At 39.8% G+C, this 72,089-nt stretch overlaps 1 protein-coding gene and 1 long non-coding RNA gene across 2 annotated transcripts; one reads left to right on the top strand and one right to left on the bottom strand.

The window, feature by feature from the left end:
• The first annotated feature begins 17,603 nt into the window (after positions 1-17,603).
• On the top strand, positions 17,604-54,921 carry slc4a3 (solute carrier family 4 member 3). Its single transcript, XM_022741286.1, has 21 exons — positions 17,604-17,652; positions 21,243-21,493; positions 21,644-21,831; positions 24,091-24,317; positions 35,278-35,423; positions 36,832-37,012; positions 37,330-37,465; positions 43,182-43,365; positions 44,122-44,227; positions 44,681-44,865; positions 45,348-45,567; positions 46,545-46,760; positions 46,848-46,996; positions 47,125-47,319; positions 48,333-48,524; positions 48,824-48,913; positions 49,011-49,177; positions 49,295-49,548; positions 51,038-51,207; positions 52,953-53,126; positions 54,772-54,921. Exons 1-21 carry the CDS (start codon positions 17,619-17,621, stop codon positions 54,847-54,849), a joined length of 3,543 nt encoding a protein of 1,180 aa, XP_022597007.1. The 5' UTR covers positions 17,604-17,618; the 3' UTR covers positions 54,850-54,921.
• A 5,130-nt stretch (positions 54,922-60,051) lies between these two features.
• Positions 60,052-65,037, bottom strand: LOC111218904. Its single transcript, XR_002664994.1, has 4 exons — positions 64,817-65,037; positions 63,685-63,730; positions 62,924-63,059; positions 60,052-61,989 (listed from the first exon to the last, which is right to left on the bottom strand). It is a non-coding gene; the product is annotated as an uncharacterized LOC111218904 (long non-coding RNA).
• Positions 65,038-72,089: the final 7,052 nt, after the last annotated feature.

Genomic DNA, 72,089 nt, shown 5'->3' with positions numbered 1-72,089 from the left:
CTAAGCTGTTTTTTTCAGCACTAATTCTAGTGCATCATTGTACAATGTTATTTTTTCCTATCGTAACTTAGTGACTCTACCTTCATAACCGCTGCTGGCAGCGACATATTTAATGGAAAGGCGAAATAGGTTAAATCATTGCTGACATGGTCAAGAAAGCGCATAACAACGCAGACTGTGCTTACAAGAAAAACTCTGAAGGCAGGTATTTCTAAAGCTAGTTGCTTGGTTAAGAGGTGCACTGATTTAATCATGCATCTTTGTGTTGTTATTTACACTATTTTTGTTCTTTGATATTGCTCACAACAAAAATCTGTTGATGAAATTTGCTGTCATCATTCATTTTATATTCTTATGATTTGCTGATTTGTTTCCTGGTGGCCGAATTTGAGGATCAGGTTGTAAGTGTGTATGCCCTCTCATCCGCACATGACCAAGCACTATTTCATATCTTCAATAAAATATGTGTTTCATTATTTTAAGTGCGTCTGTCCTGAATCACCCTCATCATTTGTTTTGTTGCTCCATCAGTCACCAGAAGATTTGTTTTCCTTTCTTTCTTTTTTTTTCTTGTGCGTTGACATTCCTCAGCTGCTCCTGCCCCCCACCATAACACTATTACTGTCTGTCACTTCCCCTTCACACATTAAAAGGGCGAGCCATTCTGAGCTCTCTGATTACACAGTCGGTCTGTGTGTGTGTGTGTGGGGTGGGGTGGGGGGCAGGAACATTTGATATTACTGTAGCAGTGAGTGAAGTGGTTGACTCAAACATGACGTCAGCCTATGCGATTATATATAAATACTGCATGTGTGAACATGACAGCGTCTTCTCTGTTTGCGTGCAGTCTGCTCATCATCTACACCCATAATAATGAGATGACCAATCAGCCTCTGTTTAGGCAGTGAAGCATGTGCATGTGCAGTGTACGGTCACACGACCACCCGGTGTGCAGACCAGGTGGAAATGGATGGCAACGAGCAGGCTGATGCTGAACTGGACACATGAAAAAAATAAACATGACCCTGTGTTATGTGGTGATACTTTGGATTCAAGCACTCTAAAACAGTAGTAACCAATGGCTTGCAACACCCGATACCATGTTTTAGGCAATTTTGGAGGCTTTTGTGATACTCAATATTGTCCACTGTAATTGCAATATGACTTTTTAACCAAATTGTGGGTCCCTAGGGCTGAGCATGAGCTGGGCCGGCTTTGCTAAGGTGATTACACACTCCACAGGCGGGCTGTCAGGATGACACCCTGGCACAGTGTAGGAGCATGTGTGAGGGCCACATCTAAACAGCACAAATACAGTACTGGTAAGTGAAAAGGTGGAAGATGGTTGGAGATGGTTGGTTGCTATGCTGGCTTAGCTACATTTAAAGGTTGTTTATTGAGCTGTCAATACAGTGGCGTGCTGTGCGGGCAAGCAAGTCAAGCAGTTCTTGCCCAGTTGAAGCTAGAAATAGACATCAATAAAAATGATACTGAAATGGAAGTGATATCTCTACTTACATCTCAGAACAGCATTCTGTCCCATAAAGGATCTGGGGCCTGTTTCACAAAGATGTCTCAGACTGGTCTGTAGCGTTAGACCAGTCTTAATTAAGATCATAGATCAGTCTAATGCAAGTAAGACTTTCACAAAAATAAAGATATTAAGGCAAAAAAATTAGACACCTTACCCCCAGACTAACTCAAGTCTAAGACTAATGTTACCATGGTAACAATCAGTAAAACCTGTGCTGGCCAGTAGCACCCAAGAACAAAAAACAAGAAATCATGGCTCATAATTTGGTTTGCTAACATTATTATGGAGAGAGCAATGCAAAGAGGAAGCGTTTTTAGAGACCGCAGTAACTGCCTCTCCTCCTCTGCTGTCTCATCCAGACCTCCCAAAGACAGGCCTGCTAATAAAAATAAACACAGACAGCACTACCTTATTCTGAAGGCCAAGTTGTAGCGTTTGTTGACATGTTACTTACCAGTAGCTTGCACATAGGCTGTATCGTAAATCATAAGTAACTAGCTACTGGCTCTACCGTTAGCATACAAAAACCACCGTCACAAAGTAAAACTCTTACTTCTTTTGACTGCTGTCATTCAAACAATCACTAGAGACATTATTGGCCTAATGTTACCTGTGTTCTCTTGGCTGTCAATGGCCTGTCTGTCCCTCTCGGGAAGCTGAAACGTGATGAAATGCTACAAGTAGTCGAAAACTACCTATTAGACTATCAAGGTAAGTCCCCTGATGCTAGGCTAACGTTAGCTGGTTAACTGCCTGGGCTAAACGTAAGCAAGCTCACTCTTTAACGATTTCTGAATATGTTGAGTTTATTTTATTTTCATCATCATGTACTTACTCAGTCATAGCTAGTTTTACTATTTCAAAATGTTTTGTGTAACAGAATTCTAGTATTTTCCCCTTCGCCCGGACATACTGAGTGTCGGGGATAGTAGATGGAGAGGTGGCAATTCTGGCACAATGCCACAGATCAAAGAAGAAAAGAGAGCAGCCACATTACCTCCAGGTTGCCTATATGAACAATTAAGTGACACGTTCAAGTTAATTTATGCTACTGTGGTTGCAGTGTGTTGTGGCTATGTTCAAGTTCATTTAGTGCGGTTGCAGTCTGTCCTGTTGTTCCCAAGTTAAAATAATCTTAGGTTGCATTTCTGATGCTGCCTGTAAGTAGGCAAAGTTCAAATGAATTACGCCACAAATTTCTTATGTTCTTGGTCTCAGGTTGATCTGTTCCTGACCTTATACATATATGTTTGGTTCATACTCCTGCCATTACTCCTGACTAAACACTGGCTTTGAAAATGGAGTTTAACACCTGCCACCACACTGTGGCACATTGGGACAATAATGCTGGAACTTGTCAGGCATGGTGGCCTGCACCTGCTCCTGAGTCATCAAAGTAGGCTGTGCCCCAAGGACTTGGTACAAGTAGCTTGCCCATGTGAGGATGGTTTGACTGACTGTTGATACACTGATGTTGAATACTGTCGCCAGTACCTTTTCCTTCAACCCAGCTGCAATGCGGCAGAAGAACTTGAAGCACTCGTCAACGAGAGGCAACTTGTGGTGGGGGCTTGGTGTTCCAAATGCAGTGTGCCTCTGACCAGTGGAATAGCCTGGAAGCAGATGAATAAATTGATCCCCAGAAAACCATGAACACCACCTCTGATGGGAATCTGGTGCAGAAACTGAAGTCTTCATCTGAGGCACAAAAGTGGTTAATTTTGGGCTGCTGTTGTTTAAGTGTCAGCAAGTTTTCATTACTGTCTATTATAACAAGTTTTCATTCCGATTTTATTTAGTTACATACTGACTCACTGGGAGGCACATGAACTTACCAGGTGGAAGGTGGAGAGCATAATTATGGTCAGGGAGAGGAGGTGCACCTGCTGAGACAACTTCGTTTACATCCTCCTGACAACCAGCGGCCCTAACAGCCAGTCTCTCACCGGCCCTCTCAAACGCCGCCTGTTGTTTTTGTCTCCTTCTCCAGTCATTCGAGGCAAACCTCGACGGGACAGCCCCTCCTTTAATACGTCTTTCGGTGTACAATAGATGTCATCATTGTTAAAATGAAGACTACAAACACAGGTGCTCCCATGAAGAATTTTGAATGTTGCACCCTCCTCTCTTTTGAGGGCTGTAGCCCAGCCAGCTCGCAATTGATCCTCCTATGGAAAGTCGTGGAAACTTGAATAAGGATGACTTTGCTTGTTGTTGGAACACTGCAGTAGTATTTCCAACTTGATTGTGCCATTGTCAGTAAATGGTAAAAAAATTTTGATGAAAGTGATTGTGTTTAGGTATTTTCCTCTATTGTGCACATTTGATATGTTCAGCGGTGTTATTAATTCATTTATTGTACAGCTTCAAAAATGTCAAAACAGCAAAACTTTCAAAAATCAAGAAATTTTTAGAAAAAGCAGAGCAAGTATTTCATTGCTTTACAAAATGTCACTTGTGATGTAATCAAAATTATGTATTATTTGGACTGAATTTTATACAAGATAAAGAAAACTACAATGGTCGAAGCTGCTTTTTGTAAAACGTCTGATAAGATGAGATCTCAGTGAGGTGATGACTAAGAAGCCCCACTGCAGCTTCTTCTTGGAGTTGCAGCACAGCGTAATAATGCCATATTGTGCACAATAATTGCCCAAGTGCTCAAGAGATGTACCCTCCCACCCCCAAAACTGCTTTGCATACTCATCTCAACAGCGTCCTTTTATTTGTGCAGTGCCTTGTGCATAATGTGAGCTGTGAGACAGCTGTAAATGTCTCAGAGGGAGCGAATGAGTCAGCTGAATAAAACTGAGACAGATGTAGAGCCTCTTATTGTGACAGTGGGAAAACAGCAGCTCCAAACAGAGTGGGCCGTGTGGGATTTATCAGCTACAGTGTAGTCCATCAGTTCGCATGACTACTTTATATCCGGAATACTTCATATTCAAATACTGTTTGCTTGTTTAATTCAGTGTAATATTTTTTTTGTTTTGCCTCCTCATTGCACAAAAGACCTCATTAAAATCTTGCTTCCTCTTAAATATGCACCTAGTTGTTGGAATAAGTCTTAATATACCAGTCAGTTATCACTTAACCATAAGTGTCATAATGAATCGAAATCCTGGAGATAAATGGAAATTGTATCTGTTAGCTTGCCCTTTCCTACACTGCCCAGAATGATTACAAACTAACAGTCCGTGGCATGTTTACATGGATGAGAGGCACCTGTTTTTGTGCACATTAAAGTCAAAATAATCAGCGATGTCTATTTTGGCATCTTCAGGATAATTAAGCAGTCCTAAGGTGCCTTCTCTTGTGTGTTTGTGTGCATGCATATGCTTTAGTGGATTTCAAATTAGACTAAGAAATTAGAAGAGTTAGATAATGCCTGTAGCAGGATGTGTTACTGGAAAATGTGAAGAAAAGACATAGAATGTGATGAGAGAAAGATTAAATCATATTAATTAAAAAGTACTTGAGGCTGGCTACATGTTGTCTTTTAAATACTGTTTACAGCTAAGTCAATCCAGCAAGATGAGACCATTGATACCACTCTAGTGCCTATATTGTAAATGTGGAACCATAGCCAGCAGCCAGTTAGCTTATAAGACTGTAAACAGGGGGGAACAGCCAGTCAGGATCAGTCTAAAGGCAACAAAATCTGCATACCAGCACTTATAATATCTCTTAGGTCTTGTTTGTTTAATCCATACAAAAATCATGTTGCAAAAACACGTTTTGTTGTCACCACCATGTTACCAGGCAGCAGGGACTCCAGACTGTTACTGCAGGCATCAAGACATACAGTAATCTGCTTTCACACATGCAGTGGAAGCCGGAACTTTGCGAGGAGCTGCAAGTGTGAACGCAAATGTCCAAATCAGTTGAACTGGACATTAAACAGACTTTACCCCCTGCCAGCTCCTTAGTATAAAGTCTGTGCAGTGTCTGATTGTGCCAATGTGTGAATAGAGCCGGTCATTGTCCAGAGAATTCACAGTGTGAGCATGTTGATGACGTTTCTGTCCTGCCTCCTGCATGCTCTATCCCAGGTGCCACCTCTTACCTACACTGAACTGAGCGTTTCCAGTAGGTGTGAGCACGTCTCCTGTTGTGAGCTTCATGTGTGAAAGGGCAGCACTGGACTGACCTGATTCTGTGGACATATGTGAAAATGTCTATAGTCTGGCACACAACCCTCCATAAAAAAAGGAAACTCTTCACACTTTGTCTTTTGTAAAGATTAAACAAACAAGATTTAACATGTTTTACTGCTTAAGAAGTACTGGCCGGCAGATTTAGTCACCTTTCGAAAGAGCCAGGTTATTTCCCAGTGGCTTTTATTGGATTTTTACATAATTGTACACTGTGGATACCAGAAATCAAAAGCACCGAAAACGAAATAAAATAATAATAAAAAAAAAGAATAAACAGAGCAGAGGTGACATGGGTGCCACCACAGCATCTGCAGTTTGCGTCCAGACTGATAAAAACACCGCACAGACGTGGATCCTCAGAGAAGAATTTACTCATTAAAACAAAACAAAAAAAAGCATAAATACCATCTTGTGGGTGGAAGCAGCAATGAATACCCTGATTTTGATGAATTATATACCGTAATCCAGTCACATACTGTGGAACATACAGTATTTGCATAAATGTAATACACTAATTCACAGTTTATTTTGCCACAATTTCTCTTAATTTTGAGAAATAAATTGAAACATATTGAGTTTATTTCAACCTGTGTGTGTGTGGGTAGGTTTTTCAGCACACAGTGATCACATTGTGTGTTTGGTTGCAGCCCATGTATACCTTCTATCAGACTGGTAATGTTGCCTCTCCTGTCTGTTCTCCTGCAGGTTATGCCACCCCAAAGGCTTCCTGGATCCCCAGCCGTGAAAGAAAAGGGCTGAGCTCCATTTCACCCCCAGGTTCCTGCTGCTTTGCACCCCATCTTTCCCTCCTTCCCTCTTTTGATTATTCCCCTCTCCCAACCTCACCAGCCCCACCCGACTCCCACAGCTGACCCCTGCACCCCTGTCATCCTCCACCCCTGGGACTTTTTGTCCAGTCACATCACCTCCCCAACACCAACACCATACCTGGTCTCTCCTCCTGCTTTTATTCCAGTCACACTAGCCTCACACTAAGACTTACCCGCAGTCCCCTGCCCTCTTCAGAGATCTGCTTTTTACCTACTGGCTGCACGCCAGGCCCCATGGCTACAGGAGGTCATGCCCCTGAGACAGATGTGTTGATCAACCCACAACAGGTAAGAATTATTTTGAGGTGTTTCTTAAATTTTATTTATTTACCATGATATAAAACATGAAAACATCAGTAAACAATCAATATACACCTATCAAACTTTGGATAAACCCATAGTGCTTTGTGTTATAAGATGTTAAAATTGACATTTCTCACAGTTAAGGCTTCATCCCTGTTGCAACCAGCAACATGTGAAGAAGTCTTGTGCAGCTCTAATGTCAATCTTTACTTTTATAAACCATAAACATATATTATATCTGTGTATGGGTTTGCTTCATTCAGTCCTGTTTATTCCATTTATCTATGTTCTAAAGAAGCCCACTATGACAAAAGAGGAGGGTATTTAGTTGTGTATTCCCTTTAAATATACAAAATCTGAACAGTTTTACATGTTTTGAAAATACACTTATTCACTTTCTTTCCAGGAGTGAGATGAGATGATAAATACAGTGTCATGAAGGGGCATTAAGTATAGATCTAGAGGAGATGTTTAGCTTATAGAGTAAAGGCTGGAAAAAGGGGGGGATCAGCAAAGGTAAAAGGTTCAAAGAAGCACCACTGAAGCACACTGATATCTGCAGTGTATCTCGCTTGTTTAATCCGTGTGACAACCAAAGTGTAAAGACGTCGGTCTGATAAAGCAGAAAGAATAGAAAAGGTTATGCTTTCTTGGCAACAGCAGTACACAAGTCATACTTTAGTGAGATCTGGAGTGGATTCAAACAGCAAGTCTATGTAAAAAAAATAATACAATACAATACGCACTGGCAGTGGTGCTGGTTTGCATTGTGGGTTATGGAGATTTGAGAAATGAAGGAGGCGTAAGGATGGAAACATGGATATGCAAACGTGGACTGCTGAGGAGTTGAGGGGAATTTGACCTTGCAGGAAAAAAAAAAACGAGAAAACAAATCTTTGAAAATAGAGAGATATATGGACAAGTGTGTAGCAGACGCTACTATGTCAGCTTGTACAATGGAGTAATGCTCAGTGAGCTACAGTGAGTGGCCTTTTTTAAGTCGGGACATTAATGCTGGCAGCGTGGCTAGAAGCTCCAGATTGAAAAGTGAAGTGAGAAAACAAGTCTTCAAATGCTTGTTTGACAGATATCTATGAGATACGTCTTTGATCCAGCGTGGACTTGGTTCTTAGCTGCAAAATCTCTGACACTCATTTCACAATTTTCACACTAATCAGCTGCCAAGCCGCTTGTTTATTATGAGCCAGTGAACAATCCCTGTGGATCAGGTTATATGCCGTACTTTATGTTGAATTTTCCCAAACTGTCGATTTCACCAGCTGGATGTGGTTTCATTTCAAAAGGAAGCGTTTGGCTGTGCCATGTTTTTCAACCCTCAGGCGAATGCTGCCCTTTGAAACAGCTTGTGTACCATAAATGTCAGAAACAAAGGATGTGTTTCAGCTCCTTTTAATGGCTTTTTTTTTTATTGTTGCAATATGGTACAAAAAATGAATTCAAGTGAGCATTGCATTTGAGGATTATCTTCAAAGGGACATTTAATGACAATAAGCAATTCAGTTATATATTTAATACAGGTGTGCATTACATTTTTTTCAGTCTAAAGATTGTCACACAAGAAGGTGGCAAATGAAAATGAAAATCACGTTAAAGAAGCTTGTCGACATAGCTAACTGCTAACAGCTAACAGCTAACCTTCCTTTCCTCCAAGGTCAGCACTGTCAACATTGTTTACTAGTGGTGTATAAAACAAAGACCCAGTTCACACCTGGCATTAGAATGCATCTCCACGTGCGTCTTGATTGACCACTTGCGATCAGATCTCACATCCTCGCTCTATATGCAAATAAACACATATGCGTTGTGGTTTTTAGCCAATCCCGCTGTGACAGAGAGAGAGAGCGGTGCAAGGAGGGGTTGAACCAATCGTTGCACTGCCCACAGCTCTACAATGAGATAAGGTTTTAGCCATTCGTCAGGACTAATTAGACGTCAGTAGAGAAGTTGGTCCTTCAATGTGGTCCAGGACCTATTTGAGTTCACACTGCTAAAAGAATGTGGACACATGTGGTCCAGACCACCTCCGAATGTGGTCTGAGTGATCAGATCTCAAATGCAGCCTCAATGCTTCTAGGGTGCATTCACACCTGAACTTAGAGCTGACCACTTGTGATTGGATCACCTGAGACGGATGTAAATAGCAGGTCTGAATGGGGCCAAACAACTTTGTCAGAGTTCATCCAAGTTCAACTGAACACAGCCCCTTTAAGCGACTCCACTAATTCCAGAGATTCCATTAAAAATGATTTGATTTAACGTGAAATTGTTGCTGTTTAATACGCTGGTGTGACCAGGTCTTTATCTCTGCAAAGATTTAGAGGGTTAGAATTTCCTCACAGAAAGACATGATGATTATCTGGAATGAAAAGTGCATTGAAATGTGTTGAAGACTGAATTATTCCCTCCAGTGTCTCAACACAGGCATGAGTCACATGTGGGCCTGTGGAAAATGCCCATGTCCTGTGTAGCAGAGAGCTCTCTAGCTGTTATTCAAGTGAAACAGATTAGCCTGTGTTCTCAGGAAAAAAAAAGAGCTCTGCCAGCTAAGTAGGTGATGTGTCATTATGCGCAGTAAGGGACCGTGTCATCCACAGTGTGCATAGCATATTGTGACACTGGTTTGAAGGAAATAATAGGCTGAATGCTTGGCTACATAAGTGGACCCTTCAATTTCCTACCCTCAATTACTTGTGCCCTCTGTACTTAAAATACACACATGCGCGCGCACACATACACACACACACACACGCGCGCGCACAAGAAGAATTGGCTGCAACTTCTTTGCATCATTATAACTTAACGATACCACTCTGGACTGTGACAGACTTACTGTTTTGTTTAAGGCGGTTTGATGTGAGGATGTGATTGTATGGAGGATATTAAACGAAGGCCCGCTGGTCCAGCTGAGTCTGGTTTGCCACAAAAACATCTCCAGCTGCTGCCAGCTTATAGTAGCTGCAGTTTTTGAAGAGACCCCCTCATGGGTGCCGGTGGCTTTGGTCATCGCACACGAGTCTTACGATTAAGGCGTCTTTTAATTGAAACAATGCAAAGTCTTGGGTTTTGACTGCAAAACACAGTGGTCAATGCACCACAATGCACTGCAACTGAAAGGTATCCTGTGAGTTTTCTGACCACTAGTAGCACAATGGAGCTGATCTACAGGTAGTGATAATGCGTCAAGAAACAGTGTTTTTCTGTATCTGATTAAGTTTTATTCTTGTAGCAGGTTATTTTTATGCCACTTATATGTTGTGAAATAGCTTGTGTTTTCACTAGTTACAGTGCTTTGCGCTTCTTTCACAGTTCTTTGTTAGTAAACCCTGATAGAAAGCCAGCTAGCTCACCTGGTAGAGTGTGTGACATCGAGGCTGATTCCTTGCTGCAGCGGCCTAGGTTTGAATCCAGCCCAGGCTCTTTGCATGTCATCCCCTCTCTCTTTCTCACCTTGGCTTCCTGTCTCTCTCTCCACCTCCGTGTCATAACAAAGGCAGAAATGCCCCAAAAAAAATAACTTAAAAATAAAAAAAGCTTCACAAAAAACACACTATAGTGTGTTACTAGAACCTCCTGTTGTGCAGCTTAACACTGTTCAAATCGACCAAATTGTATTTTAAATTGTAATGGAGGCAAACTCAGTGAAATGAGACATGAAGGCCTTTGGTCAGTTTCAGACGCACTCATCATGTGTGATGCCAAATCAAAAACTAAAGCAGATAGAAATGAAATGCAGTGACACATATGAGAGAACAGATTAACTGCTTGTCTGAAGAGTTTCACTTGCTTTTGTTTACTACAGTAAAGGAATTGTCACAGTAAAAGTTTATAATGTCAGGTGTCTGTGTAGAATCCGACTGCTCTGTATTGCTGCTGCCATTGTTTGACATTGGCAGTGCAGAGGAGGCAACAAATAATTGTGCATGCAAGATTGCAAAGATTGGACCATACTTAAGGAAAAGTTGCTCACCATTAATTTAAAAGAATCACATTCAGCGATAAAGCAAACAATTTAAAAACAATTACTCATAAATATCAGTTTCTCAGTGAAGTGAAAAGCAAAACACTGATGCTGATATTTATGTTAGTTGTGGTTTGTTTATCTGGGAAATGTGCCAGCCCCTTCAATCAAAGAGACTAGGATGAAGGGAGTGGGAAGCAGTTTATAATAATAAAAAGAGCAGGAAGCAGCAGAAAGCAGTGTACTCTGCAGAGGCAAACAAACTGATTGCATTTTTTTTTAATCAGCCTAAATTTTAATAAGTAAGATGATCAGTAAATAATGTGTTTATATGTGGGTTGGGTTATGGATTATGTCGCTGGCCCTGCCCTAATATTGAGCCTGGTAGATGTCCTCAGCTGCCGGCAGCTGTGTCCCAATGATGTTTTGGGCCGTCTTGTTGATCGTCCGCAGAGCTTTCTGGTGCAGCTGGTAAACCACACTGTAATACAGTGTGTCAGGATACTCTCCACTGTACAAAAGTTTACTAGAAGGTTCTGTGGCAGGTTGGCTCTCCTCATTTACCTTAGAAAGTAGAGGTGTTGTTATACTTTCCTACTGACAGTGGCCCATGAGAAGTCCTCAGTGTTGTGTACCCACAGGAATTTAAAATGTGTCACCGTCAATGAGCACTGGGTTCGGATCTGTTCTGCTTGTCTCTCTTTTAGTTTTCTTGTTAAGATTGAGATTGTTGGCATAATACCAGGTTGTCAGGTTCCGTACCTCGTCTCTGTATGTGAACCTGATGATGGTGTTTGTTGCTGGACAGGTCGACAGCCATGGGTGAAGAGAGGGTTGAGCACAAATCCCTGTGGAACACCAGTGTTCAGGTTGAGGGTGGAGGATGTATGTTTTCTAAAACTGACAGAAACTGGGAGTTGGTCAGATAATCCAGGGCTCAGTAGCAAATGGTTGTGTTCAGGCCTAGGCTGTGGAGTTTGGACACAAGTCTGTTGGGAATGAAAGGGGTGAAGGCGTAGTACGTGTCTGGTCTTTCCGGGTGATCCAGGGCGGTACCATTGTTGATCTGTTTGCTAGGTAGGCAAGCTGATGCTGTGGCAGGGATGGTGAGTTTATGGAGGGCCAAAATCAACCTCTCGAAGCATTTAGGTATCATTGCAGTGAGTGCGATTCAGGCAACTCTTCTTTTTTTTTTCTTGGGGATGGGCACGATGGTTGTTATGATGGTATGTTGGGATGACAGCGTAGATCAATGAGAGGATGAAAACCTTGGTGAAGACCTGCGCTAACTGCCAAATTCTTCCTTGCATTGATGTTGCACAGTGCTCTTCTCACCTCATTAGTTTCCAATGTCAATCCATGGTGACCTAGTGGCCGTCTATCCATTTTCCTAACGTTGTCATCTCTTTAGAAGTGGGCAAAGAACATGTTATGGTTAACGGCTCTGCCAGTCAGGGGTTGCTGCTTAAAGTCAGGCTATTCTCCATCTTATCTTCTGTGACAACCTGAATCCCTCGCCACATGCAACAGGGATCATTATTGTTAAAATTGTCTTCAGTCCTGAGTTTGTAGTTATTGTTTGCTGCTTTAAATGCCTTTTAAGATTAGCTCTTGCTAGACTACAGGCTGCAATGTCATTAGCTCTGTAAGCAGCATCTCTGAGCCTTAACAGATTCCTGACCTTTTTATTCAGCCAGTATCTGGTGAGCAAACACCCAGATTTCCTGAACAGTGGTGACATTTTCTGTGCAAAAGAGATGTTTTCAGCAAAAAGTCTCCAGCTGGCGTTCTCAAAGCAGTCTTGTAGGTTTGATACTGCTGCCTCAGGCCAAACTCTACCCGCTCTGCTTGTTGGTTTAACTCTGCTAATTAGTGCTTTGTAAGGCGGCAACATTAACAAAAAAGGTGGTCCAGACCTTGCATACAATGTAATACATTAGTATAAACAGAGTCTTTCCCCCCGGTTGGGTATTTAACATGATGATAAAAGAGTATAGATTAAAAGAGAACTGGCCTGAGGTTTGTCTGATTGAAATCCCCTGCTACAATGAAGACTCATTCAGGATGGGAGTTCTGTTGTTTGCTAATAGCAAGTGCTAACCCAGCATTAGCATGTGGTGGTATGTAAACCGCCATCACAAAAACAATGGAGAATTCCGTAAAGATCGGGTGTGTTAAGTCTGTTCATTACAGTTGTGTCCGTGCAACAAGCATCATTTATACACGAGAGTCCGGCTCCTGTCTTCTGAGTGTGTAGTGAACGATCTGCTCGTTCGGCAGCAGTATCTGGGATGTTGTCGGAATCAGGATGCAACAGTTGTTTGGGCATTGCTGCAATGTTACCCTCAGTCTTGGCTCGTCCATCTTGTTGGAAGAAGGGTAGTTTGTGTGGCATTCCTGTTAGCTTAGCTTGTAGCTCCACTTGCTTCCCCAGCTTCAGATTACTGCTGGGGAGTTTCTCTGTTTCAGTGTTTTTTCTAAATATATTACTAAAACCTTACACCTAAATCAACCAGATTCTTGTAATATCATACCTAATAGCAGTAATCTTAACAGTAATCATAACCTTTAGCTATAAACCTAATGTCTTGTAGAGAAATAACCCAATATACCCTCATTCCACAGAGTTTTCCTGATTACTGATGTGAGGGCATTTTGTTCTCAAGACAAACCAGACAGACACACACACACACATACACACACACACACACACACACACACACACACACACACTCTCCTCTATATTATATATTATATTATTATGTATTATATATCTATATTAGTCAGCAGCTAATAAATATTTGAATACATCTTTCTGGCTCAGCAATCCACTAAATGTGAAATATTCATGTTGTAGTACAAGTTGGGCAGTTCATGAGAAAAGGTTAGACAGCATGTTTTTAACTGAAGTGCAGCTTGGCTCAGATGATCAGGCTGTTTTTAATTGAGGCGTCCCCTTCCTAATTGATTGTAAGTGTTCAACCAGCCACAGAGCAGTTGAATTTTCATGCATCAGATATCATTGTGTTTGATGTAGCTATTAACCGACAGTGTAAATACTCACAGTAAACAGGCTGCGATGAGATGAGAGCTCTTATCCAGCATTCATTATAACAGTATTAATATTAGGGGATTTTAGTGTCCATGCTGGCAACACAGCTGAATGGAAATGGATTATATAAGTGCTTTGTGCTCGATAGTTTATACAACACTTCAAAGGATCCACTCTGCTCACTCACTCACTTTCATTCTAATCATCACTACAATACTATTATTATTCTCAAAATACTTTCAGAACTCAGGGTTTCTGTTGGTCTAAAGAGTCTAAAATCTAAAATCTAAAATCTTTAGGCCTTAAAATGTCTAAATATAGTATGGGATGAAAGCATTAGAGTCTCTCGGAAAGTCAAACAAAAAAGTCACCATAAGAAGCCACCAACAAACACCTACCATCACCCAATACTCTTCTGTATTCACATCAGGAGCATCACCAAAGTCCAACCCCAGCACCAATGTAGCTTATGTAGCCAAGTCCTTAGTAGTAGCTAGTTCCACTATGTATTCACTAGCTCCTTACCCTAACTTTAACTATCACAAATAACCCTAACTCTAAACCTAAATCTAATTTTATCCCTAAAAAAGCAGTCTCTGCCTGTGGGGATTTCAGTTTTTGTCCCCACGGTGACACAAGTCCCCATGGGTCACTGTGTATTCAGGTTAGGTGTCCCCACTGGGATATAAGAACAAGCACACACACACACACACACATGCACACACATCCTCTGCACTCATTTTCATGTTGAATGTGAACAAATTCAATTTGCAAGTAATTATGGGATTTTGCTTCATATCCATTATTACATTCATAAAGTCTTTAATGTTACTTGTTGAACCTGCTGATCTTGTTCATTTAATCCAAAGTAATTTAGTTAGATACAGAGGTTTTTCTTTTCAAAATTAGTATTCAGATACAATCCAAATCTATCATGTGTACTGAGCACAACAGCATCCCGCTCCAAGTTCATTTCCTCTGACCACAGTGACAGTATTTTCTTTGTAGCTTATGAACTGAAATTGATGTCTGAGATTTCTGAAATCTGGTAGTTTTGAGGGAATACTTCTAATAATGACCAGTCTCAGTCAGAACTGATGACCATACCTGCACTATAAACACTATATATTTTGATATTGTAATGATCTGCAATACAAATATTTCCTCCCCCCTCTCTCCTTGACTTTCCTGTCTCTCTCACTGCAACTATCGAATTAAAGGCAAAAATGCCCCAAAAAATAATAATAATAATTTTAAAAAAAACAGTTCACACTATCAGACAGTCTTTCCTGAAAGAATTTATAGTGTTGAATTCGGTCGTACACAGGCAATGTGACAAAATTCACTGTTAGAAATGAAAGAGAGCTCTTCAGAGAAAAAGTCAAACCCTGCTTAATTTCTCACCAGACTTTTTCTGAATCAATATGCATGAAAAACTCAATACAACAGGTAAAATGTGTGAATATGTTGCACACTGATTCATATTAAAGACTATTTGCTGTGTTCTTGAAGAAAAGGAACAATAACTTTAGTAACTCAAGACTGACATTCAACCAGCTATTTTATACTCCGTCATGGAAAAGCAGTGAATTTGAAAAGGCTTCGAACTGTGAAAAACTGGGAAATGTCCCTGAGAAGTTGCAAAAAAATAAAGATAAAAAAAAAGACTTTTTACAGACATTGAAAGGGTTGATTTCCTTGATAGAATGGAGTGGTTCGCACAGATACAAAGGAACGTGTTGTAGTAAATTCACAACTGAGGTTAGATTTGTATGTGAACCAGCCTTTGCTGAAGTGGGATTGTTGTAGAATGGAACCTGGAGGGAATAAAGTAAAAAATCTTTAAACTCGGGGGGCGTACAGATAACTGGCATCAATCAGATGTGAGTTGGAGCGATGCGCTAACCCTGCCCAAAATATAAAGCCACACCTGACCACAGAGCTATATCAACATGAGAGCTGTTTTGATATAAAACAGCTCTCATGTTGATATAGCTCTGATATAGCAAAAACTTTGTTTACATTTAGAAAATATGATTATGCGGTAATGTCTTAATTTCCCCCTCCTCCTCTTCCTGATCTAACAACGTAGTGAGGGAGGTGTGGGTGGAGGCCAACAGTCATCTACATTCCATATCACACTACCGTTCCATATATCAGCTGTATTCACTGAGCCACTGTCTATAAAATGAAGTGTATCTGAATTCGCTATACTCCATTGTATGTCATCTTATTCCTATTCACATAGCACCTCCACCACCTGGGCTGGGGTTGCCCTCCTCCTGTGCCCCTCCACCCTAACTGACTTCAAAGCTGACATGAAAGCGGTTGGAGTCATTTGCTCCAGTGGAGCTTGGGCAAACGCAAAAAGCCCATTTAGAAGACTGTAATATCTGCCTCAGATGGGAGTATTAGTCCCTCCTGCATAACATCAGGACTATTAAATTCAGGGTCTTACACTGATGAACGGTGCTTACCAGAGTAAGGAAAGGAGATGAGGATGTAAGAGGAAAGGTTGAAATTAATCTGAAAATTGGTTTGGTTCGCAGGAACACAGAGCACCTTAAATAATGAGTTTGCTGTCCAGTGAAAACAAAGCTTTTAAATTCTCCCTTTTATATTCGCTCTGGCTTCATCTGCCTCTGCTTTCTGTAGATAGGTAGCTCAGATCATTAAACGTATCCTGTCCCTTCATCCCTCTGGTAATTAGGAAGTAATGGAGCCCTGGCACAGAGAAATCTGAGACCACAGAACTGCAGCCAGAGAGCTCACCATGCCAGCACCAATACGAGGCGGAGGAAAGCGGCCTGTCCCAGTGACACGACCTATCAGGGGCAGCAAACGGCTCTGGCAGGACACTCCCTTCAGCCTCCACTGTCTCCAGGGGCTGTATTGTGCATTAGTTCTTTGCTGCTTAGTACTTTGTTGTATTGATTTGATGTCCTCCCTGCATGACGTGGAGAAAATACAGACACTATGTGCCTACTCTACTTATATGTAATACATTTTGACATTTCTCATTATAAATACAGGGTTTTGACCTCAATGTGGTCGGAAACAATAAAAAGCATTGTTAGATTCAGCATTTCACAATTTTAAGTAGTCACCTGCAGTGTGTTGAGACGGGTTCTCTATAATTTAGGCATAATGTAGAATTGGTGTTGGGTCTACCCCACATTCATTTTTTCCTGTGTTCGTCCTGGATTAGCATTTCACTTTCATTCAGCATGAATCTGCTCCCTGCACAGCTGCTTTTTCTGATGTCAGAGCCAAGCTGTGTTATGCTAAAGGAACGTCTGATTGGATTGCTCACTTGGCTAATACATACAATACAGTAATCAGACAGGCAAAGTTCAAGTAATCATCAACGTCCAAATTCATGGCAGTGGTGATTGCTCTCTGCATGAACAGATGACCTTATTCATCCTAAGCTTTAAGGCCCCTTATATTTCTGTAATGATTGTGGTTGTGACAGGATTAGCCATTTGAATGTGTGAATGTACCCACATTTTGTAACTTTCCACTTTTTCTTTTGCAATTCTCCTCTTGTACTGTCCCCACCCCGACTTCCTGTTTCCTGTCAGACAGAAAGTGTTTTTACTTTCTTTCCGTTCTCCACCAGGTGAAGGTGGAGGAGGAAGATGAGGAAGGATCTGCAGAGGAACAGGAGGAAGAAGAGGAGGAGCAGAACTGGGAGAAAGCACTGTCTGTGGAGCGCTTTGGAGACATTATCAGCGACTCTGCTTCTACCAGTGGAGACAGGATGGGCCGACACTACACCGAGAAAGACTTTGAGTGTAAGCAAAGTACCGTGTCCACACTACAATCACACGTTCAGTATCACTTACTCACAGCGTTGTGATCCAGTAGAGTACTGAATAAGCGTGAAATTAATTCATATAAGAATTGTGATTCTCATCTATCATCATATACAAGAAGAAGACTGTAAGATGCTTCCAAGTCAATGTAGTTACCTTAAATAAATAAATTCACACATACATATATATATATATATATATATATATATATATGTATATATACTTTGTCTGACAATGGCTCTTATCAAGGAGGAGTCAGTGGTTACAGAGCCTCCTTTCTTTTTGTTTGGATTAGAAACAATTTGAATCAGGAATAAATTCTGAAACTAATCATGACAAGATTCAAAATGGAAAGATACCCACTGGTGTGAACAGAATTATTATCAAAATTTAAGATGCTCAGAATAAGAAAGCATTAGTTTCCAAAAACTGATGTTGATAATTATAATTATCATTATATTGATATATTTGGTGCAGTTAACAGTAGTAACCACTGAATAACACATCTTGGTGATTTTCTGACTTTTCCTCTTGGGCCAACATAGGGTTCACAATTTTGGCCTTTAGTGAAATGTCTCCACAACTATTGGAGAGATTGTCATGAAATTTGATGAATTATACTCACTTAATGATCCCTGAACCTGTGATGGAAATCTTGTGAGCTGGAAGAGTTTTCAGGAGACACCCAATGTCTTAAGCCAGGGGTGTCCAAACTTTTTGCAAAGAGGGCCAGATTTGGTAGGGTGAAAATGTGTGGGGGCCGACCATTCAGCCTGACATTCTTTGAACCATTAACATTAAATACAAATGAACTATTTTATGAAATTTTTATTGCAAATGGCATACTTCATTTTTTTTTTCATTTTCAAGTTTTTTGCCAAAATCACTCTGCCTTTCATATTTGAAGACAACATAAAATGAAGAAAAAGTCTGTCTGGAAAAAAAACTTTTGGGAAGATGAAACATATCTAGGTTCATTTGAAACATTACATATTATTCACTATTAAATGCTCACGGTAAACTTCTAAATTCAAAACAGTGGTCTGTGCATATTCAAAACTGTGGTGTGATACTGAGATCTCGACAGCAGTATGTAGTCCAGGTCTGGCTCAAAAACAGTGGTTTTGATGCGCAAAACGTCACGCAGGTGAGAGTCACTTAGTCTCGTCCTCACGCGGCTCTTGTTAATGTTCATAACCGAGAATGTCTTCTCGCACAAGTATGTCGAGCCAAACAAGCTCAGCATTTTCTTAGCAAATGTTCGAATCTCTTGGAAGCTGCCTTCATCCAGCTGGCGGCAGAAGTTGAGAAGAGGGAGCTGTTGGTGCCGACTGCTTCGTAATTCAGCGAAAAAATATTCCAATTTCCACTTGTCCTGGAAGCGGCGGCCCTCGCTGTCAACTTTTCTTTTTTTAGTTACAGTCGCCATGTCAGAAATGGGCTGGGCTGAAAGGATCACACAAGGGTCACGGCGGCGAGAGTGCGGCCACAGGTCTACTGCCATCTTCTGGTGAAATGTAAAATAGCTTTTTTTGTACGCGTGTATTTTATACTGTGGTCAACAGTGCTGGCGGGCCGCATATTATTGATTTTATGACAGAGGCCGGGCCGGTGAAAATTTGAACACAGGCCGCAATTGGCCCCCGGGCCGGACTTTGGACATGCCTGTCTTGAGCAGAAGTATTTATTGTTGCTCAATGCACCAAGGACATAGACAATAGACAATTACAAACATTAACAGGTTAACCATTGTAATGCCATCCCTAGTCTGTAGTTGTCCCCTGGAAAGGGACGTATACAAACCCACAAGTTGTCACATGGCTCATGTTTGCCTGTTACCAACTGTATTCCCAAATAAGGATGTTCCATATCTCTCACCTACACGTGAAACTTGTGTTGGATACTTAAATGCAGACATGATCTCATGTCTTACCTTACTGGGGATCTTCCTTCACTTCTACCTTAGTATGAATACTCTGTGTCCCTGGGACTTTACGGCACCTTTTCCCTCAAATATTTGTATCTTCCTACACTCACTATCAATAAGAGGCCTACTAACCTTGGTTACTACAGCAACTGTGGATGACAGTGCTCACAAGGCTAGAGATAAACAAAGGGCTATGGTGCCCTGTGACTGACCTTGTGTGTAAACACTTACAGACTAACTAAAAAAATAATTCCTCCACAGAACCGACCACCAGCTCAGAATCTTGCATTGACCTGTATTTTGGTTCATGACACAATACACACAAAATATACACAACTATGCAACTAATGACATTCCCATCAGCCTCAGCTGCACTTTATATTTAATGCTAATTAGCAAATGTTGCATGCTAACACCCCAAGAGGGTGAACGTGGTAAATGTTATACATGATAGACATCATGACATTAGCATTTAGCTCAAAGCACTGCTGTACGAAACCCCTAGCCTCACGGAGCTTGTTCATATGAATCATGTGTTAATACACTGATGTAAAACAATAAGAGACGTTCTTCTTGATATTTTATCATAATGTAATCCAGTTAAATATAAATGTCTCTAAAATCTGAACTTGACTTTGGCTATCCCAGTTTGACTGATATCAGATTTAGAGCCAGGAACCAAACGCAGTGTATGTTGCGTATATTGGTGGATTACTGTTAGAGAGATTAGCAGATTGGCAGATGTTTACTAAACAGTGTTGTTCTGCAATGTTGGATGTTAATTAAATTCTAAAGCTTTTGTTTTGTGTTGTGTCTTTCAAATGTTTAACAGGGAATTAGGAGGAGAGAGAACATCTAGTCTGAAAGCAGGATTTTTTTATTTAATGGATTGAAAAGCCTGTGCCTAAGAAAACATAATTTGTTCCTATAAGGCAGTGTATGCTGAAAACACAAGAATGTATTTATTTAAGGTGCCGCAGTTATAAAAATTATGCAGACAGGCTGTTCGCCACTACTGGAAACAAAATAATAATAACACAGTGGAGCACTCATCTTTTTTCTCCCTTTTTCCCAGTTTCCCCTGAAAACACACAACAACTTGTCTAAAATGTGTAAAGTAGCTCAGAATAATAATTTCCCCCGACAATGCCGCTGTAATACCGAGGAGAGCTCAGCACCATTTGCAGTATCAATTTTGTTTCATATGTAAACCACTATAGTGGCAATGGCAATTATTACTGATGCCAGTAGTGTGCCATTTGTTCACAGATATCAGTTACTTAGTTCCCTCATATTTTGTATTGTCATACATTACCTAGTGTATTGTATGTACTCTATACAGCATTTATATAGTCAGTACACATATTTTCAACATATGGTTTAGGCAGTGAACTCTAGCTGTACTGCTATACACATTCTCTACAATCATCTACCAAACACACCCACATCAGTGGTCTATTTAAGCTCCGGCTGGGGAGGTTTAATATATTTGCTCATCACTCCCCAATATCTCTCAGTAAATATACAATATCTGTCCAGAGTGATGAGGTCAGGCCTAGCCACCAACTCTAACTATGAGCTGTCTGACTGAATTTATATTATGATGTGTTTTTAACTTAAATTTTTAATGTCTTAAACACAGATCACAGACACACATTTCATCATACGCACCACCCCTTGTCCACCCACCTGCCCCTGCCCCAGCGTCTACGCAAGAGGGTGCACAGCATGGACAGAAGGCGCAAAAAGAAACGGAAGAAAAAAAAGACCTCTCTGCCCCCCTCCGATGTTACACCCACCATCCAAGAGGTAGATGAGGAAGAGGCGGAGTCTGATACGGACGGACTGGGGGTGGCTGCCACACCCACAGAGTTACCTGATATCCAACCACAGGTAAAATAAGACTGAAGAGCCCTAGGATCGCTATTGAGTGCTTAGCTAACTGTTACCACATAATAGCTAGCAGTGGTTTGGACAGTCTATTAGGTTTAACTACATGTAAGCACATTCCACCCCTCTCACTGATCTTCCTTTTCCTCTCAGTTTAGTTTGGGGAGCCAAGAGGACTTGGAGGAACCCGTTCTGCTCGCTACCTTCCACACGGAAAATGAAGAGCATCCATTGTCGAGGAAAGCTGCACTCACTCTGATAAAGGGAGCATCTCATAATGGGGGAATTTCTGCTCTTGGCCAGAATGAGGAGGTGGCTGGGGAGGAAATGGATTTCAACAGGTAGTTTATTACAGCATCTCAGATTCTCTGCTGTCAGCATTGGTTTAAAATGCAAGAAGTATTGATACATGCGATACATGATAGATACATTAGTTAAATGAGGACTTTTGACACATTGCAATATTATAATAAAATATCAATTACTCTGCAGTTCCTCTCACCCATACTGACCATCTTTCACTTAACTGCTTTGCCCCCCGCCCCACAATTTATTTGTTAGCTACATTCTCACCTCTCCTATTAACCGTGTTTTCAGCAGCAGTTATTTTCAGCAAAAAGAAAACTTACATAAAATGAGTGCACCCTAACTGCCAAGCAGGCTTTAGTGAATAGCATGGAGCGAACATAGCCAGATATAACAAGTGAACTATCTCGTTATTTAGCATTTAGCAGTTAAAGAGCCATTTTCACCTTAGATTTGTAGGAAACCAAAACAAAGCTTAAAGTAGCATGAATACTGGACTTACGCTCTTCAGGTCACTAGACACATGACTCGAGATAATTACTAATGTTGCTGCGTGTCTGCTGGATGTATAAATAGGCAACTATTTGCTAACAAGTTTGCTATAAGAATTTTACAAGGTGACAATATGACAGTGATGTGTTCACAGTTTATTTTGCTACCCCCATGTGGCTAACAAAATTATTCATGTTATTAGTGACACCTGTGCTTTTGCTAGCTTCTGTTGCAAAAAGGGCCTGTACATTGCTATAGCATACACAAGTATTTATATATCACCTTATAAAGCTGCTATGGCTAACATGTTCGCAAACAGTTGCCTTACACATCAAGCAGACAAGGAGCAACATTAGCATTTATATGGAATTGTGTTTCTGATCAACTGATGAATGTAAGTCCAATTTTCACTCACATTTTTGTCTTCCCACCAACCCTTAAATATCTTTAGCTGCTGATTGCTGCAGCAGCTAGTTGCTAACTGTGTCTGTCTGCTGTTTGATGCTAGGCAGGTCGAGTTCCGGTTTATTAGAGCGTACTTTCCCTGGAAACAGCTGCCTGCTGTGGCTGTAAAGAAGGTTAGAGCAATGAGAGTGAACTAAATTTGTCGGTCATAAAACTAAAACAATGAGCTGGAGGATGCTGAAACTCTCCGTAGAACTGAGGGGAACAACTACATTCGCTATGAGCGAACCCCTTCACATATAGTCATTTGATCTACAATAATTTTGAAAAATACTTTGCAGTTGTAAAGTTTTGTTTTTTTGTCAGTTTATCTTTTTATTACTGTTGGTGTGTTTCACCAGGGAGTTTACTGGTAATGTAGCATGAAACAGAGGTAAGTTTCCATGGTTACCTGCAGTTTAATATGCCACATTGACTGGTTTTCTGTAGACTGCTTAAACTCAGTGTTTGGGGTGCACCGTTTTTCAATTTCCTATTTAATTTTTCCGCCTCTCAGTCTGTCAGAAATGAGTATTTAGGATATTAAAGCTGGATTAAAGATGTTTTAATTAATATTCAAAGGTTTATTTTGCCTTCTAAATTTGGAACTGACCCCGTGCATCAAACATTTATTAAACACATTTAATGAGGCAGGTACTTTTCTGAGCAGCAAAGGATACAAGCATCACAAAACAGAATAGAGCAGACAAGAGCGCAGAGTTGAGTTGTTTCCGTTCTTATTGCATGCATATGCTTTACCTTTCAGATCTATATGAACTTTACATTAGCAACTCAAGTGTTTCATTAGGAACAGGAACAACAGCAAAACATATAATCAATATGTACAGTTCCTAAGGCATTTATTATCCACTAATGGCTCCAGCTGAATCCCAGATATTAGAAGACCCATCTGGCCAGCAAACATGCATAACCATCACAATATGAATTATTTGGTGGTGCTTTGAATTATGTATGGAGTTTGCTTCTGGGAGGTCAGGGTCTCCATGGTGATTGAGGTATTTGTCTCTGGTAATGCCTGGATGATAAAAACACGGAAACACCATCATGTCTGTGCCTAGCAGTGCTGTGTTTCTGTGTCTGAGTGAACAGTGATGACTCAGGCTGGGTGAGGAGATCCTGGCCTGGTGCTGTGTTGTGAAGCCCTCTGTTGGTGAAGTGATGGAAGTACAACCAAGTGGCACAACACAGAGAAATTATGTTTGAATATTTATACAATTATATACAACATTTACCATTTTAAATTCCAGTTTGTCATTATTTTCTAATGTCAGATGGAGCTCATCATTCATAATCTTTACATTTCCCATAACAATATCTCTCCCTTTGTTCCTTGCCAGCGTTCCCCCAGGATCAGATCCCTCAAGCTCATCTGCAGCCCGCGGCTGGTTCCGGAGGAAGCCTGTGCACCATCGCCTGGCGGGCGCCCAGCGCAGCAACTATGACCTGCGGGAGCGGATCTGCATCGGCAGTATGACTGCTCTGGAGACTGCTGTCTACCAGCAGGTGCCCACTGATGAGGCGGAGGCCCAGATGTTGGCCAGTGCCGATCTGGATGACATGAAAAGTAAGAAGGATACTGAATAATTACGTGTTTTCAGGTGATGGGCAGGAGCAGGTTTTTGGAAACCTTATTGGAAGATTTCAGCTGTTTGGTGGTTTTGTTTGTAGGCATGCTATAACATGGCCATGTAAAAATACTTCATTGTTTAGTTCTGTCGTTCATTTTACCAATAAGTCATCATTTAATACCATATGATGTTTGAATACAACTAATTATAATCAATAAGTCTATTAGTACATCAACAGAAAATTAAGTGGCATATGTATTGCTTAATTAAACATTCCAGTCATTTTTTGACAAAATGCCAAATATTAATTTGTTACAGCGTCTTGCTTAAGAGATTAAGCTGCTTTTCTTTGACTTATTTGAAAATAAAACTAAATATTTATAAGTTCTTCACTGATTGTCTGAAAAAAAAAAAAAAATTCATTTTCTCTATAATGTTCTTTCATTGTCTGACATTTTAGACTAGAAAATTAATCAACAAATTGAGATATCAATCTGCAGATTAGTGGGATAGTGTATATATGGTAGTTGCAGACCTAGTAGTGAGTGATGTACAACATTTTCCATGGACACAGAATCTCTGGGAGCTGTTGATATAAATATGCAAGGTTGTAAGAGTTGTTGTTTCTATAGCAACTCCACTTCAATCCAGATTTGAAATCATGATCAAACAATTATCCAATGACAATTGTACATTCTGTTCAGGGTGACTATATACTGTATGTATTTGCCTTATGGCTATGTCCATTTTGAGTCTGATGAAGACACACTTGAGTGGAAATGTTAGTCTGTTGGTGTTATTAGAGGCTGCAAATCAATCAGTGTGCTCCAGTTCCCCTTTTTTCCCTTGAAGCATTGCTGTCTTTGAACCGAGAAGCACCTTTCCTTCGATGGATACTGCTGAGAGATGGGGGAGAACCCTTTTCTTTTCTCTAAGTCAACTTAAAACAACCTGTACAGCTGTGTTGATCTCATCCATACTTTAATTTTTGTGGCCAAATTTCTGTTGCTATATTCTTGGCACAGGGCAGCCACATGCCCTCTTAAAGGCTCTTTGCATGGTTTTTCCAACCACCGAACTGCTGACAATAAGTAACAGCAAAAAAAACTTTGGGCAGCAATTCAGACATCTGGATGTAGGCTGGCTACATCTTCTCTCTAAACACAGTTAACTAGCTAACATGGCAGAACAAGTGTTTTGTTAAGCTGTAACAGGTGGACATTCTTCCCAAGCTGCACTGTAACATTGCATAAACTAAAAGTACTGTTGCTATAGCTGCCTGCAGTGTAATATACAGTACCATGTAGGGTTGCCACCTGTCCCATATAATACAGGATTGTACCGTATTTGAAAATAAAATGCTGCATCCTGTATTGAATATATATATATATACCTCTGCACTACATTATATTCAGAGGTGTTTGTTTAAATATTGAGCCCTGCCTCCATGTGTGTAAAGGAAAGAACTTTCTAATGTGGAACGCCTTTCAATATAATGCTGGTAGTAAAATATGTCATTGTGTCACCAGGAGAAAGTAGCTGGATTGTGGAGACAAATGGACAAATGGCCATGTGTGAAACAGAGATGTTATTTTCAGGGACCTATGGTATTTTTTTCCCTGTCTGCAAATATAATAAGGATTTTAATATGAATCAGGGACTGTACCTTTATATTACTTTCATTGCTGTTTGGAAATAAAGTCTTGGGAAGGATAGTGAGAGATGAGTTCCTTTGTCCTTCTGAGATGACTCAGTCTTACTCTTCACCCACGCCACAACAACGCTGTGGGGGGATCTTTGTGAGGTGTCTTTTTCTAGCTCGGTTGTTATCAGCCAGTGACTGAGCTTTACTAGTTCACCATCAGACCTCCATGAAAGCACCTGATGTGGTGGCTTCAATATTTGTGATATGTGTGACAGCCAGGTCTCTGTAGCAGTTCATGCGGTCATTCATGAAACATGTTCATGTTGTTCAGCAGGTTTATTTAGGATGGTTATTCATTTTCCCTAATTTCAAAGGATTACATCAGATACACCTCTTTTATTTTGTATTCTACTTGTCTATATATATATGTATATACAGTATATATGTATACATATATATATTGCTATTATTTTTTTTTATTAAATTGTGTATGTTGTCTTGCACTGGGCAATGTGGTGAATCAAATTTGAGACTGTGTGTGTTTGCATAGATTAGTGAGTAAATAGGTGTGTGAGATCAAAACAGAAGAAGACAGAGCACTGCAGATTTTTTAGACATTCGTTAGACCAAAATAAATAAAAAATAAATAAATATATAGCCTATATATACATATATATATATATATATATATATATACATACACACACACACAATTTAAGTTGATAAAATATACCCAGATATAATGTTTTTGTCAGATATGTCTTCACCTGCTTTTTGGTTTTAAAGCTGGATGAATATTGTTGTAGATAAGAGTTAGTGCCCTCTACTGTCAATGGAAAGTATTACTACACAGTTGTTTGATCTGCCTCTCCAACCTATACAACACATCAAAGGTTTAGAGAAACACTGTTTATTTGAAATGTTACAATTGAAACATTCAGCTTTATAAATGTAATTTTATAACTTATTATCAAGTAAACAGATCTGCGGCATACGTATTAAGAGATATAATAATATCACCTACACACACACAAAGTATTTTTTCAGTTTTCATTTTTCTAAACAGTCATCACTTTTCTTTCCTTCCTCACTAGCCTCCAAAACAGGACAATAACTTACTATTTGATTTAAGAATCTTAAATAAAGACGCTTAGTGTTTTAGGTTTTAGGCTTACCTTGTATGTGTTACATTTGACAGAGCAAATATGTTATTTTGTCCTGTTATCGGAGTAAGAGACACGAGTTGTCACTTTCAGCTGTAAGAATATCGAAACCTGCTGGACAAAATAAATTCTAACCACAGAAATCACAAAAGAAGTAGATACAGCAGACTTAGACAAGGAACAAACAAGACGACAAATTTACAGGAGTAAATTAATGCTGTTTATAAATTACATATTAGAAATACATATTCCCTTCAGCCCTGCAGCTGAAGTATATAAAGCCTAATTCCATGTCATCAGTATTGGAACAGTCATTTTTGATAAAAAAAATGCTTGAAAAAATCTTGTTATTATTCACACCTCTTTGAAACATTGGAACATTTATTGACTCCCCTGCTGCTCTGGTGCTGACCATTCACCATTCACAAGTTTTGCTCAGTGCTTGCCTGTGGCTCGGCTCCACTACGGGCGTCCTGCACATTCTGTCTCATGAAAGCGAGCCCACACAGCTCCCAGCTCCCACACACACCGTTAAAAATAAGTCTCCCAACAACATAACACAAAGGATGGAGGACAGAGAAATCACAGCATCTACCCATTTTTTCTATGAGTGAGGAGAAGGCTGCCTCCTATGATGAGGAATAAACTGGATTCATTAGTATATATTCAGTTGTCAGATATTGTTGTGAGTCTGCATCAAATGCATCAAAACCCATTAAAGCCCAATGCAGTTCAGAATGTTAATGGGGCAATTAGTAGCGCTGTTAGGGAAGTAAATATCAAGCACAATTAGCTCCTGTCCTCGTCTCCTCTTCACAAATCAGAGTCTTCCCATAAATTGCTGTTGCTGGCAGACTTTATCTTACCAAGTGGCTGCCTGACAGATCATGCATTTACAATATCAAGGTCACAAGAGTTAAAACGTCAGAATGAACAGAAATGAGAGAAAAAATTAGGAAGAGAAAACAGAATAAAAAGAGAGGAGAGGTGGAGAGTCAGAGGCTTGTGTGGCCAGAGAAAAACTCTGCACCCCAGCATGCAGGGCATTAATTAACAGACGCTGCAGTCGATTCCCCTTCAGCAGCGACCCTGCCCCTGGCTTTTCCTGCCTCACCAGAGCAGAGTGATCATTGACTGTTTAGGATCTGGAAACAGAAAACAGGGCACCCAGAGTCACTCAAAACAAGATATCGGATTTGTAGAGAGTGACCATCGACAGGCCGTGATGCACATATCACCACTGTATGTCCCTGCTTTATCTGTTGCTTTTAGGTGTGAAGTCTTTATCATGAGCTATGTCTGAAGGATTATTGCTTCAACAATTTGAACAAAATTAATTTATAATTTTCCGATCACATAAGCTGCAATTTTACTTATCCGGTTATTTAAAGTTATAGCCTGAAGTTAAAGGAGGTGAATGTTTTGGCCAGTGAGTTTTTTTTTTTTTTTTTGCATTGTCAGAATCTGCAAAGGATTAGAGCTCTCTGCTGCGCTTGGGCAGAGATAACTGTTAGACTAGTTCAGACAGCAGCAGGACGGAGAGGGCTGAATGATGTAGATGTCTGCAGACGAGATTCCATTATTTGCACATATCTTTTATAAGCTGTCTATAAGCAGATGATACATCTGTGTTACTTTATGGACTGAAAAAACATCAGAAAAAATTAAAATGCTACATTTTTTTTCCTATAAATTCTTGTACTGTATGTTTATATACACACACACACACAAACACACACACACACACACACACACACACACACAGATGCACACATGAATACAAATACAGTCAGTAAGACGCACAATATTCCAGTATGTGGAGCACGTTTCAGAGAGGGTCCTGTTTGGCGGACAGTGGTGCACCTGTTGTGGACCAGTCAGATTACGACACCTTAGGCGACGCTTGGTTTCCATGGATACGCAGGGACGGGAATGATGCAGCTCACTCTGATAATTAGCACCATGATATCTCACTAAGCAGAGAGCCAGAGCTGATTCCTAGGTGTTATTATTTTATTCTCTTTAGGTTTCACTGCGGTTTAGTTCTCAGCACATATTCCTGCATGTGTCTGTCAGGCGTATATTTATATGTGGCTTTTTCAGCTTAATGCAATTTGGGTAGAGACGCCAACCTTTGGAACTTGACCTTTACCCCCCTACATACCACATGATTGGAAAGTGATGGTGGTGCTATGGAAACGAAAGACATCAACTCTTCTGCTCCGATCCACTTTATGTTGGTTTCCCAGCAGCCACGAGGATCAATGGGCTGTGGACATCATTGAAAAAGGGCAGCGCTACCATTCAGCTGACAGGCGGGTCTCACAAAGTAGACCCTCCCTCATCAATACTTGCTTTTCGGAGTTGCAACTAAAGTGAATGCTTCTACCATTTATACATCTTTCTGATGGTGGATCCAGCAGGGGGCTTCTGCCTGAGGGTGTAGCTTCAACTTTGCATTTTGTTTGGATTTAATGCAAAAAAACATTTTTGTGATGTCGAGGATCTTGTATCTGCACCTGTGATTTATTTTTTTGACTATAAGGTGAATATTTTCAAGTCTCCGAGAAGTTTCTTGATTTTTCTCGTTTTTTGCTTCAGACAATTTCTTATTCAGAATTTGAAGTCCCCAACCACACCTTTTCTTTTTTTCTCTGTTGCCTGGGCGCCACATAGGAGCTGGTTAGTTTGGACATACATTCTTTTGCGCGACCAATACAAAGATCGAGGCTGGTGGACCCAGGGTGAGCGACGGCGATCAACAGTTGGAAGCCCTGAATGAGCAGTGCATCCACTCAGAGAGAGGAGGATAGGTGGAGGTACCGACTGTGGAGATGACAGATATTGAGGGACAGGAGAACCAGGGGCATGGGACGTCTGATAAGAAGTGGGCCGCTGACCACCATGGTCCAGACCGTCGGTGCAGTGTCCAGAAAGGCTTTGGCACCCCAAAGCTGCACCAACATGAACACCACAGCTCAGTGTCCAATGTGGAGGGGTTTGAGGACTTTGAAGAGTTTGTTTTGGATTTTGATGATTATGACTTGCTTGAGTCAATCCACACTCAGCTGGGGTCACCACTCGAACCTATCCGTAAGTTGTGTGTAGTTGTATTACTCTTTCTGAGTAGCGTTACATTACAAGGCCTTTAAATCATTTGACAGTAAGGAAAGTTGCTGAGGTTCTGATGCGATCATAACAGAATAGGAAATTCACATGGATCAGCATTTTATTCTGTTTTTACATGGATGATAAATGGATGGGGGTTCATGTGTTTCCATTGATTGTAGTCCACTTAATGGCAATATGAGGCTCTTTCATGGCCACAAACAGAACAAAGTTGTCCACAGTATTGAGCGAATTGACACACTGCTCGACTGGTGCTGTTTCCTGCTTTCCTATTGATCCAGTGGCACCCATTTGGCTCTGGGCTCAGCCACAGCTAGAGCGGAAAGACATTTCATTGACAAACAGTGTGTGGTTCTGCTATTTTTATCCCTATTTGGAAACATTAGACATACGGCACATTAGTCCTGCGAGGAAGCTTTATTCCTGCCTATGGAACAGAAATGAAGGTGGCCAGTCTGCAATAGCTTAGGACATTTAGGCTCTCATTGATTTGGGGTTAGCACCAACTGAGTTAATATGAGTACACTGGGCACCCTAAAGTAGACCCTGTATTTATAAAAGTTGCAACAAGGATTCAACTTGACAAGTAACAAATGTTTGGTTTGTTTTCTTATCATCATCTCAAGCCAATATCATGAACCTTTTGATGGTATTATCCCAGTTTTGAGTATCATTAGTTGCTCTTGACAACTGTGTCTGCCAAATGACATTAATATAAATTTAAACAGGGCACTGAGCTTGTGTCTTTGACTTGTTCCAATCTGTTTTGGAAGATAAATCTACTTTGTATTTATTTTGAATCTATTTTTATGGTCTCTAGGGATGGCCACGATGGTCACAAACATTTCTATAACTACTAGATAGAATTCCATTGAACTTTATACAGACATTTGTGATCTCAAGAGGATGAACCATTATGACTTTGGTGAACTTTAGATATCTTCTGTAGTGCCACAATCAGGTTGACATGTTTGTTTTTTATTGAAATGTCACAATGACTGTTGCCCTGAAATTTGGTAGACATTTTAAGTCACCAGAGAATGATTCCTAATCTCATTGATGATCCCCTAATTTTTACTCTGGAACCACCAGCAGGTTTTTGGTTATCCCATGAAGCATCTCAACATCTCGCGGATGGAGTGGCATTGAATAGATGATCATGATTCCCACCCAATTTATACTAATGTTTTGGTGATCCCCTGACTTTCCAGTAGCACCATCATCATGTCAGAAATGTGTGTCCAATATATAGGTTAATGACATGCCTTCAACACTAATGCTCTTCCCATCAGTCTCAGCTGTACTTTGTGTTAAGTGCTGATTAGCAAATATTAGCATGTTAACACACTAAACTAAGATGGTAAATGTGGTGAACAGTACTATGAACATGAGCATGCTGCAACATGCTGAAGCATGTCAGCATTAGCTTTAGCATTTTACCAAAAGCACTGCTCAGCTGAAGTGTGGCCTCACACAGCTGCTAGCATGACTGTAGGTTCTTAGGGCTTTATTTTAACGATCTAAGTGCATGGAATAAGTGCGTAGGGCGTGTTCAAATCCACTTTTAATGTCAGGAAAAACAGTTGCAGCGCCAGGTGCATGGTTCAGAAGGGTTGTACTTCTTAAATCTCTTAATTAATCATAGAAGTGTTTTGGGTATAGCATGCAATAAACCAATCAGCATCTACTTTGGCAGATTGCTATTATAATGGCGGTTTTAAGAGGTAGTAAGGCAGAACAATTCTCTGCAGAGGAAATTAATCTCAGGGCCAAAGTTCAATTTACAACCACGAAAAACGTGTTGTTCACCTGCCTATGTAGGCGCATAGTACTACTTTGATGATGCGCCCTTAAAATAACAGTGAAATACTGTGCCACTGACTTTAGACCAGGTTTTTGTTGCTCAATTATGCAATCACTTTCTGTTGCCTCAAGGTAACAATGTGCCTGACCATACCTTATTTTAAGAAAATTGCAAAAATGGTATTTTCCTTAAAAAACCCTTTAACACAAGTAGTTAATGAACTACATCAAGCTAAGGAATTTAACACACAGGATAAAAACACTCAATAATACACACTCACACTCACCATCATAACACACTCATAATACAAAGTGGTGGCAAAATTCTAAGTCATATTGTCTTTTCAGTCAGGAACAACATTTTTGAGACAGATGCACATAGTACAGGGAAAATAATCTATTCATGAGTAAGACTGTGGCCACAGCCCTGTATTCTATATTGCATGCACATAGTTAGCAAATATGCTTCCAGTTGAGCTATCTAATTCATCTGTCCCTCTAATGTAAAATCATTCCTTTCAAGCACTAAATTCAAAGGTTCATGGCATAATGTCTAGTGACTGACTGACTGACTGAATGACAGCTGGAGGTCTGTCTCTCTTTCATTGTAAAGCCAGATCCCATTTCATTTTGTACACAGGCACCCAGTCCTTTTCAACGTTTACACATATTTATTGGTTTTGTGGGCTCTTGCAGATTGCAGTAACAGAATACATCAAAGGAAATGTTGCTGGAGATAAAAATGTGCTTTGATCCATTTTGTTTTAACTAAAATGAAACTAGATTTTAGATTACTTTGTTATAAATATGTTGCATATCAGACTTGTACAGTTGGATCTCACTAAAGCCAAGTGAACAAAAAGTAGAAAATCAGATGTGGATAGCACATTACCTGGCAAGCAAATATACTGCATTATGATTTTTGATGTTAATATATTTTTAATATTTGATATATTAAAATATTTTTCTCAATGACTTTTGAATTTCTAAAATGCACATGGATGAGTATTATCAAAATGAGACGGTTGGTTACACAGATATAGTTAAGTGGACTTGTTTTCCTCAGAATAACTATAATCTAGGACATGTGTGTTTTATTGGCCAAAGTGAACAATCAAAACTGGGCATGAGTCTGCTCACGTTCCATCACAGAGAAGAGCTAAAGGGTTCATCTTTCAGCTAACTACAAAAGAAATAATAGTCAAAGATTTATGAATGTCCCATAATGCTCTATAGTCAGAAATATCTAGTAAAACAAGATAAATGATGTTTGAATTTTGGGTGGACTTGTAAAGCTTTTTAAAGGCTGCATCCAGGATCACTGTGCAGCACGAGTGACACTTCTAATTCCCTTTTTACACAGTTTATAGTGTATTTGTGTTTGCATTTATTCACATGCTGCTTTTCCAGCAAGTGCAAGTGTACTCCCCGAGTAATGCATGACAGTTTTTTTTCACAAGAAAAGGTTATTGATCTAAATTGTTTGGGTTCCTGTAAATGGTTCAAGTATTTTGGTATCTTCTTTGGGTGCTTTGTGTGGTGCCTTCTCATCAAGATAAGAGGTCTTAGACCAAGTCAGACACCAGGTCAAGAGGAGGAGGAAGAAGTATAAAAATGATTTCTTTTCACCCAGAGTTATTTGCCCTGGCATTGCCCTGGCATTGCCCTGGCCTGTGGTGAGAAAACTCAGGTCATCCAAACCAGCTGAAGTTCACACAAGGACAACCTTTAAAGCTTTTCCCTTGGGAGACTCAATGAAAAATGAAATACAGCCTGATTTCATCTTGATTTCCATTTCTCTCCGCTTCCCTGAGGAAGGCATGACGCAGCAGAATGGAACACTTAGTGCATTTTATGCACGCACACACACACACACACACACGCATGCACACACGCACGCAGGCACACACACACACACACACACACACACACACACACACATACGCACGCACGCACACACATACACACACACACACACACACACACATACACACACACATACACACACACATACGCACGCACACACATACACACACACACTCACACACACACAAGCACACAATCACCTCACTTTGGTTACCTCTGGGTGGGTGCTTGTGTAAAAGATTAAAAAAGACAGTGTTTATTTGGTCAGAAATTATATTCAGCCGTTGGCCGGTCTGACTGTTGCAGCTCTGCACTGAATGCAAATGTCAGTTTCTAAACTGTCCCCCAGATCTTTTCCTTGACCTTAAATACACCAACGCCATCCCATAACTTAACTATGTGTGCAAGTGATTTTGCACGTTACAGTGTAATAACGACAAGTCATGTTCTGCCAACACTTCTACTCTCGCATATTGATCAGAAGGGAGAGATTTCAAAGTAGTCCCCTTGTGCATGAGCATCCGATAAAATATTTATTGCATTGGATCATGCATGTGTAGCCCTTGCAAGTTGATTTTCAGACTCAAGTAAAACACAACTGGTATGCTTTGGAAAACAGTTGATAGTAATGAATGATTTGTAGTTGAAAATGTCAAACTGTTTCCTTTAACAATCTCAAATGTATTTCTTAAATTATACTTAAAAGTCACTTAATACCTACATTTGACCATTTCTGTATAAAAATAAACACTGAACCTTAAAATAACACATTAGTTATAATTTTGCCAAATTATAGTCATTACCTAAAATCATTCTTTACCACTCTCTAAACACATTTCCACACAGGTGGTCATCCTTTTACTTTGCATTTCCTACTTCCTTTAATCAAATTAACGGACCACCCAGGCTTCCCTCCCATTTACATGGCAAATCATAAACATTAAAGGAGCCGCTCATTATGTTCAATTCAATAAAATATGATTTGGAGGTCAAGGAAATTGAAAATGAAATTACTCTTTTTGAAGTGACAAATGTGTGGGGGTGAAACCACCTCCTCTCTAACAGTTTCCCATGGCGCACATGGATTCTCACTCACCCATGAAGCTTTTGCCCTCTGTTACTGGTTGTTCTTCTGTCAGCTGGAAACCTAAACGCACATATAAATATGATTTCTGAAGCACATTTTCTGACTTGGAAAGGATGTTTGATTTGTTCACAATCATAAAAGAGCGTTTCATAATACTGCTTTTAAAATGCTCCTCGGTAGGTTGGTTTCTGAATGACTCATCAAACTGGCCTCCTCAGATGTAGACATCATCACTTAGCAATGTTGACCCTTCTGTTGTGCAGGTCACAGATTTGAGGACAACCCCGGGGTGAGACGCCACTTGGTGAAGAAGTCGTCCCGATGTCAAATGGCCCGGTCCAGCAACAGCTCCACACCACTATCCAGCCTGAAGAAGAAGAAGAGAGCAGCAGAAAAAAAAATTCATGAGGTTTGCAGCACAATGCTTTTTCCTTCAACTGCATTAATCTGCATATTGACCACAGGATGAATACATCAATATGCAGGCAACATACAATTTACACTAGTTTCCTTTGTTAAATACATAATATTACAGTATCATTATGATGAATGCGATAGCAAACCATTATATTGCTACCTAGCCAACGTTAGCATTAACAGCTGTTTACTTACCAGTCTAGAAGAAACAGCTCTTTGCTCATCAAGAGCTGTCTCCAGCAGTGGAAAGCAACCCCAGTGTCTCTATGACGTCTTTTCTTCTACTGAAGTTAGCATGCTAACCAGCTAGCTCCGGCCCATCTAACCAATTTCAGATAGCGACTCACTGTAGCCTCCAATCTGTCCTGAAGACGTAGCGCTGCTCAGAGAGAGTATTATAATGAATTATAATGAATTGTAATATGAAGGCAACGACAGCGGAAGCTCTTGTCAAGTGACAATCACCACCACCTGCATTCAGTGGAGGAGAAAACTTGAAAATAGCCCTTTAACATTCATTTGAGTCATGTCTCTGGCCACAACAGATTTAAGTCCAATATTTACTCTCCTTGTAGCTCTGGTTTGGTCTTCACCAGCTCCTGAGGGGAACAGTCTAGTTTTGTAGCTGCTACCAGCTTGCTGCTATGTCTGTCAGCTATCTGGTGCTAGGTATATACCAAACAGTGGGTTTATTGATGGTCTTTGCTCTCCCTACTGCTGCTGGAAACAAGGTTGACAAGAGCGGAGAGATTGAACCAAAAAGCACAGTAAAGCTGTGACTTGTAAAACCAAAACAATGAGCTGATATTGGCTAAAGCACTTCCTCATAGGAAACGTAAGGTTGGGTGATAATTTTACCTGTTTTTCACTACAAATGACCCCCCTCACATTACACATACAGTAGTCATTTGATTCAGTGTTAAACGTAATCTCCAGAGCTCTTGGAGTGAAGTCTGAGCTTAACCACATTCCTCTTCAGTGACTTAATGGCGAGTCACCAGACCAGAAGAAGCTATAAAATTCCTACTAATGTTTCACCTCAGTTTGACTGCACAAATGGCACAAAAACACAAATCATATTATCATTTTGTGTTGCTCTGAGAAAACTTCTTTGTTGAAATGTAACAGAATGTCCCTCCAAACCATGTTGTTATCTTACGTCAGGCCTCATAAACGTGTTGGTTTGGATTGGATTAGCTGTCACTGATTATTATCATTATTTTCTCCTATAGGTATAATATATTCAGTTTGGAGAAAAAAAAGAAAGAGAAAAGGGAAAACAAGCTCCATTGAAAGAACTGGGGGATGTTAACAAATACTTAGATGAGGGTAAACATAATCTTTGACTACTACATATGAAATTTAAAGCCATATATTTTTGTGCCCTGCTCCACCTCCAGTTGTTTGTGGAGCTGAACGAGCTGATCGTGGAGAAGGATCATGAGATGCGTTGGAAGGAACGCGCTCGCTGGATCAAGTTTGAAGAGGATGTGGAGGAGGAGACGGATCGCTGGGGCAAACCTCACGTGGCCTCACTCTCCTTCCGCAGCTTGCTGGAGCTTCGTCGCACCATCACACACGGTAAAAAGCTCCTGCGTGCAAACAGCAGTACACATGCTCACAGTATCAGTCTTATGGTTTACTTATTTCCATGTGCAGCTGATATAAAATCCACAAGGATAAACATGACATGCAAAAAGAAGCGAAACTCATCTTTGCTGGACAAATCTAGTTTGACAGAAGTGTATTTTTGGCTAAAGTTTCTCAAATACAAATATGAGGACTTGAACATTTTTGTCCTGATTAGATTCTCCCCCCAGGAATCTGAAATACTTTTTATACAAAACAGTCTCAGCAGCCATTTTCAGCCCTTGTCTTCCTGTACCTTCCTTCCCTAGGTGCTATCCTTCTGGACCTGGAGCAGAATTCTCTGCCTGGCATCGCTCATCTGGTGGTGGAGACGATGATCATCTCTGATCAGATCAGAGCCGAGGACAGATCCAGTGTTCTGCGGGCTCTGCTTCTCAAACACAGGTCAGTAACCAGTCTGAGACTAACTGAAGTATTTAGTGAAGTTCTTTCCTCAAAGCGAACATATTTGTTGTGGCACCCCAGGAGACATTACAGGATTTAAAAGCCAAATCTAAAATATTTTTGGCCAACTAAGCTCGTAGGAACAGGTGGAAAACTCCATTTTGTGCACTTTTAAGAAGGTCCTAATTTAAAACAGGCCCCTTTTACTCTTGATTTACACCATTACAACTGTAACCAAATCTTTTACATAACCTGCCGTCTTATCAAATGAATTAAATTTAATGAGGCTTAGGTGAGGTCCAAAAATGTAATACCTCGATACAGTCCATCTCAAACATTGGGATATACGATATTATTGCAGGGGATGGGGAGTGAATTTTTTTTAAAATAATATCATTACGTCATTGTATTTGACGTTGCCACTAAACAGAAGTTCATTGTTTTATTTGTCAGCAAAGCAGTGAAATGAGGGTCAGACTCAGCAGCAATGCAGATTGTGTAAAACTGTAAGACTTCACAAAAGGAAATGAAAAAAAATTGACATAATGAAAAAGATTGCATAAGGTGGGAAATATCACGATATTCGATATTATTAAATATTGGCCCAAGCCTAGCACAAACTACATACATTCTACTCCACACATATGAATCAATAAACCGATTTGCAGATTGCAGATTTACTGTATGAGACCAAAATGTTTTCTGGGGCAGCAATAATACGAGTGTCTTTAAGAGTTTAAACTGAGCCAATCACTGTCTGGAGCTCTGTGAAAGAATTTTAGCACAATTAATAAGCAGAATTACATTTTATTAAATGGTAATACAAGTAACAGGCTTTCTGTTCTGTTTGCTAAAAATCCTGTTTTATCGTAGATACATTTTAATTCTTATAATATTAATTCAGTTTAATACAAATTAATTTATTCATATGAAATAAAAGAAAGTCTTGCTACTAGATTGTAAACATGTCACTCATCACATGAAGTTTTAATACTGAAGTACAATGCGGAATCACAGTTGGCTGATTAGGATGTACATTTTAGAGTTTTTATTTTTAAGCCTAAGCATACGGTTGTAGTGTTAGTTACCATGGCAACACCAACCATCTCTGTGAGACCAAAAAGCCAGGATTAATCCCAGTTACCTGTCTCCTGCTTCGTGTGAAAAGGTCCTGAAAATATTGTTATCATAGATTTAGTTGTTCTTTTTAATCCATATATTAACAGACCTGTCAGTGTATGGCAGTGTGGATGCAGCTGTGTTTACATGTTGTTCATGGATTGTGAGCATGGCAGCATGAGGAATCAAACCCCAGCACACTCCTCATTAATCATTATTCTGTTGTGGAGGTTGTTAAAAAAAAAGCCAAACTCAGGGGAACAGAGCTGGGAATTTCCAAAAAGTGACATTTAACAAGACTTGGCTCATCATCTGGTGTACTTCCCCAGGGCTGTCTAAATTACAAATGTCAAGACAGTAGCCTAGCTGCCCAGGGTCTTAAAGCCCAGACCTTCAGATTTAAAGTTTGACGCTGCGCTGTCCTGACCATTTGAAATCTGTGCCCTCTCAGTCCTGCTCTCCTTCAGACCTTATACACTAACGAGTGGGTGTTTCAGTCTGATCTTTGATTACTGAGAATGAAACAGACACTGTTTGAGGCCCTGCATAAAATATATATGAACTTTCAGGCTTGAAATCAGAATTTCTTTTAAATATTGCTACTTTTTATAAATCCAGGCTCATTACATGTCTAAGATTTTGGGTTGAAAGGAGACAGAAGTAAAATTCAGGATGTGAGATGATAGGCGACGTTTACCTCTTATCAACAGGGAGTTTTTGGTGCTCTGTGTGTTTTACATGAGCAGGTTCTTCCCAGCCGGCCCAGTTAACCGAGGTTTATGCAGTACTTGGAAATATTTTTGGGTGTTAAATCAGCGGATGAGGAAGTAAATGTGACTAGACTTGGAGAGGGGATAGACCAGGGGACACCACAACCTCAGAGACACGAATCCTCTCAACTGATCCTATATAAGTGCTGAAAAAAGACCAAGGAAATAGTTACATCATATCCTGTGTACTGATATATATGCAGTACTTCAAATAAATAGCATATGGATGTTAAACATGTGACATGTCATCTCCTCGATGTTTCCGGCTCTCTGAGATGGTTCCCACTTATTGATTGGCACTTGTATTGACACACAAGCTAAACTGACCTAACACATGACCAATGGAACAGCACTACTCATAGAGCAGAATGGATTTTTCAGAGTTACATAATGAAAAAAACAAGTTAACTAAATGTCGGCTGTCAGACTGAATTACCAGAGAGACAAGCCATGCCTGTCAAAAATAAAATGAATCATGCTCACTCATTCTCCTGTCAATATTTTGTTTCACTTCAGGGATCATTTAAAATGTTAGGTATAACCAGGCTAATGGTGTAGCTCCAGAGATGAGCTTCCTTCTTTATAGTAGCTTTTGATTGCACTTCCTCAGCAGGTGGAGTTTGTCCAGTTTTCATGGAATTGCATATGTTCAGATTTCCATTTTTCTGAGGACCTTAATGAGGTCTCATCCATGTGAGCTACTAAAAGTTCTTAAACACACAGTACTACAACTTCTGCCACTAGGGCTCTCAATCAAAACTATGACAAAAGACAGTGTTGGGTGATGTCATGAAATAGTGTGGGATCGTGGGAGTTGTTGTCTTCACCACCTTCTCCTGGTTTGGTTCCTTCATTGTCAGTGGTTCAGGAAGACGACGAGAGACGAGACGTTGGGGAAGAGTTGGAAGCTGAGATTGCTGTTATCCTTTCTTTTGGTTGTTTCTCTGATAACTTACAAAGCTGATGTTCATGAGGTTTTTACCAGCAGCTGAATTATCCACAGAGGTGTCCTCTTCTCCATAACAAACAGACCAGGGGATTAAGACCGGTACAAACACCAAATAAAGAAGTTTCACTCCGTGATTCACAGATTCACTGATGCAGTTCAGCAGACACAGGACATCTCCAGCAGCTGAGCTGTCTAACATTAGGTCAGCTTTTTTCTCTGATAACTTTAGATCCAGACATCCGATGACTAAAATCCTAACAACCAACATCTAAAAAGTGTTTTTTAAAACTGGATAAAAGTCAGTTTGACTACCTCTGGCAGACAGCCATAACATGGACATGTTCACATAGGTCTGTCATTGACAGGTGACCAAATGTCACGTACCGTTACCATGATTAACATCATGTATTTCTCAAAGTTTGAAAATTGCCTGAAACATTTGCATAATAATAAGAACAAAACGCAAAAAAAATTGAATTTGGAAAAGTTACATATTCTAACTTTAGCTTTTATTGTGCAATAAGATTGAAAGCTCCAGAACAGCCACTAAATAGACCTGGAGTGAGATTTTTTTTTTTGTCAACTACTGTTTTCAAGGTCAAAAAATAAACTTTCACTTACTCCTGTTTTAGTTTTATTTTCCAAGAAATTCATCTTCATCCTTTTGGTGTCTGTATAGAGCCACTGGTCCAGCATTGTCTGTCTGGCTCACCTGTGTAATACTACGTGGACAGTGCTGTAATTCAGTATTACTAATATGGTGGTGACCAGATTTGCTGTTTCACTAAAACCTCATGTAACAAGATGGATTTTGTATAAATACTCACAAAGCGAGACAACAGATGACACAATATAAACTGTTCAGCTTCTGAGCAGCAGGCCATTGTGTGTCCATTCCATCTTTCACAGCCTTTCCACATAAATTCCCAGCTTTTCACTGGCTGCATCCACAGGGGAAAAAAAACAGTCAGTCATTAGAGTCATCACCAGTCTGAGATATCAGATTTAGTAAGTGGAAAGAAACACACTGAGGTGCTGCTAAAATTTAGTTCATCGCTTACTCAGACCAGTTTAAAGATCCTCTGGAAACATCTCGAGCACAATTCCCTTCAGTGTCACACCTCGTTCTTTTGTCGTGTTGTGATGTCGCGTCCAATCTGGGCGCCGTCTTATTGGACCTTGTGGGCCTAATGAGCGAGGTGATGTCACCAGTGGACTGTGCAGTGATGTAATGAAACTTGGATTCTGTGACACACCAAATACTTGAGAAGGGAGAAAGCGTGATTACCCTGACATGCACTAAAGCGCTGATAGTAATGCTGCACAGATTAGCCTCTGGCTGTTTTATTGATGATTTATTGAAAATATCACATTTGGAAGAGACACTGTGTCAACTCAGATTGTCTTATAACAGCTTTCTAATTAGCTTGACCTGAAAAGGTTTAGATTTTGAGGAATTTTGCTAATGACTTTTGTAAATTTATGAGCTGCATTGCTGCTGCATGAAGTAAAGCTCCTCAACATGTCGACTGAAGAAGGTGGATTATGTGAACAAGAGTCACAGCTGTGCTGGGCTTTTCTACAATCCAAATTACCCAGCAGTTCTTTCAAGTACTGAATTATTCATTTTTGTGAAACAGCGCCAGTATCATTATATTATAATCACAATTATCATCATCCTCAAGCTGGAGAGGGAACAGGTGGCTATTCCTCCAGTTTCTGATATTTTTGATGAAAAACATAAGCCATTCACAGATGAAGCCTGAGAGTTGTTCTGTGGGTTGTGGTTGAAAGCTCAGAAAAAAGTTAGTCAGTATACTAAGTTATAAAGACTTATATTCTACTATACAGACATAGACAGTCTGTATTGATATATCAGTGAAGTAAAGTAATATTGTTGCAGAAGCATCAGCCCGTCATTGCGTTTTGCTTTGATTGGTTGAAGCTAAAGTCTGGCTGATTTTGAGTCATTTTATCTGTGCTGACATAGGCTCAAAGTTAAAGGTTTGGAAAATTACTGGATGCTAAAATTTGTTGCAAACATTCATGTCCTTGTCAGGAGGAACTGTAATCCCATACCTTTTAAATGTCCCATATTTCACACTTTCCCAATGTTTTATTTGAATTTGTGATTTTCACAAGAAGACATTTGTGGTTTTTAGTACTAAAAACCATGTCAATGTAGTTTTACATCTCCTCTCTCAGGCCTCTCAGGGTGTTTGTGTCTGAGGGTGTTTGTGTCTGATTGTGCAGCGTTTCCTCCATATCTTTCTGTCTCATAGTTGCTAGCTCATTGTCAGAATGGCGGCTCTGTGTTGTGTCGTTCATAAAGTAAAAAAAAAAAAAAAAAAAACAAAGGTTGGATAGTGGGTCTTAGGGCTTTGGGCGAGGCTGAGAGTGGCGACTATTTCATTATGACATCACAAAGTTACAGAAGTCCTAACAGCTCTTTTTAAGACTCAGTTTCTGAATACAGGCTGTGTGCATTACTCTGTGGACTGAGAACTTTGATACTTTTACAGTATTAATATAGAAGCTAGACCTGCTTTATGATCAACAGACATGGAAATCTACCTTTATACAATATGGGACCTTTAATCTTGAGCCATCATAATGTAAAAGGTTTAATTTGTCCTTCTGCTACTTTGGTTCATAAACTGTTAAACTAATGACATTGCCATCAACCTACTTTTGTACCTAGTGCTAATTGCAAAATATTCTAATAACAAAAATAAAAACATGAACTTCTTAACATTATCGCTTTGAGCTTATTAGCATGCTGACATTGGCATGGCATTTGGCACAAATAACAGATGAGTCCACATCCTTAAAAAGTTGTTTGTTGACTTACTCTTTTTTTTTAATTCTTTTTTCACAGTCATCCAAGTGATTTAAAACATCGTTTCCACCGCCACCACTCATCCAGCAGTCTTCACAGCAGCTTCAATCACAACCACGTCCATGACACCAGTCTGCCGCTGGTGGCTGAAGAGCATGATGAACACCAGGATAACAAAGGGCCGGTGTACGACCCCAAACAAGACGTGTTTGTCAGCCTGTTTGTAAGTTGTTATTCCTTAGTCTTGAGTGCTTTGTGTCAATCTCAGAGGGAGGTGACAGAGATCTGAGAGGTATGAGATATGGGTGATGATAGACTGAGATGTAGTTGAAACACTGCAGGCTGACAGCGCAGTGAATACAATTTACCCAAGCCAAAGTAGGTGATTAACTAGTTTTGACAAGAACCCACTTGGATAATTGAACTCAGCTATCTAAATGGATGGAGATAAAAGCAGCAGTGAGCTGTCTTGTTCTAGTTTATGGTTTGCATTAAGTTCTAAGAGTCAGCAGTAAGCATAGATTTAAACATGATTACACTAAAGTCCTGATGTGAGGCCTGTGGCTCTTGCATTGTTCTTTGAAACACCCCTCCATGAGGTCAGAAGTCGCGTAGGTAGTTCTTGAAGTTGGAGAGAGCGAGCCTCCCTGGGCCACATGTGTTGAATTATGTTTTTAGTCAGCTTACAGGTGTTTCCAGTTAATGCTTCTTGATGCATTAACTGTGAAACCTTAATGTTCCCCGTGGCTTAAAATGTTGGCAAATTTAAAGCAGCCTATCAAAAAAATTCTCCTCAGACATAAAGAACCAGTTGTGCAGTTGTGTAGTTCAAAATGAATTGCATTAGTAAAGTATTGTTCATACATGTTGCTATCCCCACAATAATTCCCACATTATTGGTCCCATGTTACATTATGGTGTCACATCACGTTGGTCGGAGCAGTAATGTGAATAATCTTTTTACTGGTCTTCCTCCAAGAAATCTCTCCACCCTCTGCCTCCTGAGAGCCATCCAGCTGCGGCGAGGTCCATGAAACTGCTCGCCAAGATTCCCAAAGATGCTGAAGCTGTCATCGTTTTAGTTGGTAAGCTCTGGGAGTTTTGACAAAGTAGATTAGTTACAGAAATTATGTTTTTTTTTTTTTTTTTTTTATAAATGCTAAGAGATGAATCTGCTTGTTGTAGATTCTCCATTAGTTTCGGCCTCAAAAAGTTAAATTACATCAATAATCACCATTATTGTTTCATATTCACTGCTAACGGCATCCTACTTCTTTGTATTCTGATCAGCTTTCACCTTTGCTACAGTTTAACACTGCTGTTAATGTGAAGTCAACACTTCTGCAGCTGCTGAACTGTAAAGCTGCTGGACGTCTTGATGTGACATTAACAGCAAATTATCACTACAGCACTATTTAATCCTGGTGTTTATTATATCACAACAGGCCAATAGTCAAGGTGCAATCACAGATTCTGCTCCTAATGTGGAGCTGTGGAAAAATCACTAATTATTATTTTACTATTTCTTTTCCTGTCAGGCTGTGTGGAGTTTCTGGAGCAGCCAGCCATGGCCTTTGTCAGGCTGAACGATGCCGTGCTTCTGGAGTCGGTGCTGGAGGTCCCGGTCCCTGTTCGCTTTCTTTTCGTCCTACTCGGTCCCAGTCAGTCCAACATTGACTATCATGAGATTGGACGTTCCTTCGCCACTCTCATGTCCGACAAGGTATGTGCAACATTTTCCTCATTTCAGATTCCTATAAATGCAAATGGGATACTAATTATCCCCATCAGAGTAACTAAGTGATAGATATTTGGATATTTTACCATTGATTAAAAAATAAAATAATCACTGATATTTTTATGTTGTCAAGCCGAAACTCAATAGTGTATCTAAATCTGTAGAAAAAAAAGTTTGTTTTCACATACAAGGAATTTGCTTTGGTGTTTTGCTGCATAACAATAAACATAGTAAGAAGAAAATGTATAAAGATATTGCAAAAGCAAGTACAGCAAGCCAGATAGCCTGAATATAAATAGAACATTTTTCTCAAATATTTACAATAAAAATTTGAAAAACATAATAAGAAACAAATAAATATGTACAATGTGCATTATAAATGGGGGAATGTGCAATAGTGACAACGTCACATGTATCTTGAATTTCTCTTCTTTCTGCTGCTGACATCCAGTTGTATTTTGTTGTAGAACTTCCACGAGGTGGCCTACTTTGCTGACGACAGACAGGACCTCCTGAACGGTATCAATGAGTTCTTAGACTGCAGCATCGTCATTCCACCCTCAGATGTGGCGGGCAAAGACCTCCTGAAGACGGTGGCTGACTTCCAGAAGCAGATGCTGCGCAAGAGGAAGGAAAGAGAGCTCAAAAAGCACCACTCCTCCTTTGGATTGGTGCAGGACAACAAAGGTGCTTAGTCAAGTCTGTAAAGAGGCTTTTCCAAACCACATGTGCAATTACAGTTTGAGGGAGGGACTTCCAACATTATTTCTGCAATGCAAACACAAGTTTCTTCAGCTAGAAATCATTTTGCAAAATCAGTGCTATTGTACCTTTTAGTAGTTTTACAAATGACATGATACCATCAGTAAACAAAGCACTGGTGCGAGAAGGAATGAATCAGTTAGAGCTTCAATTATTATTAAGTTAATCGATTAGTCAATCAAAACAGAATTAACTGCCTACTATTTTTGATAATTGTTGTGAATCAATCAATTTTTTTGGTTCTCTAATGTGAGAATGTGTGGTCCTTTTCTTGGTCTTACACATATTTTCAGCTGTGAATTAATACACATTTGGTGTTCTTGGGAGAATTTAAAGTGATAATTGAGGTTGTTTGACGTGGAGCTGTGTGAGGTGCTTATCCATAGTCAGTATAGTAGAATATAGTTAAAGTATAACCTGGAGTAGATTTGGATCAGTGTGCTCTCAGTTTAGAGAAACAGCAGGAGCACCAGCACAGACACTGAGTGATGTGCTGCTGTGGACGTGCATGTTCTCCCGGCTGCCTCTCTAAACTTGTTAGCACACTGATCTGAATCTACTGCACTGACTATAGATAAGCACCTCTCACAACCCCACGTCAAATAATCTGAACTATCCTTTTAAGGTAGAAGGACTGTGTATGATTGATGAGGAATAGGACATATGAGGCCTTAAATACATATAATCCTTGTTAGTTAGTTTTGCTGAAAATATAGAAAGTTGCAAGTGTTTCTCTTTGCCTGTGATAGTGAGGTGTAGTCTTCCTTTTTAGATTTTAATGGCGTTACAGATTGTGTCTTTTAATGTTAACTGTTGACTTTTATCGTTTTAGCGTTATTATTATTATTATTGTGATGAATGGTAGTTTCTTTATGTAATGGAGGCTGTCTCAAACCCCCTAGAGGTGAGTCCAGAGGAGGAGGAGGAGGGAGACCAGGAGGTGGACCCGTTAAAGCGCTCAGGGATCCCATTCGGAGGCCTGATCCACGATATCCGCCGCCGCTATCCACACTATGTCAGTGACTTAAAAGATGCCGTGGACATGCAGTGCGTCGCTGCCGTCATCTTCATCTACTTTGCAGCACTGTCGCCCACTATAACCTTCGGAGGCCTGCTGGGTAAACTGAAGCTATAAACTGCATGAGCAAAATTTGATCCCATGTCATTTTGATAATTATGTTATTAAGATGTTTTTATGCATACAGGAGAGAAAACAGAGGGCATGATGGGAGTGACTGAGCTTATCGTTTCAACTGCAACTCTTGGAGTTATATTCTCGCTGCTTGCTGGTCAGCCGCTTCTCATCATTGGCTTCTCAGGACCCTTACTGGTGTTTGAAGAAGCCTTCTACAAGGTACTTGACCTTTGCGACACAGACATGTAATGAATGCATTTTAGTACACACTCAGTTTATCACACACTGCAGATTTCCAGTTTTGTTTTCCCTGAACATGTGACTAATGTCAATGTCTTTTCACTCAGTTCTGTCAGGCTCACGACTTTGAGTACCTGACTGGTCGGGTATGGATCGGGTTTTGGCTCATCTTCATTGTCCTGGTGATTGTTGCAGCAGAGGGCAGCTTCCTCGTCCGCTACATCTCACCCTTTACCCAGGAGATTTTTGCTTTCCTCATCTCCCTCATCTTCATCTACGAGACTTTCTCAAAGCTCATCAAGGTAACTGCTTCACATATAACACAACTCGCTGAGCTCCAGAAGAATTTGGACAGTATAACATATTTTTTGTGAGGCCAGCCTTGTAAACGTGAATGTCTGTGACTGACTGACTGAGTGAATGATGGAGTTACACCATTTGTCAGCCAGCTGACTGTTGTTGAGAGTTTCATCACTGGTCGTTGCTCTTTCAAGTAGTCTTGCTGTCCTGATTTTAAGCAGGAAATATGAAGAGAGAAAGACAGTCATAACAGGTACAGAAACTAGGATCAGTGGAGACCAGGATTAAAGTTGGAAGGAGGCAGTAATGCAACATGATGGATGCCAACTGCCGTAAAAGCCCCAAAGAAGAAGGAGAAAAAGAAACAGTGTTGCCAAACTTAATGCCTTTGTTGCTAGATTCCCAGACTTTTCAATGTGATTGAGCTTCTAACTTTCCGTCTAACTTTCTATCTAAGTGACCTTTTCACAAGTAAATATAGTCAAAATCACACCACAGTCTTTGTCTTTAACTTATGTGTTTGGTTATTTTGTCAGATGATGTCGTGGTTATATAATCAGGATTTTAGCAGCAGCAGAGCAGAAGCTTGGAAATGGCTTAGAAGTGACTGCTGGTTAACATGTAGTCTTAATGGGCCATGTCTTAGTCACTGTTTCATGCTTGTTCCGTTGTCTGACAACAGAAACAGAAAAACATAGAAATGAGAACAGCTTTATTGTGAATTCTGCTGCATTTAAATACTCTAAATGTGAGTACAGAGTAAGAAAGAAGTAAACAGATAAAGGGCTGAAACCGACTGACACTAGGCAGAATGAAAATACAACGCAGTCTAGCCATGTACTAGGTTTTCACCTAGTCTTGTTACGCATGCATGATGCATGTTGCATGAACAGTGTTTCTAAATGAAGTTACAACATTCAAGACTCAGATTTAATCCTTTCTTTCTGCTATCTGCAAAACGCGCTTCCAGTCAGTCAGTGGAGAATAAATTAAATCTCTCGTCTCTCGTCTCCAGGTGTTTAAGGAACATCCACTGATGGCAATGTACCCCAGTGACTTCAGCCCAGCTACTGGGCTTCAAGATGAGATTGACCCCATCTACAACCAGCCCAACACTGCTCTTCTCTCTCTGGTTCTTATGATGGGCACTTTCTTTGTTGCTTTCTTCCTCAGGAAGTTCAGAAACAGTCGATTCTTAGGTGGCAAGGTAAAGTTTTAAGAACCTTTAACTTAAACTGTGAATGCCAGGGTAATAGTAAATTGTGGATGTTGTTATGTAGAGGAAAAGTGGACACATCGATAATGTAATTCACATTTTTTTCATAGAAGAAATAGAAGATTTTGTTCAACACAGTTTAAATCAATAATATTGATTCATCCGTCAGTGGGTGTTTCTCTTTAAACTGAACATGAAGACTTTCTTTGGCTTGTTTGTAGTCAACCACTGGCTTGTGATCTGACGTGTGCTGATCATTGACTTGATTTAATTTATGTTTGGTTCCTCAGGCCAGAAGAATTATTGGTGATTTTGGCATCCCCATCTCAATTCTGGTTTCAGTGTTTGTGGATTACTCTGTTACTGACACTTACACACAGGTAAATACACTGTCAGTCTCTTGAGTCACAGCAGCATTTCGAATTTCATTTTATTACAGTTCTAATAATTCAGTGCCTTTTTCTTATCTGCTTTCAGAAACTTGATGTGCCGTCGGGCTTTTCTGTCACATCCCCAGACAAGAGAGGTTGGTTCATCAGTCCCTTTGGGGATAAGCAGCCCTTTCCAACCTGGATGATGGGAGCAAGTATCGTACCTGCGCTTCTTGTCTTCATCCTCATCTTCATGGAAACTCAGATCACTTCGTATGTAGACTATGATTATTACTCTGTAGAATTTTTGTGTAGAAAAGTAATGTATACTAACTGTAACCTTTACGAAATTTCTACCTTTTAAACATTTTCTCGTCATTCCTCTCTCAGATTGATAGTCAGTAAGAAGGAGCGTCGCCTGGTTAAAGGATCAGGTTTCCACCTGGATCTACTGCTCATCGTCATCCTGGGTGCCATCTGTCCCCTTTTCGGCCTGCCGTGGCTCACCGCGGCCACGGTGCGCTCTGTCACCCATGTCAACGCACTCACAGTCATGAGCAAGGCCACGGCACCTGGTGAAAAGCCCATGATCCAGGAGGTGAAAGAGCAGAGGCTGACCGGGCTTCTTGTGGCTGTGCTCGTCGGTAAGAGGGAAAAGGGAGGATTGGAAGGACTGCTCTTTACTGGGTTTGGGGAAAATAACATGCCACTAACTCCAGAATTAAAATCAAAATTATGTTAACATTACATTTGCTAAACCCGTCCTCATCCTAACTAAATCTTACAACTGTGTTGCCTGTCAAAGTATGTTTTTCTGTTGTTAGCATCCAAGGTTTTAGTTTTAGTGTCAATCTTTAAACTTCACCCTACCTTAGGACCCTTATGGTTCTTATTTCAATCAAATCAACTGTGAACATTAAAAAGTCAGCAGGAGACAGATCTGAGCCAACAAGCAAAGTTTTAGCATTAGCTTTTGCTAGCTACAGCTTTAAAAAAAACTCTGCCAGTGACAGTAGTTTTCAGCCAAAGTCATTTTTGGACTATTGTAAATGTTTTTCTTAATTCTTTGTTTCTTAGTGTCTTGTATTGTGTAGTTGTGTAGTTGTGTTGTCTTTGCTCTTGATGGTGTTTTTGTGACTGCTTCTTGTTCTCAGGCCTCTCTTGAAAAATAGATTTCAATCTCAATGAGTCTGCCTGATTAAATAAAGATTAAATAAAGATGAAAATGAAAAGCTTGACGGGCAAAGCAGCAATAACCAAGGGGATTGTGGCTTACTGGTTGGTGTAATGCTCCTTCTGAGTACCATAATTAATCTTTGTTTTATCTTTTTAATTTTTTTTTTATCTGACTTGTTGAATTAATGAAGATTCTACAAAACGTGTCTTAAAAGCCGTTTTCTCATTAGAATTAACATTATATAAATCACATCAGTGCAAAAACAGAAATAACACATCTGAAACAAGCTGTAGAGAAAGAAGAATCTCAACTATTTCCACAACAATTACTCTCATTCGTTTTGAGGCTACAGGGATTATATTTTTCTACAGCATTAATTACAGTGGTGGGGTTTCCAGGCAAGTGATTGTTATGATAGACAGTAGGTACAGAGTGGCACCTCTGCAGCTCCTGCATGTCTAGACATTCATGAAGTAGGAATAAGCCCATGCAACATCTTAAAATGATTTTACATGCTGTTTACAAACCGTCTGAAACCATAATTTCTGTTAAATTCAAAATGCAGTGTCATGGCAACATTGTTTTCATCCACTGACTAGTTCTACTTTTCCAGCAGAATATCTTGTTTCAGTTAAGGTAGGGTTCCCAAAGTCGTCTTAAGTATAGTTTGATCCAGTTTGGGTATACAACCTCAGTGAGTCATGATGATTGTTGAGCTTTTGTTTGATTGAAATGCTGTTTGGATTAGGAATAAGACTCTTGGATTAGCCCAACCAAGGCATCTGAACAGTGAGTATGTTTCAAATAAACAGCACTGACAGTGTGTTTGTCATGAAGGCTGTTCCCTTGTTGAATGAATAATTCTCTCCACAGCTGCACATTAGTGTGCATGTGAGTGTTTCAACAACAGTAATATCATGTGAAAACCTGACCTTTAACCCCTCTCCACCCATCAGGTATGTCTATGGTGATGACAGATGTGCTCCGCCTCATCCCTCTGGCCGTGCTCTTTGGTATCTTCCTGTACATGGGGGTCACGTCTCTGACGGGCATCCAGCTGTATGAACGCATCACACTCATGGTCACGCCTGCCAAGCATCACCCTGACCACATCTACGTCACCAAGGTAACACAAGCAACGCTGAATGTTTACATGCCCTCGTCTTGTGTTATTAGTGGTGAGGTGGGAGAAGCCAAACCCAGCAGAGTGGTCACTGCAGCGAAGTCCAGGCTGCCAGAAACCAAAGGGGGTTCATCTTGAAGTCTGAGTTAACTCAGTCAGTGCAGGAATAACAGAGTGGCTGGAGTGTTGAGGAGTCAAAGTCATAACAGAGCAGGATATAACAGACACCTGAAAAATGGCCGACTCGACAACATAACGTTTACATGCACACCAGTGTTCTGGTTTTGAGTATCCTGATCATTCAGATCCCTTCATACATGACACATGAACATTATCCAGGTTTTCCTCAGCAAGTCTCCACCACATCCAGCAAATGTGTCATTTCTGCACCAACAGAGACATTTGTGATTAAGTGTTACAGTTGAAGATAAGTAACAGTTTAGTTTCGGGCTGCCTGGTCACTGCAATTGCACTATCCTGTATTACTGGTGTCAGACTTTAATTTCAATCTGGAAATCCTCATTACATCATCATGTTTGTCATTTTATTATTGTTTTACTGTCTAACTGCTATCTAACTTGAGTTGAGAGAATAGACAGAAATACTGGATGAGCTGTTTGGTTTCTTTGGAATGCCTGTGTGCATTGGAGAACTCCAGCTAGCATGTTTGTGTTTCTCACAACTGCAACAGAGGCTTCTTTCTGAAACCAGGATATTGTGTTACCATGAACAACCAATTACCAAGATACCTCAGAAATCATTATCAAAATCAGAATCAGGATACTAGTGGGTATGTAAACACAGATATGTGGTGGGAGGAGGGTAAAATTAAGATGCAGTTAGGTGTAAAAAAAAAAAAAAGAGAGAGAGACATGAAAAACAGATTTTGAAGAGTGGGTTTAATATAATATAAACAAGATACAACAGTTAACAACAATATGATAATGGTGGTAATAATAATAATAAAAACAATAATAATTAATAACAATATATTGCACTTTTCAAAAACAAGTGCTGTGAATGGCTGCTGACCCCTACAGAGCTTGTGGTACAATAGAAGCCATAATCAGACTTTGGTTCAGACAGACAAAAGCATTGCCTCCTCATTTATTTGTATGAGCTGCGCTGGTTCACTTGGGGGGTGGGGGGCATTGGCCAATCAAATACATGCAAGTGTCACGTTCCTGGTAGATGACTTTATAAAGTGAATGCCATATTTCTACTGTTTACCTCACGATCGTAGTGACAAAAGACAAGCTCATTGTCAACGTTTCAGCTTTCCAGAGTTGATCCTGTCTCATAGTAAATATTATAAACAACTGTGCTGTGTTTTGGCATCTGATCAGCCCTCAAACTCATGGATCTGTTGCACAAACCAGTAACAATATGCCCCCACACAGGCTGTTTTCAGTCTGTCAAAATCACCTTATGTTTTACAAGCCAGTATCAGTGGTTTTATCTTGTGGATTTAAAGTTTAAAATAACTGGATGAAGATTTTAAGTTTATTCCTTGAAAAAAAGAGATTCATTTAATCTCCCTTTTCACATTTACAGAAATGATTAGATGCAGGATTTTACCACTAGATGGAGCCAAAAACATGTAAAATTTTCATTACGCAGAGGAGCAGTTCGGGAATGAGTGTGTTGAATGTGTCTTTGAGTATCTCTGTGTGCACGCCTGTGTGTCTGCGCTGTGGTCCATGGTCTTTTGGTTTTCTACCCATTAACCACCGTGTGTGTTGCTTCAGGTGAAGACATGGCGAATGAACATGTTCACCATCATTCAGCTGGCGTGCATTGTGGCTCTGTGGGTAGTGAAGTCTACTGTGGCCTCCCTGGCGTTCCCCTTCGTCCTCATCATGACGGTGCCGCTGCGCCGCCTCATCCTCTCGAGGATCTTTGAGGAGCGTGAGCTCCAGGCGGTGAGTTGGGTAGCAGAGGCTGTCCAGGAATGTTTGAATCTGTGCCACAATCATTTGATCCCACATAGCTTCAGTAGACTTATTTTACAGCAAATTTAACATTGGATGGATGTTGGCATGTTTTTATATCTGTCTAAAACCAACATTTCTTAAAGAAATGCTACAAATGAGCTTCACACTCAACATTCCTGATGATTTTCTCCTATGTGATCATGGACAGATTTCTCATCCAAATATTTTCAGATGATATGCAAATATTTCTTTTTGCTCTGGGTTCTACCCAGAAAAAGATTCACGGTCCATCGTGAAGCCAGGCTTCATGTTTTCTTGGTTTGATCTCCTGAACCCATACATGTCATCACTGTCAGATTAAAACCTTCTATTTCCAAAATGTCAACTTCCTCAGGAGCTAGAATAAACAGCTTTGTTCTTAACTCGACCACCATTTGTGTTGTGTTCATCCAGAGGTCTCATGAACTCAAGGCACCGTAAAACGACCTTAACCACTGAATGAAATGAAACTTGAAAATTGGACGTCCATGTTATCAGATTCCTCAACCCTCTGAGCTTCATTCTTATATACGCAAGGTTACTCAAGGTTACACAAGGTTAGTTTTTACAAACAAACTAAGAGCAGAAATCATAAAGTCATACAGACTGACAGGTAACCCATTGATTGGACAGTTCTAATGATGACATTCTGCACCATCAAGCTGGACAGCGTGTACCCATGTGGATGAACCAAACTTTCACTTTAATGCTCCCTATATGGTTATTTATCGTTTCTTGTGTTCACAAAGAACTCATAAAGAAATAATTATGACACTGTTGGTTGAGACTGTCATTGTACCTCATATGTCATAAATAGTGATGAACACAGGGAAAGGGGACAAAAAGGAGACATTCTGTGCTATGATATTGTGGGGATAGTTAATGTGTGATAGCTGCATTTTATACATATTGACATTCAAATTTGTGCATATGTATAGGCTATACACTGCTTATAAAGCTGATGAGATTGCACTCATAATGGAATAGTTTGACATTTTTGGAAATATGTGTATTCACTTTCTTGCTGAGAGTGAGATGAAGAGGTTGATACCACTCTAATGTATGGGTGCTAAATATGGATGGAGCTACTGCACATTTGTTGTTTTACAGTTTTTGTATGATGAAATAAATCTGATGTAATGTGTTAATTCATGAGCTTTAAAGGTGGATTTTGTTATCTTTGGAAAGAGCTTTGCTGTTTCCCACTGTCTTTATATTAAACTAGGTTAGCCGTGTGCTGGTAGTGGCTTCATACTTAGAGAGTTGTGAGTAGTATCAATCTTCTCAGCTAACTCTGGGCAAGAAAGCAAAGAAGCGTATTTCTCAAAATGTTGGGCTTTTTGTAATTAGCAGATTAAACAGTAGTTTAGCTGTTGAATTCCTGCATAAATAACATCAACTATGCTAAAATGCGCCAGGATTGGCCATGAAGTGGACAGAGACCGGATTTTTCAAATGGTCTCGTCCACACCAGAATTCAGTTGACAGCTCACTGGCCAAAAGCTCTAGTGCTGGTTTAGTGTTTCCTAACTGTGACCTGTTCAAACTTTGAATGAAACTGATATAATAACAAATATAATTTGTCTTTTTACAGCTGGACTGTGACGAAGATTCTCCCAACTTTGATGAAGACGGACGAGATGAGTACAACGAGATCCACATGCTTGTGTAGATTTAAAGTGGACCCAGCCAACAGGACTTCTTCCATTCTCCAGCTCCGAACAGTCAGAGTGAGCCTCTTTGGAAACCTCGGCCGTGACAAAGCCAGAGAGGAGCTACCATGAAGGTGTTTGTAAAATATACAAAAGCTATAGCTGGATAAAAACTTCTTAGCATTGTTTATTCCAGTTTTTTTTTTTTTTTTTTTTTTTAAAAAGAGCACACCTAATGTTAGATCTCTGTGGTAGTAGTGGTGTTGTGTCAACCTCCCCGAAGATGTTCTGTCAGAGGCCAGCGAGTAGCTCTGAGCACCCCACCTGAAGTGGAAGATGCAAATCTAGCAAAACAACCTAATTTACACGAAGACTTAACCCAACTTTTTATCCTTATCTATCCCTTTATTTACTCTGCAGGTTCTGGGCATAAGTGCAATGATGATGGTGACCTCTTGGGCTACAGCAGACTGAATGATTTAGACTAATTTAGGCACTGAAAGTGGGAAATAGGGTCAATTTCCTTTCATTTTGTTTCATTCAGGAAGTGGACTTTCATCAAAATGTATTATTGTTCAGGTGAATTGACCCTAAATCTCAAAGCCCTGAAAGAATCCCACTGCCTTCGTAATTTAGCAGCCTTTTCCCTTTACACTGCCGATAGGTTGCAGTGATGTGCAAGCAAGGAGTTGAGTAGTCCTTTTCCTTTCTGTAGAGATTTTTAGTAATGAGCACTTTGACTGGATGAAAGTTCACTTTTGTCACTGCCAGCTTGAGCTCCCTGGCACACAGCCTCCTCTCTAAAGGTAGTCTCCCCCTGAAACCAACACCCCTGCAGATGCTTTCTTCTCGGGGTGATATCGTACTTTGTTACGTGTTTAATGCCCAACATACCAGTCCACTGACCTTATTATTGTGACCTCGGGTGTATAACTAAATAGCTAACATGGTCTCAACCTTATTTTTCTACTTTGTTCTATTTATTATGTGTCCTTTGGACTCAATGCCAACCCAGATTCTCAGTGACGTTTAGACTCCAAACAGCTTAAACTGCTATAAGAGTTAGCATAAGGTAAAAATAACATTGTGTAGGTTGACACGCTCAAACAGAAAATTTGTGTATTCATCCATTCTTTCATCCTCTCTGCAAGATTTCCACAGCCTGGTGCATTTTTAACAGATGTCATGAATAATATAAAAACACACTTGACTGGGAAAGCATAGAAACTAAGCAAACACACACAAGTACTAAAAATGCTGGGGAACAGTTGAGTGTTGGCAGAATGTATGAATGATGCATTGTACAGTAAGACTGTGAGCTTGGAATTATAATGTACCATCTGTGTTCAGAGTTGTTTTGAAATACCAAGAGATTTAGTTTTCACCTCCAATACTGCGAGCACCATTAAACACTTTTCAGAAACCTCACTTGTGCCACACAGAAACGCACTTTTGTAAGAGCTGCTGTACAAAGAAATGGCACAGAATTTCACTTGATTATTCCGTAACATGTGAGTTGTGCACAGACCCAATACTTAGTCTTGGGAGGACGTTCAGTAAATGTTGTCAGATTTAAGCATGAGGTGGAGAATCAACAAGAAGAAGCCTTGGAGCCTGGATGTTTGTTGGATGATAATCAAGTTTGGCTCAAAATAAAAGAAAGATGTAAGATAAGAAGGATTAGCCAATTCAAAATGCAAGAAAGCTTCTGCATACTGTCACACCTAAAAAAAACAAATCAATATTTAAGCGATAAATAACATTTTCAGAAGTTTGTGCAGAATTCCTCAATCTTCTAACATCTTTCATTTCTGCACTGCATGTGCAGCAACAAAGAAGTGTTAGTGGGGATCAGTAGAGAGACACTGTGTTGCAGCTGAAGAGGTTTCTGTAAATAGCTGGATAGGAAAAAAAAAAAAAAAAAAGAAGTCATCATGTTTTGTTGTATTCACCAGATGGTTTTGTGGCTGCATGTATACAACCGACTCCAAAGCGCGGATAGTGGTATTCTAAAAGTATATCCCATATACTTTTAAGGCTCAGCAGTGTATTAGGATTTATGTACACGCTATTCCACACAACCATGTCCTACATTCCAAGCCATGCAAGAATTTTGTCTCAGGGGAAACTGACCTTCGATCTGTAAATATCGCTTCCCAGCCTTTAGTTTGTTGTCTTTTTGTGTACATAAAGCGGTCAAGGCAATCCAACACTTGCAATGTAAAAAATATATGGCGCACAGTCCAGGCTTTTGTGTTATACAATGGAGAAAAGGAGAGAGAATAATGTGTTTACTCCAGTGAAGTGACATGGACTTTTAACCGTAAATTAACCCCCCCCCCCCGTTGTTCTCTTCAGGCCTCCACTTGAAGCTTCACTTTGATGTGAAGCATACACCTGCTGGAGTGTGTATTTAATTCTGCAGCTCAAAAACTTAATGAGTTATTGAACGTGCTTTACATTAGCACTGCATAGCGGTCTCATTTGTAATTGGCTGTGTTGTTAATGGACCTTTCCAACCACGTGTTTATGTTTCAGGGTTTACAAAGACAAGAATGGATAAACTGAGGGCTAAGATAAATTTTCTCCATTATATTTGGCCCCACTGTTTTCAAGACATTACTGAATGTAAATGTTGGGCTGCCTGTGTTTTCAGATACGTGATTTTCCTGGGGTGACCACCAACAAATTCAAGTGATGATTTAGGGTTAAAGATGTAGATGTGAGTGAACAGGCTCTTAGCCAGGATATTGAAAATAAAAATCCACAAATCATTTTGAAGAGAGATGGCAAAAATGTGTAAAATGTTCTTTTAATATTAATATTTTCTTGTTATCCTTAATTAATTTAGCTGTTTTATTTAAAAAAAAAAAAATCATTTCATTTAAAACAATTATGTCACAGAGAATCACTACATGATTGTTTAAAACCTCTATCGGGAACTAAATCAAACATAAATTTAATTAATCAATTAATTAAAAGATTTAAGGACATAACCCGTCCGTCCTCAATAGTAGCCAGCAGAAAGGTTCCTCTGCTCTTTGTCACACATCCTGTGTTTTGGCAGTTTATATTTCTTTGATGTGAACTCCAACAGAAAGCAGAGTAGTCCTTTGAAGTTAACCTGGGACATCCTTTGGTTATAAGATTTTAATTATGAAACTAACGGGCCTTCAACCACAAAAACGTTGGCAAGCAGTTTGACATTCTCAAGAACTAAAACTCTGTTGAATTTGCTTTTGAAAAATAAGATTTAAAACTGGGTTTTACTTAAAACTTGTTTATGAATATGTATTTATACTCTTACACTGATTAAAGCTTGAATTTGTTTTGTGTTCAATTAACAGTTTGGTCATGAATTAACTTCCGTACATAACCAGCACAAGCTTATAGTTAGTTAATTAAACGCACAACACTTCCAAGGGCAATGTTAGGAGCAACAGATATATGATGGACACCAAGTGTGATTGATCAACAACATTTTGATCTGATAAAGATTAAGCTATTAAAATAAATGTTATTTTAAAGCAGGTAAGAATAATTAAGCAGTCGTTATTTTTTCTTAACCTATACTAAATTAGCCCATTAAAATCTGATGTAAGCCTTGGCACTTAACTTTTCAGTCATAGGGAGCTGGCATCAGTAGGCATCTGCCATCTAAATCCAGTGGAGCTCTGTATTTGCTGTGCTGGTTGACCCACCGTGGTAAAGGAGTCACAGGGGTCTATGTTCTTTATTATCAGAGAATACAAGTCTGTTAAGCCTGTTCAACACGTCCACGTGCTCTTGTTATGACAAGAACTGGTGGGTCTGAGCAGGCCATAGCCCACACTGAGCCGGCGAGCGTATACTTAGCAAAACATCCTTTCAGTATTTACACAAGGGAAAAAAAATGGAATTGTGGGTATTATTTAAGATAATAAAAGGTGTGGTGCTGCCACTCGGTCCTGTCTGGGCCCTGGATGTTGAAACACGCAAGAACAAAAAGGGAAAAATAGTTTTTTTGACCCTCGAAAAGTTCTGCCTCGTCAATGTTTTGAGTTCACCACATTTCGTCGCCTTACACCACCAAAGTAGCAGGACAGACCACCCACCCAAATCTAAGGCTCTGTTATTTTTGAGCCCCTTTAATTCAAGATCATTGGTTTGAGTAAAGGCGTCTGGGCATCTCGGAGCTCTAGCGTATGGAATTGTATATTAGGTTCAACCGTTATTTAACTATAAATCAGATATTTGTGAAACTATTTCTTCTGTTATAAGGTTGGTCAAGCTGATATTCTCAAGATCAATAGAGTTATAGCTATAACTACAGCAATGCCATTACATTTTCTTAAATTGCACTGCATACCAAAGGGTTAGTTCCTTAGTGGGATTATTTTCCTTATTTTGTTCTTAATTGACACATGTTGGTGATCTCCCTTGCTGTAAATAAAATACTATCCTTATAAATGTTATATATTTAATTTTATTTAGTTATTGATTTTTTGGTGACAGAATTATGATGACGCCACCCGGATAGTATTTTTTTTTTTTTTAGTTCTGATATCCATACCACTCATCTAAATATATGGTTTCCATGAAATATCAATATTAATCTCAGAACGCTGTTAAAGCTGCAATAAGCATTTAACATCGAGAGCACAGACGGCAACTCTTCAACAACAAGTCTTGATATGCCATTTCAACTTGTCAAGGAATACTGGTTAATGTACTAGCAAGTAATTGCCTCGTTCCACATCCAGCAGAATCACAACACCATGGCCATCCCATTGGAGTCCAGTATTTTTGTACAATTTGCCTCTGGTGTGGTCCACCAGTTCTTAGGAAAAATGGTGTGTTTCTCTTTGGACTGCTAGACGCTGAATTCTCTTCAATGCCCTTGTTTACTTCGGCTCCCTGTCATGCTGGGCACGTACAACTGCAGATGTAGATGCTGATTCTCAGTGAGATCAGCAGTACTAGCATCCATTTCACATTGTAGTCATTAGATTCAATGTTAAAATTGAACACATTGCTTAATGGAGCTTTACATTGTTTTGATAACACACAGATGGTCTTCAATAGGTCTACACAAAAATCATTTGATGTATTAATCTGATGATTTTATGAAATGCAGTATGTTTGCATTTATTACACAGACTGACACTTGGGTTGTGTGGATACTTGAATAGCAGGTCCATCCTGCTATTGCTGTAAAGAGGTTTTCGAACAACTGTAAAATGTTATTTTTTTGTCTGAAATAAATATTTATTATGTGTTTCAAATACAAACAGAATCCTTCTCTTTTGTCAGCTTAAAAAATTACAATCCTATACAAATGTTTTAGGTAGCCTATCACACTTTGAAGTGAAATGAATGTGTTAAATCATTAAGGTTTTGTTTTTGCCTACTTACCATAAGTGCCAAATGGGTGAGGTTAACCACATAAAACAAAATCATGAGTTCCAGAAAATTCAGATATTCACAGAAAAGTAGTCAGACAGACAAGTATAATTTTCTATGTCTACAGAATAAATGATATGATTTACAAAACCTCATGACACACCCAGCCATAGTGCTGCTGCAGGGATGACGTATTTTTGAAGCCCAACCTGGAGGTTAGCATTTCCCTGCTTCCCTTGACAAAACACTGATGACATTTTTACATTGGCTTTTGAATTACAGCAGAAAATCAGCTCTGTGACAAAAAAAGTGTATGATACTTACATGTTTTGTTCAGTAAGATAAAAACAAATGAATACCACATTTATGATTTTTAGAGCATAAATACAATCGCCAGAAGTAAAAAGCAAATTTTAGGCTATAACTAACCACACCACGGTCACATGACTTCAACGACTGGGGGATTTACCGATTTACTGTATTTCACGTCATAGAATAAAACATGAAAATGTCTTGACCTTATTTCAGTCATCTAACCAAAAACCCATTAAATAATTCATAGGCTTCGGGTGCTAACTAATTTCAGGTTTTTAGGATTCATTCCTGCAGCACTCTATAGAGAGATACAGAACATTTCACATTTGACATTGGAGGAGAAAACACTACTACAACAATAAATGGCTTGACACTTTCCGTAAAAGTCATAGTGCACCTTTGATATTCAACAATTCATGTCTTCATTTGAAAAGGAAAGGATATGAACATATTGAATGATGGAAAATATTGCCCGTAAATCGATACTTTGATAAGTGGAGTGTTATATGTTGGACTCTTTCTGTATATGTGTGGATGCATATATTTAAAGGAAAATTGCAGTGGTTTTTTTAACATATTTTCATAATTGTGGCTGTTCTGACCGTGGGTCACGCCAAGTTCACACTCACCACCTCCGTAGAGATTGCTTAAAACAGCCAGCCACGCAGCTCAAGGGTCAAACAGCTTTACAAATAAACTTTTAAATAACTTTAAAGTTTTAAATGAAATATTTCAAATGCTTGTTTATGAGACTGAAAGCATATACAGAAATTAGCCCCCTGGATTAGCTATTGTTGCTAAATTCATGGGGATCTACTTTCTAGGGTAACTTGCTAACCAAACTAGTCATTGTGTGTATTTGTAATGTGATACTACTGCTCAAACAATAACCACACACTAAATTGAATAATATACAGCCTTTCACATGCAAACAAACCAGCTAGCACAGACAAAAAGCAATCTGAAGCAATTTGGTCAGCCAACAGGGTGGCTAATCCTGGGGGCTACTTTTGATGATTACTTTTCTTCAGACTCAAAGACGTGAAAATGTTTTATGTAAAAATTAAGGTTTATCTGAAAAGATTTATGATTATCACGATGATTTAGTCAACAAATGTTTGGATTTTCTTTGTAGGCCTTCTGGAGGTAGCAAGTGCAAAATTAGCATGATCCCCCAGAACCATGTCTTGGTCAGCTCAGCACATCAGAGCCCCAAAGTGCCCGGCATCTCTATGTTCCAGTTGGTGAGATAAGAACACAAAAGAGTCATTAAGAGTGTGACAATTATAACAGGTGCTATCAACATGATAAGAGTATGGAGTGGGGGGTCGTGGACCTGTCCACACAGTGAAAAGTACGTCTCATGGACATCCAAGAAGACCTTGTCTACCAGAAACCTATGACCCCTACACCAAGACAAATTCGCCCAGTTGTCCACACAAAGCTTCAGTTTGTTGTAGATGCTGCAGAGGAAGAGAGAAAGCCAAAGGACAGTGTTAAAAAGATCACGATCAAGATTTAAATAATTTGCTTATTCATTTGACTAAACCCGATTACATTCCCATTCATCTGATTTCCATGCAAGAGTGAGGCTTGAATTCATAGCTAAAGCTGCACAACGCAGCTTTGCATAATAGAAGAGGCAACTTAGATATATAAGATAAGTACTTTAAGATAATGCAAATGGACATCAGCCAAACACATCTAGTGATGGCGGCTCCAAGCTTTTTATGGATGGAACAATCAGCCACTGATGTTTAGGAGCTAGCAGCTAACATTTCACTGTTAAGTTTTGATCTGTCACGTCTTCTGGGCGGAGAAGCGGAAACCTCACAGGCAGTTGTCACGATGAGATTTTAGTGTGGAAAATGTCCAATGAGATTCAATTGAGCCTGACAGCTGGAAGCCTGATCAACAAGCTGGGCTCCTTGTGATGATGGACACTTCACCCTAACATGCCATTTGAGCTCTATGAGAGCTCAGGCTCAGAGCATGTTAACAGTAAAATATGGATTATTACAGCCAAAATGAAAGTCTACTGTAGGTAGATGGCAAGAGTGAAAGTCTCCACAAACAACTGCTGTCTGGAAATATGAAGCCCAGGAGCAACAGTCTAGCACTTTGTCATTAACTGATGACTAATTAGCTGTAACTCTGACCTGCACCAAATGATGCCAGGAAACAGGAAAGTATCTGACTTTCCCATTACTAAAGGTCATATATCTTTACTGAGAAGGCCATAAAAAAGTGTGTAATGTCCCACTTTATCCAGCCTCCCTGTGTTCTCACTCACCGGGCTCTACAATGTTGCTGAGGAACGACAGCTTATCCCCTCAACTACAACTAATTAGAGTCTGATAGCTAGCTAAATGACTTTAAAAAGAAACTTCAACTTACCGTTTTACAGTAGGCCATGGGCACCTGTCCTGATAGCTGTTTGTCTCCATGCTGCTGTTGAACTCTGACAGGCAGTTGTCAACATTACTGTCAAACATGTGGTGGTCACATGGTGGAACAACTTTTACAGCCATTCCTGGAGAAAACAGCACTCAACATGAGAGAGAGTTATCAGTCCTGACATATTTCAAGAGCAGCTAATATCACGGAAATCATCATTAAGCATGGTTGCTTCATGATAAGTAGAAACAAAGTAATCTTCAAAAAAAATAACAAAACTCACCTCAATTAGAAACTATACCAGATGTTGTTTTGGTTAACATATCAAAGAAATAGTGTGTTGGAAATAGTATAGAAATACTTTGTAATTTAGAAGAAAATCGTTCTCTAAAGCTCTTTCCTGCTGTTATCCTTTTCCACATTTGTTGTTTTCTGCCAGATGGTGCTGCCTAGGAGAGTAAATATCCCTCACTGACTAAATGAGACTCCAAGTCCACACTGTGTGTCCACAGTAGCATTTTAAGGTCCTTTTCCTCCTTCTTTCTCCTCTGATGGCCAGAAAATAACAAAATCCAACATGTGGTCAGTCGTGGGGCAGATACAGCCTGGTTACTCTGCTGAGACTCTGTTAGTCTAACTGCAGATGAATGAGCATAAAACGAGTAATTTGATAATGGGTATCAAATACCGCCTGTCAACCCAGCAAACACCAACTGATCCCGCTCATCTATAAACTAAGCTGTGTCAATATTATGGATTACCTGTCCAGGTGAGGACAAGTGCCAGCAAGCATACTGCCAACCCCATCTGTTAACAGAAACAATCATTGTGAAAGTTAATTTATGAGGAAGGAAAACACTTGTTCTACATATTACAAATTTTCAAATAACTTAATTCAGCAATGAATCACTTATAAATATTGTACATTGTGCAAACATTTTTTATCAGTGTCACACGATGTGATTTTGGACACAGTGTTCTGCTCCAGTCATTTAGGACCAACAGGCATGAATTCAGTGGACCCCACTGTTTTCACTATTAAATATAAGCAAAATTGATTGGTGGTTGTGTCAGGGATAGAACGACTTCTCTGCTTCCTCTGTAAACAACTTAATCCTGCAAAATGTTTGTTGGCTCAATTCAGGATATCTGGCATGTCCAGGCTGACAGGCACACTTTGTCCAGCTGGAAAATCCATTTTCCCACACTTGAGAGATAATGTGCAAGACAGGAGCCTGATTAAAAGCCTAACCGAATTACAAAGGAAATGGAAATGAATCTGAAAACCAACAATTTCTTGCTATAGACCTGATACACGATTGACCTGTGTTCAAACTGAAGAAGATGCCTTTGAACTCAGACTAGATGTGGCACTCCTTAAAATTTGAAACGTTACCCTTACATTTATCAGGCTCGAACAGTTTCTACTCCAGGTCCGGCCTCACATTTTGAAAATAATAATAAAAATAATGACAATAAGCTCTGTATGAAACAGACGTGACGGCCATCTGCTTCCTGGACATTCCCACAAATTAATGAATTTATCTCGTGGGAGGTAGACACTGAAAACAGATGTTACCAGGGAATGCTGTGAGAAGAGGATTTTTTTTTCCCCCCTTTCCTTTAATGTGCAATCATGTAATGGCTGTGCTCTTATGAAGCATTCAATTTATTCCTAAATTGTCAAGTTAGTTACAGGTCCATACGGAAGACTTGAGATTTTATGAAACTGTATAAAATAAATGTGTTTAATGTCTTTCATGTTCTTCATATAAATGAAACAGAAGAATCAGATATTGAACTCAGTACAACTATCAGTTATGTAAAGCAGGTATAAAATGTTAAAACCTTAGAATGATAAAGAAAGAAAAAAAATGCTCCACAGGCACATACCTCAGCTTTTTTTTGTTTTGTTGCTGCTATTGTTTCCCTTTTAGATCCCTGGTTAAAACCTCGAGTGGAACCTGTGCTGAAGATGCTTCAAATCATTTATGTACCGGCCAACTAACGTGCACAACTGAATGGTCACAAAAAGCTTCTGTGGTTATCTGGTCCAGTTTCTTATCGGTGCAACTCGGAGGCTAATTTGATTGTGCAACAGCAACAGACAGCCTGCTTCCTTTCCCAGACTGAGCCCGGCCGTTCCCATGCTACCCAAAGACATGTTCCACACAACCCCCCCCCCCTCCCCCCAGAGACACTTGAACTAAGAGGCCTCAGTGTCAGCAGCCTGCTTAGTGGTATCTCACAAATATAAAGTTGCTGTTTTTTTGGGGTGGTGAATCTTATTCCTATTCAGGATCGGCGGAGTGGAATGCTTTCTGCTATCTCAGCATGCACTCAGAAAAAGGTGGAGTAATACTTTGTACAGGTTGCCAGGCTGTTATTACAGAGCCAGCATACACACAAACAGAAAGACAAACATTCACAACCAGGGGCAATTTATAGTTTCCAAATCACATGAGCCTCATGTCTGAGCCGGAGCCAGAGGAGGAAACACGCAGAAACCTGAAAGTTCCCATCCGTGCTCAGCACTTTCACCACTGGCTGGAAACGCACATACTGTATTCAGATGTGAACATGAAAATATAATCACAGATTTGTGATTTAATTACCTACTTTCCTGAAGCTGTTGGCTAAACTAACCTTAACCCTGATTAAGTTAGAAATCATTTAGAGATGCTAAACGCAGCTGGAGTGAAACCAAATTGGTGACACACGTTTTATCCCCGAATGGGACACAGGCGAAACTCACCCACACAGAAATACAAATCCAAACACTTTCACTCCATGGTGTTCTCAGACATTAGACAGTCAGTGAAAATTTCCACTGGTGTGCTATAGGGTGTCAAAGGCACTAGAAAACATAATACCTAAAATGACCTTAATGCATATTATAGTTACCAAATCTGACATGAGTAGGCTGTTGGCACTAAAACAGCCAGAGCCGTGCACAGACATTTTGGGGGTCACCCCTCCCATAATTATTGAATAAAGTTACTTACACATTTATTCATTTCAAAATCATACACTCGCAGATGTTTAATACCCAACAGATTTCAACAAAACTATCAATTTACACAGAGACAATGTTCTCTGGCATTGATTATTTCTATGTTTATCACAAGAACAGACAGAAGACAAAGAAAACAACGCCACACTGCATGTGTTAGGGCCTTTTCACATGAATAGTTTGTTTGCTCGTGGTCTATAAAATAATGATTTAATATCAACAAATCTTTACACAAAACTGAAAAAAGCTGTTCTCTAAATAAATAAAATAACAAACAGTCAATACGTCCTCATAACATAATTCATTTTGTGGCCACTTGAGGGCGGCAGAACAAGATGTAAACAAAAACACTGACATATTATCATTTTGTAAAAGAGATTTTAAACAACAAAACAGCAGCAAAGAACTATTGTCTATGTAAAGATTTATTAGAGTAATGGCGTCCTTAGCACAGAACCAAGTCACACCCCCTCTGTATGTGTTGTAATTCAAGCTTCTCCGCTCTTCATTTTGGTACAGGTGAAAGTGTACTGTATGTGCGCTGAGAATGGTGAGAGTTAGCCACAAAGCAAAGCCGAAAACCAAAACAATGCTGAAAGATGGTAAATGGCCCCATAAGGCTTTCTTTCTTCCCTGGTGGGACAGGGCTGGGTGGAGGGCAGATGTTACAGGAGTGGTTGAAGTGGTGAGCAAACTGTAAGGGTTCAAGTGTGATGGGGATTCTTGTGCTGCAGGACCAGCCTCTCAAAGCACTTACTGATGAGTGCTGTGGGGCAGTAACCATTCAGCCCCGGAGAGGGTCTTCCTCACACTGTCTGCACACATAAAGCCTGGTCATCTGGAGGAAGGATGGCCTTTCACATTACACCCAGTCATTTGATCCATTGCTTGCATAAAAATATCGATATAGCAGCTTTAACCAAACAAAAAAAACTTTTGGCTGTGTGGTTAGCTTCGCTTGTATCATGTACAAGCAATGCAAGTTATAGTTGAAGGAGGTAAACCTTTCTGCTATTAAAAGTAGATCCGTACTGTAACTGTTGCTCCGCTGAGGATGGACCCAAACCTCTCATTACCTACTGATTTAAATACCATTTGATACTGGGTAAAATTCAGTCCTCTTCATGCTCTTCATGTGCAGCCACTGTTTGATAAAAAAAAGAAGACTGGACAGAGTCATGTTTCTTGCTGCAGGGCTGTTTGGAGTTCTCTGGAGTAATTACATGATAATCTGCTTCGACAGATCTGCTCCTGAGCCTGCTTCCCCGAGCACATAGAAGAAAAAATGTTATTAGATTGTGTGGTCTAAAAACAGAGCAATGCTCTGTTCTTTCAATCTTGCAGTCTTTCTTTCATACAGTGCATACATACAGGACAACCACCACTGCAAAACTCCAACAATCTGGACTATATGGCAGAAGACTCTAAGGACTCTGAGACTGTGAGAAACAAGATCCTCTGGTCTGATGAAACCAAGATTCAATTGTTTCGACTAAAAGTGTCATGTTTGGAGGAAACCAGGCATGATGCTAAGAAGAACGCTTACACAAGGAGACTGGTCAAAAAGAAGCATGCAGTGATGGAGGCCATCTTGGACAGTACCAACCCCCCTCTTCACAACATTCGGGCAGGACAGAGAAGCCACTACAGCTGCAGCAATGTCTCACCTCACTGTGCTGCAGCACTGAGAGGTTCAGGAGATCCTGTTCTTGGTCACCTCTATTACAAAGGCCCTTCTCCCCTGATTGCTCCAGTTTGGCTCTAGGTAGAGTCCTAGTTGTTCCACGCTTCTTCCATTTAAGACTGAGGGAGGCCACTGTGCTCTTGAGAACCTTCAATGCAACAGAAATGTTTTTGTAGCCTTCCCCAGATCTGTGCCTCAACACAGTCCTGTCTCTGAGCTTTGCAGGCAGGTCCATCACCTCATGTCTTGGTTTTTGCTCTGTTCTGCGTTGTCAGCTGTGAGACCATATTCAGACAGGTGTGCCTTTCCAAATCATGTTCAATCAGCTGATTGGACCACAGGTGGACTCCAATCAAGGTGTAGAAACATCTCAAAGATTATCAAGAGAAGGGAGGAACCATCAATGTGATATTTCAGTTTTTCTTTTTTAATAAATTTGCAAGAGTTTTTAAATTTGTGTTTTGGGTAATCCATTCATTATGCGTAAATGAGTGTAGATTAATGACGGAAGATGGATTTTTATTTTTATTCTAGCACACGGTTGCAACATAACAAAATGTGAAAAAACTGAAGGGGTCTGAATACTTTCTGAATGCACTTTACACACTCTCCTTTGCTGTGAATTATTTTAAACAAAAATGATATCTGTATATGTGTATCTGTATCTAGCCATGGAAAACATTCAGTGCTGTTTGTGCCTAAATATTTTATAGGAATTTGCAAACTTGGTCATTTAACAATCACACAGATTAAGCCAAATTGTACATTTTTGTTTTGTACTAATCCTTCTGTTTCATTTCAAATCATTCCAAGACCTTTTTTTCTTAATCCTTCAATCTCACAGCATTTAGTGCTGGATATCAGAATCCTCCCAAATATAGGCCTTCTTTTCACTTCTCTCCTTTGAATTATACGCATGACTGAGGAAAATGACTGACTGTGGAAAATGTGACCACCTGTCTGTGGTATTCCATTTGTCTTGACTAAATGACTCTCTGAAAGATGGATCTTTCAGGAGCCCAGTTAAAACATCTCTCAGCGCAGCACTATCAGGTCGTTCCACTTAAGTGTAAAATTAAATGTTCCAGCATCGTTCAGCTCTTGCCCATTCATTTGGAGTTGCTAAGAAACACGTACACATAATATAATCATAATGCGTTTGTGAGCAGAGAAATGTTGAGGAGTGGTCATAAGAAAACAGTTTCCTCTCTCCAAATTGAAGGCATAATAGTGTAAGCGACAGAGCAAACAAAGTACACGGCAGATAGACAGTTTGGTAAATGCTACATGCCTGTGAAAGGCAACAACGCATGTGCTGTTTGGACAGTGTCTGCCATTTATAGCAATGGAAAATATTTTCTCAGTCATGAACAAGAGAAGAAAGAGGACGCCATGTGCTGTAAACTTGACATTTGCCTTAGAAAGGAGGACATAAGTTCTTGCTTTGGTCAACAAAATCTCACTCTTAACCACACATTTGTTACGTGTTTACCCACCAGCCTTGTATAATTTTGTAAGGTTGTGGAATTGCCCTGTTTTGAAAGTAAGATGGGAGGTGATATCACAATTCAGACAGTAAGGTACAGACTGGAGAGGACATGATCACCCGGACGTTAGGGGCAGATAAGAAAGAGAAATATACCATAAAATGTGTTGTTAAAACATTCTCCAATTTGATACTTTAGTTTAATGGAAATCTCTAAGTTGCACAGATATATGTGAAAATTAGTTTATTAAAGGTTTTGTAAACAATCGTCACTGCCACCGGATGTCACACTTGACTGCCAGCCAGCATCTGAGACCAAAATAAATGCTGACTGATGACTGAATTTTAACAACCTTATGGATGTTTTGACAGGCCGACCCGATGAGAGCAGGTAGTCCCCAAACAGCAGCTGATCACAGTGTCAAACTGGCAAAATCCCAATGACGTGACTCCGGGAAGTCACTATTCTTAACTACTGTTTGCCAAAACACTATCAGCTTGTTCAGCTGTTTTTAGGTGTATTTTTTTTTTTTCAAATTTTTCCTTCAAATGGATCTGTAGCAATCACAGATTAGTGATGGGCATGGGAGGAAAAGCTAAATGCATCTTTCATCTGTATGAATCCCTAAACAAATGAGAGAGCAGGGTCAGACTATAGCTATAAATAAAGAGACTGTGGAGGAGGAAGTTTGCGATCAGACATTAATGCAGAGAATGTCTTATTAGCCTTTTGGGGCATGAGAATAAAATGTCTTGTCATATGCCAGTTGTTCAGTGGAACATGTGTGTTTCCTCACCATGCAGCTGCATACGTGGGTGGGAAGGAAATTGCAAAGTGCCTTTAAATGTCAGTGGGCTGGAATTTTTGTCCAAATTGGATTTTGGGCCAGAAAGTCGGAAATTTTGTCACCATGCAAAGTAATTGTGTCAAAGTAATTTCATGCATTGCTGTCTGCCACAAAGCCTTTTTGACACTACCACTGTGGTCGACAAAGAAAGACATCTTCAAATTGTATACATACTGGTTTAAAGGTCTTCAGTTAACTCTTCTTTAATCTTCACATTCAGAGACTTCAGTTTCATTTGGACACAAACTAATCTCATAAATCTGAACCTCTAAATTTAATCTTATTTAGAGGTCAGTTGCTCCAAAAATAAAAAAAAAAAACTTGCCATTCCCATTGGTCCTGCAGCCCCCAGCACAGAAACCTTATGCAAGTGGCAGAATCAGGCAAAGTGAGGATAGATGGCCCTGACAGACATTACTTCATACTCCCAGACCAGCTAAGTTGAAGCACGTTATACATGCTACACTGACATCACGCTGGAGCTGCACTGCTGGGCTGGAAACCGTAGCGTGCATCCTGGGGTCAGTCAAAGAAGAGGAAATATCTTCCTCGTGTAATGGGTGAGAAGTTTCCTGTTAGTGCACGGACTCCAAGAGGTGCAGCATCACACGCTTCATCATATGACTGTGTGTTGGTCCATCATTACATCATATGTCACTATGTAATCATCATTCATGCTCTTGTGCTCTTCATTAGTACTGACAATAAAATCCTATAATACTGACTTTTCTGTTTCAATTAATGCAGCAAGTTAAATATTTAATATTAATATCATTTGTAATTATGTTACATTTGCTTGCAAATTTCTTGAGACATTCAATATGTACAAAAAAATCCATGTCAATGTGCCCAAAACTTCACGTGTGTACTCCTACTATTAATACTTTTATTTCCTGGCTGTCTCTGCTGGCCTGTCAGAGTGAAGTGCCATTTTGCTTCACTTTATTCAACGAGACACTGTTTTCGAGTCAGCTGATTTCTGTTTGGAGGATTTGCATTTTGTTACCAACCACTCAGTAGCAAGTGCCACACCTGTCTTTAAATTTAAATCAATTTAGTTTATAATGTGCTTATGTGCTGCATATTCCTAAATGAATGCAGGGTTTGGTTAATATAGGCCCAACAGCAAATTTCTCCGCAAGCAAACTGAGACACAGTAATGTAGGTAACAGTAGCCAACTTTCTAGCTTCTTTAACCCACTTTAATTTCTTAACTTCAGAGTTTCTCAATTAGTAGACTTTGTCTACAGATGATTTCTAATGTTAGCTAGTGTTTGCCTTAGGTGAATTTTTATATACTGTAACTCACCTGTTAAAGGCTTAAAGTTATCCATAATTGAGGGCGAAGTCGCTGTCAGAGACAGGTGGTAAATAATTTGGCTTGTTGTGCTCTTAATTGACTAACAGAACATGAGGAAGTCTGTGGTCCTGTATTTTGAGCTGAGTGAAATTCTAGTATTATTTTGTTTATATGTTTGCACTTATAAGCAGGTATCTGCGTCTGCACTCATACCCTGCCTGTTAGCTTAGCTTGTTAACAGGCTAATCAGCCAGCAAATGAATTAGCCCCTGGGTTAACCTTTGACCAAGACGCCCAAACACCAAGCTGTGCTAACGATGCCAATAGCAGCATATGCTTGCCACTGTCATTAAACCAACATGCAACCAAGTCTTGGCTCCACGCATGCCCCACCTCTTTGACCACTTTGGATTTAGGTGGTTAGTCTGAGCTTCAAAACCGCTCTTCAGAAACCTATGAGTGATGTCACGGAAGCTGCATCCATTTTTATATACAGTCTATGATCATGACTTGTAATTTGCTTATTTACTTTACGAAACCAGCTCTGTGTAATATGCCATACCTACTGCCAAGGATTGGGATCTAATATCTACCACAACAATTTGAGAAGACTTGCTGAAGGTGCAGTATTTCACTGCTGCGGGCTAAGTTTCACTGCCTCACGTTAACCACATGTTTACAAGTCTGGACTTGTACATTATAATAAATGTGTGTCACTGTATTACTGAACCTTGAGATTTTTTATTTCCTTGAACATAAAAAACACTGAGACGCTTCGCCTACTAACAATGAGGGAGAATAGAGAAGCCCTCAGACCATCATTTCACATCACTGA

This window comes from Seriola dumerili, unplaced genomic scaffold (assembly GCF_002260705.1).
Source record: "Seriola dumerili isolate Sdu_G_001 unplaced genomic scaffold, Sdu_1.0 BDQW01000052.1, whole genome shotgun sequence".
NCBI lineage: Eukaryota > Metazoa > Chordata > Actinopteri > Carangiformes > Carangidae > Seriola > Seriola dumerili.
Note: the sequence above shows the minus strand (reverse complement) of the source record. Positions and strands in the feature narration are given on the sequence as shown.

Coding starts and splice junctions, on each gene's coding strand:
- slc4a3 (XM_022741286.1), top strand. CDS start 17,619: ATGGGCCGACACTACACCGAGAAAGACTTTGAGT. Junction 46,761..46,847: donor AACCTTCGGAGGCCTGCTGG/GTAAACTGAAGC, acceptor TTATGCATACAG/GAGAGAAAACAGAGGGCATG. Junction 48,525..48,823: donor GTCGATTCTTAGGTGGCAAG/GTAAAGTTTTAA, acceptor TTGGTTCCTCAG/GCCAGAAGAATTATTGGTGA.